The sequence below is a fragment of the Haliotis rubra genome, unplaced genomic scaffold, assembly GCF_003918875.1.
Source record: "Haliotis rubra isolate DU_JTF1 unplaced genomic scaffold, ASM391887v1 Scf99, whole genome shotgun sequence".
In the NCBI taxonomy this organism is placed as follows: domain Eukaryota; kingdom Metazoa; phylum Mollusca; class Gastropoda; order Lepetellida; family Haliotidae; genus Haliotis; species Haliotis rubra.
In genome coordinates, this window is record NW_025767734.1 from 2,083,102 (window position 1) to 2,154,976 (window position 71,875).

The following is a 71,875-nucleotide window of genomic DNA, read 5'->3' on the forward strand; positions in this document are numbered from 1 at the left end:
CTATCTCTATATCATTTATAAACCACTGCGACGAGTTAATACAAGGTAGGACTTGATAAGAGCAGAGACCATATAATAGATTATATGGTCTCTGATAAGAGAGGGTGCATAGTGTAAGTACCTTCACGAACTGCCCTCAGGGTCAGGACAACGCATGTTTGTGTCCGAATCAATACATTAACTGTATTAACCTTGATATGACAGATAATACTATCGTTGTTAAGCATGTGCCTGACGTTGTACATCCGCTGTCACGAGGTCGTGGTCTTGTTTATATGACAAAATGATAAATTTGACGGTGCTGCGATATGCAATATCACTTCCACTTGTTTGAAATGAAAATTCAGATGCCACGTCAGTTTTATCATAGAAGGTTATCTGAAGGTCGGAGATGAACTAAGTGTAATGATAACAATATATTTCGATCGAATCCTGGCACTGTCAAGCGAGGTAGCTCCGACAGTTCTCGACATATTAGGATAAATGACAAGTATAAATACAACAATAAGCCCGGAAACACGGGAGTACATTAAGAGTATACATGGAGGTCACGCTGAAGGTTACGCCACACGTTACGTTGCACATTGAGTACTTCCTTGTGGCATTTGGCCTACAGTCTTATGCAAAAGCTACCGACGGTGCGAAACAGTACTGTATTTTGTGAACACCTGGTGTGATTAATACTGATTAGTCATTAGTGATAGTTTCAAATCATTTTCATCTCCATTAATTTGCTCTCTACGTCCACGTGATTTTTTTTCGACAGATTACCTAGAGCGTTTCTTGCGTAGACGTAAACAAATTCTAACTGCAATTTTAACTGCTAATATCAAGAGACGCGGATTAGTAACTTAATGCCTATTTTATGATATCACAAGTTATATTTCTACATAGAATAACACTGACAACTTAATAATGTAGAGAACATTCTATTCGTTACGCATGTTGACACAGCGTACATGAAACGGTTACTCGTCAAGAGTTCTAAACAATTTGCCTCACTAAAGGACGATCTAACAGCAATGGACCCATGAAGATCCGGGTTAGAATTGGTCTTCAGTAGCCCATGCTTGTAGGAGGCGCCTAACGTGATCGGGTGGTCAGATTCGCTGACTTGGTTGACACATGTCATCGTATCCCAATTGCGTAGATCAATGCTCATGCTGTTGATCACCGGATTGTCTGGTGCAGACTGAATTATTTTCAGATCACCGTCATATAGCTGAAATATTGCTGAGTGCAGCGTTAAACTTTCAGCACAAAACTAACCAAGACCGACCAGCGCCGCTTGCGACCAGCAAAGGTTGATAGGTAGGATTTCTAACTCAGAATTCACAAGGGATAGGACTCTGCAACAAGGTCTGACTGTCACTGGACAGATTGTTCTACTGATTCAGAAAAAATACAATAGCAGTGTCTGCAGCTGAATAAAGTGGTTAACTACTCATGACGATGTGGGTCTACAGCAGCTCATGCTGAGGTTACTAACGGGATAGGGTGGTCAGGGTCGCTGACTTGGCTGATGCATGTCATCGTATCCCAATTGAGCAGATCGATGCTCCTAAGCCCAGTCACTGGATTGTTTAGTCCAAACACGATTTCTTACAGACAGCTAGTCGTATAGGTAGTACATTGCTGCGTGCGGTGTGAACCAGCAAGCCAAGAAACATAGTGGGTATCAGTTATATTTCATGTTGTTTACCTTTCTGCCCTTGAAAGTCTGTCTCTGATATCTTCCCTAGACTCAAAAATGACTTTCTTACCGAGGAGGTGATTGCCGACTTTTTGGCGAAGATGACGAACGTTGTTGACATTCAAGTGTTCATCACCAAACAGGAACTTATCAATGAAATTATTCACGTCTTACGGAAATCCACCCGTTCACAAATATTTCAGACCCACCCTGACACACCATCACCATTGAAGTCTTACTGAACGGATCACAACATAGCAACTACTTGTTGTTTTATTAAACATGAATGGAAAAGGATCGGTCTAGAAAACTCTTTGTTTCACGAGTTCTCATCATATATATATATATATTCAGTTGCTTTATTACCCCGAGACAGCATCAGGTAACTTGATGCCATGCCCAGCTGAGACGATAAATCTCATTATATTGACATATCTAATTGCGTTCGTTGTGCTGAATGGTTCATGAGCCCACTTTCTCAGCCAAGACGCAATAGCCATGTATTTTATTGGCGTCAGCTGCATCAGGATCGTCTACCCCTTCTATCTTGAGTTCCTTGACCTTTAACCCCGCATCTGTCAAGGCTGTCGTCAACTGACCTGGGCTCAAGGCAAGGCTATGGAAGTTTTGCCCATCAACTGTGTAGCAGTGCTCAAAACACGAACCCCGCATCACAAGATGGCCGCCATCCCGGAGAAGAGATGCGACATTCAGCACACTTCGTCTGTAGGTGTCAATGTCCCGAGATGCTGTCTCGAGACAATAGCTGCTGAATACACAGTCGAAAAACCCCGTGTAAGAAGGCCCGAGAGGTTCCGACTGTAACACATCACACTGAACGACGTGCTTGATGTAGGATTTCAGCGACGGCAGTCGAGTGGATTCGAAGGCTGTACTGGAAGTAGACAACAGCGCGGTCAGATGTTTGGAGTGAGGAAAGCAACTTATACAGCAAGCTGAAGATATGAACATAAAACATCTACAATGACTTACGAGAAAAGCAAAGGTTTAATTACACATTGTGGCGAGTGGATTTTCAACTCATAGTTGAACAGTATGGAACAGGAAACGTTTGTACTAAAGTTAAACAAGATTTGTGCTCTGGGACTGGCTTTCAGCGTGCAATATCATAGAACATTCAGGAATATGGAGACTATCTCTAGGATTTTAGAAATAGCACAAGTCGATGAAGAGTAGGCGAGTGTATGGTTTTACGCCGCTTTTAGCAATATTCCAGCAATATCACTGCGGGGGACACCAACATGGGATGAACACATTGCCCCTATGTTGGGTATCGAACACGGGTCTTCGGCGCGACGAGCGGACACTTTAACCACTTGGCTACCCCATCGGCCCCGTTGAAGAAAAACAGTGAAGATTCTCGATTCTTACTTACTCTAGTGAGAATTGTTTGACGTAGTACTGGCACACGTGGCTCCAGCTGAAGTTGACGTCATCACCACGTACCCATCCCTTAATGACTTCAAGATTGGCCGGCGAGAAGTCCGCCATGACGATATGGGTGAAGTGGTCAGGGGCGCCAATCATGCTGCTGAGGTTAGGACCACAACCAAGATCCAGTAACTTCGTCCCCGACATGGCCTCTAGGATTATAGTAAATTATTTGTCTTTATTATTAGTGATATTGCTGAAGGTGGGAGAATCATAGAAGAGCAAATAGGAGCAAATAGTTCAGTACAGATTCAAACAGTTTCACAAAATATACTGAACGCTATTTGTTTTTTGTTCACTCATAAGCGCCATAGCTATTACAAATACAATTGTTTATTAGCGTGTCAACAGTTATACAAACATCCAGAAAATCTAGACAGATAACCCACCCATAGAATAACATACTCCAACTTTGACCTATGGGACACTGTTAGTGCCATAACACATACACATCATATCAGTAGTACAATATGAAAACACATACAGCCATACAACGTACTAGCGTGTAAATACCATATACATCATAACTATAACCACACATACATACAACCACAACCATACATACAACCATACATACAATCATACATACATACAACCATACATACAACCATACATACAACCATACATACAACCATACATGCAACCATGCAACCATACATACAACCATACATACATACATACATACATACATACAACCATACATACAACCATACATACAACCATACATGCAACCATACATGCAACCATACATAGAACCATACATACAACCATACATACAACCATACATGCAACCATACATACAACCATACATGCAACCATACATGCAACCATACATACAACCATACATACAACCATACATAGAACCATACATTCAACCATACATGCAACCATACATGCAACCATACATACAACCATACATGCAACCATACATGCAACCATACATACAACCATACATACAACCATACATGCAACCATACATGCAATCATACATGCAACCATACATAGAACCATACATTCAACCATACATACAACCATACATGCAACCATACATACAACCATACATACAACCATACATGCAACCATACATGCAACCATACATGCAACCATACATGCAACCATACATACAACCATACATACAACCATACATAGAACCATACATTCAACCATACATAGAACCATACATACAACCATACATACAACAATACATACAACCATACATACAACCATACATAGAACCATACATTCAACCATACATACAACCATACATACAACCATACATGCAACCATACACACAACCATACATACAACCATACATAGAACCATACATAGAACCATACATTCAACCATACAAAGAACCATACATGCAACCATACATACAACCATACATGCAACCATACATACAACCATACATGCAGCCATACATGCAACCATACATACAACGATACATTCAACCATACATGCAACCATACATGCAACCATACATACAACCATACATTCAACCATACATAGAACCATACATACAACCATACATACAACCATACATACAACCATACATACAACCATACATAGAACCATACATGCAACCATACATACAACCATACATACAACCATATATATATAAAGAAAGTGATGAGAATACCGAGCGTACAGTAGTACATATATAAGAAGAAGTTTCTGAAATAATCACACGACACGGATCTTCTCCAACATGTTTCACTTTTATCTTCAGGGAGAAGTGACTACAGTTAAACGGATTATGTTATGACGTCAAACGCAATGTGTCTGAATTATACTTGTTTTCATTGTGCTACTAGTACTGTCAATATAAAGCCGCCAATGTGACGTCATGGCAACGCCGCGTCACAACATTTGTATACAGTTGCATTGTGACGTCATGACAAATTGACGTCATAACATAATCCGTTTAACTGTAATCACTTCTCCTGAAGATAAAAGTGAAACATGTTGAGAAGATCCGTGTCGTGTGATTATTTCAGAAACTTCTTCTTATATATATATATATATATATATATATATATATATATATATATATATAAGTATATATATTTATATACACACACACACATATATATATATATATATATTCATTTACAGTCATACACACTTACATACACACACAACCATCCACACACACATGGACACACACATACTTACATACACATACATACATAGCAACATACAACCACACAGCCATACATACATAAATACATACATACATACATACATACATACATACATACATACATACATACATACATACATACATACATACATACATACATACATACATACATACATACATACATACAGTATAGTACCTGTCAGTCCAGCCATCCATCCATCCATGTACATATATACATACATACACACCGTACATACATGTTCACTGTACTAAGACTGTGCGCTGACATACAAACATACATACATACATACATACATACATACATACATACATACATACATACATACATACATACATACATACATACATACATACATACATACATACATACATACATACATACATACATACAAACATACATACACACATACATACAACCATCTATCTATCAGTCCATCCATCCATCATCCATCCATCCATGTACATATATACATACATACATACACACACACACACACACACACACACATAACACTGTACAGACATGTACACTGTACTAAGACTGTGCACTGACAAACATTCAACCATACACAATTTGTACATCAATAAAAAATAGGTACACTAAAAGTGACTGATAATGGAAGCATATTACTAAGTAAACATTTTTCTTCTTAAAAACATATTAAAAACTATAGCTATATTAATATCCATATTCTGCATTAAATAGATTAATATGCCATTGGGATCCAAATGATCAAATTCAGGCACTTCTTTGGATAATTGAGAGAGAAGTTCATACCTAATGTCACTGTAGAACGGATAACATGTGACAAAATGTTTCTCGCCCCCTACACACAGTGTGGCATAGTTTACAGTACCGTTCATCCACTGGGATTGGAGGGGAGCTAAATCTGCCCGTTTCTAAGGCTAGTTTAAGAGATCCACACCTGGGAGATGCTACAACTGATCTTAGTGATCGTGGCAGTGATACGTAGGTTTCCGTACACAAATCATGTTTAAACAACCAGTGTGTCCTTAATTTAGGTAGATTATTTACTTCAGTTCTCCAGTTCAGTTTGTCACTATTTGACAGATTTCCTCTAATATTGTTGATGATCCAGAATGTGCTCTGCTTTCATAGTGTCAGCACATCTATTAGGTTAAGTTCCTCTAATATTTTCACTACTTTCCTTTCCCAGGATTTTCCTCTAGTTTTAGACCACTGGTGGATAGCATTATTGAGCCTATTTGCTTCCATCCGTTCTAGCCTGCACCACAAACGAGCTACCTCAATGTAGACTCTGTACTGGGGGTTTAGCCACCCCATGTCGCCTCGCACTGCCGGATTAGCTGAATTCTTGCTGACTCCCAGAAACAATCTACATGCTCTAATTTGAATCACATACATTTCCTTATACTTGTTGGTATCCCAGATCCCAGAGCAGTAACTCAGCACAGGATAAACAATATGGTCGTACAGCTGAGTAAACACTCTGTAGTCCATGTCGCCGGACCGGTAGTACTTGTCCATCACTTACCCCACAGCTCGCGTTGCAGACTTTATGAGTTGTTTCACTGCATAACGTAAATCACAATGTTCTGTAAACCATAAACCTAGATATCTGTAGGAGCCAGTATATTCCAATTCATCTTCTCCAATATGAAACTTGTGCTCACATTGCTTTACAGATGGGGGTCTGAAGTGCATAACTTTGGTTTTTGACAGATCAATACAGAGTCTCCATTTAAGCGTCCAATTATGAAAGATATTCAATAGATGTTGCAGAGAGTTTCTATCAGGGGATAGTATCACAATGTCATCTGCATATAGCAATACTGATATAGTTGTTTCACCATTAATGCTCACGCCACAGTTCATTTATGTAAATTGCAAATAATGTCGGCGATAATATACATCCCTGTTTCACACCTGCTGTAACGGCAAATGAGTCAGTATTATAGGTATTCAGTTTGACATTACAGGTAACATTTTCATATAAAGATCGGATAGCATGGATCATCTTTCCACTCACACCACACTTCAGTAGTTTAAACCAGAGGAGATCTCTGTTGATGGAATCAAACTCATTTGTGAAGTCCACGAAGCAGGCAATGTTTGCTTTCTGCTATTTTTCTGTTGTTGACAAGGCTATAGAGGCTATGTATATGATCGACACAGGCACGTTTGCTTCGGAATCCATTCTGTTCATGAACAAGGGTGTTATTACTTTCAAGAAATGCAATTAGTCTTGTATTAAAAACATCAGCATATATTTTGGAGCATACTGATAATAGTGTGATAGGTCTTTAGTTCATGGGGTCTCTTACATCTGCATCAGTAGTGTTCTTTGGGATTTGTTTTATTGTTCCATGGTTCCACATACTTGGTACTGTACCGGATTCAAAGAATTTGTGAATGATTCTTGTTAACAGTTCAACAGATACTGCATTACGAAGCACCTCAGCTGGTACTAACTGGTCTGTTTACTGAAGGATATACAGTAGTTTCACTTGATAACTGTTGATCATCAGAGCTGTTTTGGGATATTGTTTAGGTGTTCAGAGTCATATCGGTTATCACAATCTAGATCAGAGTTAAACTTGGAATATTTTTCTCTCCATATGTATATAATAATGTCTCAGTGTCTCTTGTTATTTCTATCTCTTAATGATTATCTCTTGTGGTATAGCTTGTTTTCTACAATTTGATGACCCAATCTTTCCAATCTTCTTCCAGAAATCACACTTATTCTGCGTCCCTATATGACACATGGGTAAAGTCATTGAAGCCCAAGCTGCCATTAAGCATGCACATATTGCTATCAGTTAAGAAGTCTATGAGTAGGTCACCATGGTTATTTTCAGTTTCATCAATCACTTCTCGGGGATGGATGTCGTCAACACCAGCAATAAAATCGTCCTTATACCCACAGCAAGCACTGAAATCCCCACAGATATATAGTCAGCCTAGGTTCTGATAACGATATTCTTGTTCGTGGAGAACCTGGAAATACTTCTCAGCATCACTGTAGCGTGTCGATCCATTTGGTGGGAGGTAACCTACACATACACAAAATACTTCATCCTTGACCTTCCGTGATGTGAACTTTACCCACAGGATGTCTTTCACAGACTTATCCAGGAAGTCATAGCCATAGTTCTCAAGCAGTGATTTCCTAATAAACATACCAACGCCACCTGAACCCTTTTTGGCATTTTTATGTAGAAACTTCCTAATGTGTTCAATCCAGATAAAGGAGTCTGATAAATATAGCTGATTATCATTTTAGAAACGTTTCACAGATACAAGTAATATCAAAGTTAAGGTTGCTGATGATTGATTTTCTGAAGTCTGAATTCTCATTCACTTTGTTCGACCATCCTCCCACGTTCCACAAACCTATTCGGGCACACCCTTAATTTAATTTTTGCTTATTTAGGCTCTTTTCTCTTCTGACCAATCTGCCTGATTTAAACATGAGTATCTCATTCTTGCCAACTTCCCTCAATAACATCCTCATGATTGCCTCTGATCTTCTCGCTTCTAATGGGATGTCATTTTCAATGTATACATTGCTGTAGGTTTTGTGAGACATAAGGTTCTTTATGCATTTCAACACACTTGTTTTCATCTCTACTGTTTCTGTTGTTGCTATAATGATACCAGGGTGTTTTCCTTTACACGTAGAATTCCGATTTGAACTGAGATGACGCGGATAACACGTGGGGTTTCCGACACAAATTGACTCAAATATCTCTTTTCGGTTGACTGAGTTACTGTTCTAAAGGGACGCAACTCTGTGCAGGTTGCGAGAACAACGCAAACACTCGTGGATTTCGGATTCACCTCTCTGCATGGGGGCAGGTCAGGTCCAGGGTGCAGTGGGCGAAATTTACGCTGGTCCTGTGGTCCCTGGCTAGTAAAGATTCATCAGGACCATTAAATGATAATTTTGCAGTGGTCCTGGCGGCCATTGAAGTTTGTGTTGATAGTTAAGTAAATCTACGAATATTATTTTGGACCAGTGAAGTAAAACAGGACTACTAATCATTGTCCACTCACTGGTCTAGTGGGACATTTTGAAAGGTTTCTTTCCCTGTGGGTGAAAACAAATCTAACGTCTGTCCAATGTTCTAGTTGTGGTCTCACCGTGTCTGAAGTAGTTGTAGCCGCCGTCGAGCTGAAACTGAAACCAGTCTTCTTGAACACAGTCGTTGTTCCAGTAGTAAGTCAAGTAAGCGATTGGCGAGAACTTGTCTTTGTAGTCGTCACGGAACAGCGTTGGTGCTTGTTCGTCAGTGTGTGAGGCAGACATGACGATCAATGGGGATGTGTTGTGTGTTGCGTGTTCTGGGTGTTTCAGTCGGTGGCAGCTGTACTTCACATACGATATCACTGACACCGGATAGCACAATTATCAAGGAGGTATTTTATGGCGCAAAGATGACGAACGTTGTTGACATTTCAAGTGTTCATCACCAAACAGGAACTTAATTCAATGAAATTATTCACGTCTTACGGAAATCCACCCGGTCACAAATATTTCAGACCCACCCTGACACACCATCACCATTGAAGTCTTACTGAACGGATCACAACATAGCAACTACTTGTTGTTTTATTAAACATGAATGGAAAAGGATCGGTCTAGAAAACTCTTTGTTTCACGAGTTCTCATCATATATATATATATTCAGTCTTTATTACCCCGAGACAGCATCAGGTAACTTAATGCCATGCCCAGCTGAGACGATAAAACTCATTATATTGATATATCTATTGTGTTTGTTGTGCTGAATGGTTCATGAGCCCACTTTCTCAGCCAAGACGCAATAGCCATGTATTTTATTGGCGTCAGCTGCATCAGGATCGTCTACCCCTTCTATCTTGAGTTCCTTGACCTTTAACCCCGCATCTGTCAAGGCTGTCGTCAACTGACCTGGGCTCAAGGCAAGGCTATGGAAGTTTTGCCCATCAACTGTGTAGCAGTGCTCAAAACACGAACCCCGCATCACAAGATGGCCGCCATCCCGGAGAAGAGATGCGACATTCAGCACACTTCGTCTGTAGGTGTCAATGTCCCGAGATGCTGTCTCGAGACAATAGCTGCTGAATACACAGTCGAAAAACCCCGTGTAAGAAGGCCCGAGAGGTTCCGACTGTAACACATCACACTGAACGACGTCCTTGATGTAGGATTTCAGCGAAGGCAGTCGAGTGGATTCGAAGGCGGGACTGGAAGTAGACAACAGCGCGGTCAGATGTTTGGAGTGAAGAAAACAACTTATACAGCAAGCTAAAGATATGAACATAAAACATCTACAATGACTTACGAGAAAAGCAAAGTTTTAATTACACATTGTGGCGAGCGGATTTTCAACTCATAGTTGAACAGTATGGAACAGGAAACGTTTGTACTAAAGTCAAACAAGATTTGTGCTCTGGGACTGGCTTTCAGCGTGCAATATCATAGAACATTCAGGAATATGGAGACTATCTCTAGGATTTTAGAAATAGCACAAGTCGATGAAGAGTAGGCGAGTGTATGGTTTTACGCCGCTTTTAGCAATATTCCAGCAATATCACGGCGGGGGACACCAAAAATGGGATGAACACATTGCCCCTATGTTGGGTATCGAACACGGGTCTTCGGCGCGACGAGCGGACACTTTAACCACTTGGCTACCCCATCGGCCCCGTTGAAGAAAAACAGTGAAGATTCTCGATTCTTACTTACTCTAGTGAGAATTGTTTGACGTAGTACTGGCACACGTGGCTCCAGCTGAAGTTGACGTCATCACCACGTACCCATCCCTTAATGACTTCAAGATTGGCCGGCGAGAAGTCCGCCATGACGATATGGGTGAAGTGGTCAGGGCGCCAATCATGCTGCTGAGGTTAGGACCACAACCAAGATCCAGTAACTTCGTCCCCGACATGGCCTCTAGGATTATAGTAAATTATTTGTCTTTATTATTAGTGATATTGCTGAAGGTGGGAGAATCATAGAAGAGCAAATAGGAGCAAATAGTTCAGTACAGATTCAAACAGTTTCACAAAATATACTGAACGCTATTTGTTTTTTGTTCACTCATAAGCGCCATAGCTATTACAAATACAATTGTTTATTAGCGTGTCAACAGTTATACAAACATCCAGAAAATCTAGACAGATAACCCACCCATAGAATAACATACGTCCAACTTTGACCTATGGGACACTGTTAGTGCCATAACACATACACATCATATCAGTAATAAAAAATGAAAAAACATACAGCCATACACAACGTACACGCGTGTATATACCACACACATCATAAATAAAAGCACACATACATACAACCACACATACAAACACACACACACACACACACACACACACACACACACACACACACACACACACACTCTCACACCATCTTAAATACCTACATACACATACATTTACAATCATTCACACTTACATACCCACATACACACACAACCATCCATACACACACACACACATACATGCACGCACACACATACTTACATACACATACATACATACAACCACACAGCCATACACACACACACATGCATGCGCGCGCGCGCACACTCACACACACACTTATAACACTGTACATACATGTTTACTGTACAATATAAAATAGGTACATGAAAAGTGACTGATAATGGAAGCATATTACTAAGTAAACAGTGTTCTTCTTAAATGCCATTGGGATCCAAATGATCAAATTCAGGCACTTCTTTGGATAATTGAGAGAGAAGTTCATGCCGAATGTCACTGTAGAACGGATAACATGTGACAAAATGTTTCTCTTCCTCTATACTCTGAGTGTTGCATAGTTTACAGTAACGTTCACCCACTGGGATTGGAGGAGAGCTAAATCTGCCCGTTTCTAAGGCTAGTTTAAGAGATCCACACCTCGGAGATGCTACAACTGATCTTAGTGGTAGTGGGAGTGTTACGTACGATTCCGTACACAAATCATGTTTAAACAACCTGTATGTCCTTAATTTAGGTAGATTATTTACTTCAGTTCTCCAGTTCAGTTTATCACTATTTGACAGATTTCCTCTAATATTGCTGGTGATCTAGAATGTGTTCTGCGTTGATAGTGTCAGCACATCTATTAGGTTAAGTTCCTCAAATATTTTCACTACTTTCCTTTCCCAGGATTTTCCTCTAGTTTTAGACCACTGGTGGATAGCATTATTGAGCCTATTTGCTTCCATCCGTTCAAGCCTGCACCACAAACGAGCTACCTCAATGTAGACTGTGTACTGTGTTCAACACATACTACATTACGAAGCACCTCAGCTGGAATGTTGTCAGGACCACAAGCTTTACCTAGTTTACATCTGAAAATGTCACTCCTAACTTCTTCCTTACTAACTGGTCTGTTTAGTGAAGGATTTACGGTAGTTTCACTTGATAATTGTTGATCATCATAGAGCTATTTTTTGTATATCTTCAGGTGTTCAGAGTCATATCGGTTATCACAATCTAGATCAGAGTTAAACTTGGAATATTTTCCTCTCCATATGTTTAATACTGCCTCAGTGTCTCTTGTCTTATTGATTATCTCTAATGGTATATAGCTTGTTTTCTACAATTTGATGACCCAATCTTTCCGATCTTCTCCCAGAAATTACACTTATTCTGCATCAAGTCCGTGGCTAATTCAAGTTTCTTTTGCTGCTGATATCGGCGTTTAGATTTTCTTAGGAGTCAATTGAATTCCTTCCTTTCTATGTTGACATAAATCACCTTTTAGAATTCGTTTTGTGTGAGGGCTTTTGCACTTTAACCAGTCTTTCTCTTTTCTACATAACAAGTTAAAGCTGTTTGTCAGTTCAGAGGTCCAATACGGTTTTGTTTTACATCGTCTCATTTTCCAAGAGTAGTTTCCAGCTGCCCGAGCTAGTGGTATGAGCCTTTCTCCCATTTCTGACTCAAGAAAATTATTAAGATTATTGTAGGCTTGGTCAATGTTATTCTCTTGCAGGGCTGTGTTAATATCTTCCATTGTGCTATTCACTTTCTCACATAGTCTGTCGGTATCATCATTCAGAAAATCCATTGGGACTGATTTAAGGTCATATTTACGTCTGTTTGGTTCCTGGTTGTCCTGAGACTCTCCTGACCCTAACAATGAATCTGTCATAATACTCCACTCAATAACTCCATGATCTAGTATCTTGTCACCAGTTTGTATGTCTAACTGATTGCTCAATCTGTGCACTTTAATATCATGGCAAAACTTCAATTGTTCATAGGGGACTGCAACGTAGTCCACAACTGACTGCCCCCTGTATGACACATGGGTAAAGTCATTAACTTTAAGCATGCACATATTGCTATCAGTTAAGAAGTCTATCAGTAGGTAACCATGGTTATTTTCAGTTTCATCAATCACTTCTCGGGGATGGATGTCGTCAACACCAGCAATAAAATCGTCCTTATACCCACAGCGAGCATTGAAATCCCCACAGATATATAGTAGGCCTAGGTTCTGATAACGATATTCTTGTTCGTGGAGAACCTGGAAGCTTGTCGATCCATTTGGTGGGAGGTAACCTACACATACACAAAATACTTCATCCTTGACCTTCCGTGATGTGAACTTTACCCACAGGATGTCTTCCACAGACTTATCCAGGATGTCATAGCCATAGTTCTCAAGCAGTGATTTCCTAATAAACATACCAACGCCACCTGAACCCCTTTTGGCATTTTTATGTAGAAACTTCCTAATGTGTCCAATCCAAATAAAGGAGTCTGATAAATATAGCTGATTATCATTTTTCAGAAAGGTTTCACAGATACAAGTAATATCAAAGTTAAGGTTGCTGATGATTGATTTTCTGAAGTCTGAATTCTCATTCACTTTGTTCGACCATCCTCCCACGTTCCACAAACCTATTCGGGCAGGCCCTTAATTAATTTTTGCTTATTTTGGTCCTTTTCTCTTCTGACCGATCTGCCTGATTTAAACATGAGTATCTCATTCTTGCCAACTTCCCTCAATAACATCCTCATGTTTGCCTCTGATCTTCTCGCTTCTAATGGAATGTCATTTTCAATGTATACATTGCTGTAGGTTTTGTGAGACATAAGGTTCTTTATGCATTTCAACACACTTGTTTTCATCTCTTCTGTTTCTGTTGTTGCTATAATGATACCAGGGTGTTTTCCTTTACACGTAGAATTCCGATTTGAACTGAGATGACGCGGATAACACGTGGGGTTTCCGACACAAATTGACTCAAATATCTCTTTTCGGTTGACTGCGTTACTGTTCTAAAGGGACGCAACTCTGTGCAGGTTGCGAGAACAACGCAAACACTCGCGGATTTCGGATTCACCTCTCTGCATGTGGGCAGGTCAGGTCCAGGGTGCAGTGTGCGAAATTTACGCTGGTCCTGTGGTCCCTGGCTAGTAAAGATTCATCAGGACCATTAAATGATAATTTTGCAGTGGTCCTGGCGGCCATTGAATTTTGTGTTGATAGTTAAGTAAATCTACGAATATTATTTTGGACTAGTGAAGTAAAAACAGGACTACTAATCATTGTCCACTCACTGGTCTAGTGGGAAATTTTGAAAGGTTTCTTTCCCTGTGGGTGACAGAAAACAAATCTAACGTCTGTCCAATGTTCTAGTTGTGGTCTCACCGTGTCTGAGGTAGTTGTAGCCGCCGTCGAGCTGAAACTGAAACCAGTCTTCTTGAACACAGTCGTTGTTCCAGGAGTTAGTCAAGTAAGCGACTGGCGAGAACTTGTCTTTGTAGTCGTCACGGAACAGCGTTGGTGGTTGTTCGTCGGTGTGTGAGGCAGACATGACGATCAATGTGGATGTGTTGTGTGTAGCGTGTTCTGGGTGTTTCAGTCGGTGACAGCTGTACTTCACATACGATATCACTGACACCGGATAGCACAATTATCAAGGGAGGTATCTCCTTCTGCATAAAAGCGTATATAAAATGCCATAACATGCAACATTTGTGCAATTCAGTTAGACCAACAACTTGTCTCTGAAATGAACATTTTTTACAGAAAAAAGCTCATAGTAAAAACAAATAAAATATAATGAAAAGGAGCCCTGAGACTGAAGCTGTGGAAATCTAGACTTGCCACATGTTCTAGACTTGCATGGGCTTTCTTAGATATATTTGCTTCAGGGTCTGTATGACAGACATCAAGACAGATCCGCTCAATGTGGGAAGAGCTCCCGAAGTAATGAAGGTCCTAGACGTTCACTGGTTTGGTGGAACCAGAGACCATGCAATAAACATCTCTGGGGGGAGCACGAGCACGGGTAAACAAAACACACACACGCACACACACACGCACACACACACACACACACACACACACACACACACACACACACACACACACACGCACACACACACGCAAGCACACACACACACACACACACGACACAACACACCCATAAATAAATAAAATGAAATGCTAAAAATTAAAAAACAACACGGAGTGTTTAGCAATATTTCAGCAGTATCATGGCGGGGGACACCAGAACTGGTTGGAACACATTGTGCCCAAGTGGGGAGTTGAACTCGGGTCTTCGGCTTGACATGCAAACGCTTGAACCACAAGACTACCTCACCGCCGCACCCGAGTGAGAAGGTGTTGTACCTACATACCGACATGTTTGTAAGTGCGTGTGTGTGTACTCGTACCAATCTGGACTAGTGCCGGTCTGATATTGTAAAGCATATATCCAACTCAGGAACAGTATATGTATACTGACCTCGACCCGAATGGTCCTGGGTTTATCTCCGTTATGCTGAGCTCCAAGCAGGGAAACAACAAATAGCTTATCTTACGTCTTTCAATAATAAGTGGCTACAGATCCACGATGTATCCACTACACCACTGACGAAGTCCAGCATAAAAGAAAAGTTTGATTGATCGGTTGTTGTTTAACGCAGTACTCAGCAATATTCCAGCTATATGGCGGCGGTCTGTACATAATCGAATCTGAACCAGAAAAAGCCAGTGATCAAAAGCATGAGCATCGATCTTCGCGTATGGGACACGATGACATGTGTCAAGCAAGTCAGCGAGCTTGACCATCCGATCCCGTTAGTCGCTTCTTAAGAGAAGCATGGGTTGCTGAAGATCAATTCTAACCCGGATCTTCACGGGTCGTACTGTGTCTGAGTGGGGCGAGGTAGAGAATTGACTGGACTGAACTGCTGCGAAAATGGATACAATTGGGAAACCATCCGGGGTTATAAGTACATGCACTGAAAGCACATCGCTATCGTGACCAGCGCCGCTTGCGACCAGCAAAGATTGATAGGTAGGATTTCTAACCCGAAATTCACATGACATACGACTCTGCAACAAGGTCTGACTATCAATGAACAATATAATTATAAAGCACTGTTCAGTTGCAATAGCAGTGCCCGCAGCTGAATAAAGTGGTGGGCCTTCAGCAGCTCATGCTAAAGATACTTAAGAGATAGGGTGGTCAGGGTCGCTGACGTGGCTGATGCATGTCATCGTACCCCAACAGAGCAGATCGATGCTCATGAGGCCACTTTCTGGATTGTCTGGTCCAAACTCAATTTTGATTGCCGGCTTTTAGGGACTTTTTATGGCGCAAAGATGACGAACGTTGTTGACAGACATTCAAATGTTCATCACCAAACAGGAACGTATTTCAAGTGTGAAATTATTCACGTCTTACGGAAATCCACCCGTTCACAAATATTTCAGACCCACCCTGACACACCATCACCATTGAAGTCTTTACTGAACGGATCACAACATAGCAACTACTTGTTGTTTTATTAAACATGAATGGAAAAGGATCGGTCTAGAAAACTCTTTGTTTCACGAGTTCCCATCATATTCAGTTGCTGTCTTTATTACGCCGAGACATCATCAGGTACCTTGATGCCATGCCCAGCTGAGACAATAAATCTCATTATATTGATATATCTATTGTGTTTGTTATGCTGAATGGTTTATGAGCCCACTTTCTTAGCCAGGACACAATAGCCATGTATTTTATTGGCGTCAGCTGCATCAGGGTCGTCTACCCCTTCTATCTTGAGTTCCTTGACCTTTAACCCCGCATCTGTCAAGGCCGTCGTCAACTGACCTGGGCTCAAGGCAAGGCTATGGAAGTTTTGCCCATCAACTGGGTAGCAGTGTTCTCCACAGGCACCCCGCATCACAAAATGGCCGCCATCCCGGAGAAGAGATGAGACATTCAGCACACTTCGTCTGTAGGTGTCAATGTCCCGAGATGCTGTTTCGAGACAATAGCTGCTGAATACACAGTCGAAAAAACCCGTATAAGAAGACCCGAGAGGTTCCGACTGTAACACATCACACTGAACGACGTCCTTGATGTAGGTTTTCAGCGAAGGCAGTCGAGTGGATTCGAAGGCTGGACTGGAAGAAGACAACAGCGCGGTCAGATGTTTGGAGTGAGGAAAGCAACTTATACAGCAAGCTGAAGATATGAACATAAAACATCTACAATGACTTACGAGAAAAGCAAAATTTTGAATACACATTTCAGTAAAAGGTGGCGAGCGAAGTTTAAAGAAAGAAACAAAGTAGAAAAGCATGGAAAAGGAAAAGTTTGATTTGTACTAAAGTTATTGTGCTCTGGGGCTGGGGCTTTCAGTGTTGACTATCCCTGAACAGTCTGGAATATGGAGAATATCTCCAGGAGTTTAGAAATACCACAAGTCGATGGAGAGTGAGTGAGTGTGTACGGTTTTACACCACTGTAGCAATATTCCAGCAATATCACGGTGGGGAGACACAAGAAATGGGCTTCACATATTGTACCCATGTTGGGGACCGAGCCCGGATCTTCAGCGTGACGAGCGGACGCTTTACCCATTAGGCTACCCCATTCCGTCCCATTTAAGAAAAACAGTGAAGATTCTCGATTCTTATATTTACTTACTCTAGTGCGAATTGTTTGACGTAGTACTGGCACACGTGGCTCCAGCTGAAGTTGACGTCATCACCACGTACCCATCCCTTGATGACTTCAAGATTGGCTGGCGAGAAGTCCGCCATGACGATGTGGGTGAAGTGGTCGGGGGCGCCAATCATGCTGCCGAGGTTAGGACCACACCCAAGATCAAGCAACCTCGTCCCCGAGATAGCCTCTAGGATTATGATAAATTATTTGTCATTATCATTAGTGATATTGCCAAAGGTGGGAGAATCATAGACGGCTTTGGGAGCAAATAGTTCAGTATAGATCAAAATAGTTTCATAAAACATACTAATCGCGATCTATATTTTTCCACTGATAAGCGTTAATAAATATCACAAGTCACCGAAATGACGAGAGTGAACACGTGGATTTTTGGTCAGAAATTGACTGAAATACCCAATGGAGGCAACATCCGATTGTTTTACTGTTCTAAAGGGACGCAACTCTGAGCAGTATGTGCGAACAACGCAACCACAAACTTCGCCTCTGTGTGGGGAGGTGAAGTCCAGGATGGGTCGAAGAAAATCAAACGTCTATTTCTTGATTGTACAATATATTCTTGTGTAATTCTGGATTTTTCAATGTTGTAGTTGTGGTCTCACCGTGTCTGAGGTAGTTGTAGCCGCCGTCGAGCTGAAACTGAAACCAGTCTTGTTGAACGCGGTCGTTGCTCCAGTAGTAAGTCAAGTAAGCGATTGGCGAGAACTTGTCATTATAGTCGTCACGGAACAACGTCGGTGTACGGTCGTCGGTGTGTGAGGCAGACATAACGATTAATGGGAATGTTTTGGGGGTGGCGTGTTCTGGGTGTTTCAGTCACAGACCACTCAGCGATATCACCGATAAAGGATTGCACAATCATCAAGGGAGGTAACGCCTTCTACATAGAAGCGGCTGTAAAATACCATTGATGCAGCAGTTGTTTGTTGGGTGGTTGTTTAACGCCGACTTTAGCAGTAATCCAGCTGTATGGCTGCTGTCTGTTAATAATCGAGTCTGGACCAGACAATCCAATGATCAACACACGATATACACACTTGGGATACGTCAGCATGTGTCAATAAAACTCGAGCAAGACCACCGTAAATTGCCCCTTACGACAAGACCAATTCTAAACCAGACCATCACGGGTAACAATTATGGGGGCGAGTTTGGTTCGGCGTTCCTTTCAACTGTTTTCCGGTTTCCTCACCACGGCGTGTCAGCTTAATGTGGGAGGAACTCCCGAAGTAATGTCGGGTTTTGACGTTCACTAGTTTGGTAGAGCCTGTGAGCAAGTCTATGGCGCTGACGAAACCGACTGACCAAACAAAACTTACATGATTAGAACTCATCCGAAGATACTCCGAGAGCAAGTTCATTTTTCCAAGGCGTGGCATTACCACATGCTATTCACTGAATTTAACTGAATTGGTGATAAGACTACTACACTTCGAGATTGCATTGTTCCTTATTGGAACCACCCCTGAAGAACCGGTTAGAATTGATCTTCAGTTACCCGTGCTTGTCGTAAGAGGCGACTAACGGGATGGAGCGGTCAGGTTCGCTGACTTGGTTGACGTATGTCATCGTATCCCAACTGGGTAGATCGATGCTCATATTGTTGATCATTGGATTGTCTGGTCCAGACTTGATTATTTACAGACGGCCGCCATACATCTGGAATATTGCTGTGTGTGGCCCAAAACTAAACTCACTCCCTCACTAATTGGAACCAAACATCCTCTGTTAAGAACCTGGAGTATCGCTGCAAAATTCCGTAAACATGTTGCGCTTGAATACATTTAATTTTTATAAAAACTACAGGAATGAAAACGCTAATATTCCTTTTCTACACATTTGTATCCAAATATATAGTGAATTTGTATGATCTTAAAACATCTGCCAGGTTCTGTCGAGGCCAAGAGACATATATTTACTCATATTTAGTTATACGTCGTGAGTTAGTGAATATGGCTTTACGCAGCTACAATTATACAGAGGTGCAGATAAGCTGCGTATCTGCGTAAATTACGCAAATATTTATTTGAAAACTCAATTCCTATTAAGTCTATTGCGTACAAGTACGCTTGAATTTTTTTAAATACTTAATAAATGTGATCTTACATGCGTACACACAAAAATGTCAAACCATAGCTTGGGTACCGGTGGATAGATAAAATAACTTAGGTATATTGAGTGGTTGTATTTCAGGACATGAAAGTGACAACTTGCAGTCTTTCTTATCGTTTCTCATATTACAGATCAAATATAAATAACAAACAGTAACATTTAAACTTTATTATATTTTTAAAATTAATGGAAAATGGCAAAATACCCAATTGAGTTTGAGCGAGGTGAGTACAGTTTATTTGGTTACTCAAAGGAAAATGAAGATACCCAATTGAGATGAACACAAGCGAGTACATAACTCAATGGCCCAAAAAGTTATCCGTAGCTCTGATTCTATTTAACGTCGCACTCAGCGATATTACACCTATTTGACGTCAGTCTGTAAAATAGGGAATTCAGACCATATTTACATCTCATGTTTGCCAAGTACTTGAAATGCAGCAGGTGTGTGTAATTGTACGTTCTGGGACATATTTTTACATTTAATTTCACGCATGTCAATCAAGCGGAGGGTTGTCGTTTACCAAAATGCTGAAATTATATATTCAGCATCTCAAATGGTTTTAAAGGTCTATAGTCAATATTACACGGCAGATAACATTTTGCATATAATTGAGTATGGATAGCCTCAATGGCCCAAGTAACAGCACTGTCAGCAGGTTGCAAGTGTGACTAAAATTTGTATCATTCAGTCTGTAATAGATTAATCATTAGATTTGAATCCCCTTTAAGTTGACCGCTTTGGATGAAAGTTGGTTCGTTCAGATACTTAACGGGTATTTAGAAGTTGGGAGGTAACACAACAACGTATGGTATGGATTTACAACTTCTTTAATATACTCTCCCAAAAAAAGAAACGCATATAGGAATTTCACTGTATTTTTATGTTTATTTTGAAACATCTTGTAGGCTTTATGAGTCAATGAAATATAGCGAAATTGCACACTGGGAATGCAGATTGATCCGTCTTTGGCACCAACTCGAGGAAAGTCAGTTTGAGTGTCACATGGAGACGTGTGACGCTGAAGTCAATACCTCGAGACGGGCATCTAGAACTGCACGGCATCGGTGCGGAAGTCTCGGAATCTCGTGTTGCCCAATCGCAGCCCACTCTGCCTGTAGTGCCTGTGCGAGTTGCTGAAGTGTCTGGGGCTGAGGGTTACGGCGTCGCACCCGTCTGTCCAGGGCATCCCACAGATGTTCGATCGGGTTTAAGTCCGGTGATCTTGAGGGCCAGGGGAGCACATTGATGTTGTGGTTCTGGAGGAAGTCTCTAGTGTGACGTGCTGTGTGGGGCCTGGCATTGTCCTGTTGAAACAACTCCCTCTGGCGATCAATGATTGGAAGGAGGTGTGGGCGTAGGATTTCGTCACAGTACCGTTGAGCTGTCAGGTTGCCCTGGATCATCACCACATCACTTCTCCTACGACACTTTCCCCACATCATAACACTGTCCCGGCCGAATCTGTCCACCTGGGGAACGCAAGCGTCGGTGAAACGTTCACGTCGACGTCTGTACACCCGCATTCTTCCATCGCGTCGTTCCAATAGAAATCGTGATTCATCACTGAACCAGATTCTACGCCAATTCGGTAGGTTCCAGGCCTGAACGTTGGTGCACCATTGAACTCGAGGTCGACGATGTTGTTGTCGAAGCACAGGGCCAAAATAAGGTCTTCTGGCACGTAAACCAGCCTCTCTCAACCTGTTCCTGACGGTCTGTGCAGAAAGCCTCCTCAATCCGGGTATTTGTCGAGCGGTACTGGTCGCCGTAGCTGTTCGATGACGCAGGTGATGTACCCGGATGTAGCGATCCTGCGCCGCAGTGGTCGCTCGAGGTCGCTCACTACGAGGGGCATCTGCTACCGCATTCTGCCGGCGATATCTCTCCCAGAGCCGTCAAATGGTGCTTTGGTGAACATTCATGCGTCGGGCAACTGCACGTTGAGACTGGCCAGCTTCAAGCAAACCAATGGCGATATGACGGTTGGCTTCACTTAGACGTGGCATTTTGCGCTCGTCAACAATATTCCAAATACAGTAAATAATGGACAGACATGGATCAACCTTTCATACCCATCATTGAGACTATCTGATCCCCAACTTTCACGTGCATTGCATGTGAATTGTGTATTCTGTGACACTACACGCCGAAATTGAAAATCATGCTGTTAAATACGGGTATTTTACGGATGGTGCGTTTTGTTGTGATGTTTCAAAACATAAACACCATAGGACTCATAAACAGAGTAAAACCTTTTGTAAAATGAATCACGTTTTAATTCATTGCTACATGAAATTGCTATTTTCATGATGCGTTTCTTTTTTGGGAGAGTATATTTACAACACGATGTTTCTGGGCTACTTCTTGCCCCTTCATCAGGTGAATGACAGAACGACGACGAATTGGAGGGTTTAACGTCGGCTTCTGGCGGGCGCCAATTTCGCCGACGGGGTAGGTGGGATTTAATTTAAATTATTAATAGTTGGTAATAGGGGATAAACCACCGTACCCAAAAATTTAAATGTAGGGGCTTTAACCTATGTGTATTTGGAATGAAAACGTTTAAAACATGAGATGAAAAAATAATAAAACGGCCGAACTTAGAAAAGGAAAGAGAGGAAAAACTAGGTTGTTTTGAATATAATTTAGCATTCTTTGGCATTTAGTGGTGGCTTGTTTTACAGAGGTGGAAGATGTCCAAAAGGAAATGTCATCTGCGAATTTAGCAGTGGAAATTTCAGGCCATTTTTCTGGGAATATGTCATTAATCATGAAGTTGAATAAAGTTGGGGACAGAATACTCCCCTGGGGGGTTCCATTTTCAAGATGATAAGGGTCCGAGCTAGAGTTGTGAGATTTGACGGTTATATGTCTATTATTTAGGGAATGACTGAATGAAATTTAGAACTCTTCCGTGTATGGCATGTTTTTGAAGTTTTTGCATGAGGCCGTTGTGCCAAACCATGTCGAAAACTTTGCTGAAGTCAATGAAAATGGCCATAGTGTATTGTTTTTGTGCCTGGGCTACTTTAATATCTTGTTCCAAATGTAAAATGTGGTCTAAAGTTTGTCCGTTTGGAGTAAAGCCGTTTTGGTCCTCCTTAATGAGATGTTTGGTTTTGAATAAAACTCAGGTGTTTGAGAGATGTTTGGATTGAATCAGGTGTTTGAGCCTGTTGTTAATAATGGCTTCAGGTGTTTTACATAGGTGAGAGATATGGGGCGGTAGGAGTGAGGCTCATTATTGGGTTTCCCTGGTTTGAGGATTTGTATCACCCTGGCTGTTTTCCAAGTGTTGGGTATAGTTCCTGAGGTCCATATATGGTTGAAGAGGGTGAGTGTGAGGTTTAGCATGTTAGGTGTGAGTTTGTTAAGTATTGTGTATGAAATGGTATCTGGACCTGGGGCTGAGGCTGTTTGTTTGTTTTTAAGTGCTGATTTGAGTTCATGTATGTTGATGATCTTGTTTATTGGGAGTTCTGTGTGTGCTGGTTGAGGAGAGTAGGGTGTGTGTGTGTGTGTGTGTGTGTGTGTGTGTGTGTGTGTGTGTGTGTGTGTGTGTGTGTGTGTGTGTGGTTTTGGAAGAAGTTTTGGAAGAGTGGTGGGTAGTTGTGCAACTGCTAGTGGTCGAAAAGTGGGCAGCAAATACATATTAGGTTTATTTTTGTTTGTGGCTAGGTCCGGAAAGTTGGGTGAGATGTTTTTTGGGGGAAATGCCCTTAATGGCTTTTAATTTATTCAGCAGTGTCCTAGTATTGCGTTGAGTTAGCCTTAGGGTAGAACAGAATTTTCTCCAATGGTTTATTTTTGCTGCCTTGATAATGTTTTTAGTTTGGTTTCTTAGTTTTATAGCCAAATATAATTTGGAACGGTCCCTTTTTGATTGGTTAAGAGCCTTTTTTCTTACCTTTCTGGCGTTCATAATTTCTGAGCTCCACCATGGGACTGTGTTTTGTGCAGGGTTAAATCGAAAAGTGGGAATGCGTTTCTCTGTAAAGTCTAGAATGGCCTTTGTAAGGTTGCTGTTGAATGTGTTAATGTCAGTGTTGTAAACTGACGAGCAAAAGAAAGTACACAGGTGTAATTGTTGTTGCAATCCCAAATATGCGTTCTAACTAATAAAATTACTGAAAAACATTGATTGTATAGAACGCAAACATCATGTTTTATTTGCCAAAATGCAACCAAAATCATTTGTACGTGTTTTGCACGAATTTTTGCAAAATTGTGATTATTGTCCTCATGCACCAGCACTTTTCTGTCAGAGAGTATAAAACCTGTTTGTCGTGAAGACTGAACAATCACTTGACAGAAATCTCACGAGGAAATGCCAAGATTGACGTCGGCGCAACGAGAATGGGTCAAAGGAATTACACAAATGGATGCTTTCAACAGCGATATTGCAAGGACATTGGGTTGCACAAGACAAACCATAATTCGGCTGTTAAACCGTTTCAGTACGACAGGCCAGACATGTTATCGACCCAGAAGTGGACGTTCCAGAGTCACAACACCCCAAGAGGATCGCTATCTGCGGGTTATTCACCTACGCAACTGGATGTTGACGGTGACGTCATCAGCAGCCACATCATTGGGTCATCGCTTAAGCCGATTCACAGTGACAAGACGACTTCGTCCTGCTGGCATGTATGGGCCTACCGACCGCTGCGTGGAATGGCCTTGACCTTCCAGCATCTGAGAAACCGTCTGCGCCCAGGCGGTTAGGTGGCCGAAGTCTGTCTTTCCGAATGTAAATATAGCCTGGTATTTTGAAGGCGTGTTTTTTTGTTGGGGGTTTTTTTTTTTGGGGGGGGATAATTTTGTTTCTTGCAGAGCTATAATCTATAAAAAAATTGTTTTGGACGATGAGTGCCTTAAGCTCATTCCGTGCACTCGGAGACCGTTGCAATTCCACTGTATTAACGCCATGGTTATAGTAATTTGGAAGAAGAAATTTATTAATACCATGGAATGGGGCATGAATTTGTAATAAGTGGGGTTAGGTGCTAGAGTAGCTTAGTGATGTTTGGTTTAGAAGGGGTTTTTAAGGGCAATGAGTAAGCTGGCTAGACTTTTGTGATAGAGTTTGGACTTGTAGGTTTTTCCATAAGTGTTGATGCTATAATGAATTCTGCTAGATTGTTGAGGTTTTGGTTCAGTTTTTGTGGTGTGATGGTGAGAGTGTTTTTTGGGGGGTGCAGAGTGTTTTTTTGAGGGTGGTTTGTATGGGTTTAATGGTGAGATTGGGGGTGGGTGGTTTAAGGTGGGAGGTAACGCTGATTTCATGTCCGAGTTTTTCACCGATGCTTTGTGTTCTTTCATACGAGTACATACAGGCCGGCCTGTTTCACCTATGTAGGTGCTGCCACATGTACATTTCAATTTGTACACACATCCTCATGGGTTAGGGGTAGTTTCACAGCTTCCTTTACCACTGGCTTTTAAATCAGCGTTATCAGAACATGTGATCAGAAATCCCAGCCATACTCAATTGGGATGACACTGACATTTTGGCCGCCACTACACTACTCAGCAATTGGCGGAAAAGGAAATTGATGGAGGCCATCTGGATCCACCGCACCAAACCTGAAATCAACAGGGATCAGGGTGTTTTTTCTACCGAATGCATGGTGCATAGAATAATAACCTTTCAATGTACATGTTTTCCCTTGTTCCCCTTAATCACTGCACATGCTTTGATGTGTGTTTTCATATAAGTGTTTTCCTATCGTTGTTTTCATAAGTGGCTTCCATCATCATTCATTGTTTTCATAAGTGGCTTCCAATCAATCCTATCATGTATATCCTTTACACTGTATAAACATTCTGCACGTCCTTTGCATAAACATACCACTTAATCTCTTTGAACTCTGTACATCTCATCTCAACACATCACTTAATCTCTGTACATCTCAATCTGTAATACTATCTTACTGGCTTCCTGTATATACTATATATTTTGCTTGTATCATATTCTGTCATTCACCTGATGAAGGGGCAAGAAGTAGCCCAGAAACGTCGTGCTGTAAATATTTAAGAAGTTGTAAATCCATACCATACGTTGTTTAGTTGGCTGGTTGTTTAATGCCACACTCGGCAATATTCCAGCTATATGGCAGCGGTCTGTAAATAATAGTCTGGGCCAGACAATCCAGTGATCAACAGCATGAGCATCGATCTACGCAATTGGGACACGATGACATGTGTCAACCAAGTCAGCGAGCCTGATCACCCGATCCCGTTAGTCGCATCTTACGACAAGCATGGGTTATAGAAGACCAACTCTAACCCAGACCTATACAGTTTGCTTTGGATAAAAGATTCCCCGATAGCAGGATGTACACTTTGAAGATCGGGCCTAAATTTAAAACTTAACTGCCATGAATACACGAGGATTTCGACCGGCTTCTCAAGTTAGCTATTCGAGGGTTTCCCCAAGTTGAAAACCAGCTTCAATCGCCCGTTGCATCCATGACACCACCTCAGCGCGACACTGTCACTAGTGACTTACCCCACATTATCATATGGCCCTAGGACGCATTCGTTGCATATTTGGATTACGTGACTATAATAAAACTGCGGTCTTTTTGTTATTGCAGAACCCCTGATGAACCTTGATATTCTGTCCAGGCTCTGCTGATCGTGAGTGGCCAATGAAAACCTCACGTGCGTGTCAGGAATAGAATTGACATGGTGTGGCATCGCATAAAAAACTGGTATCGTCACTATTTAATATTTATTTTGATACAATATGATTGTTATCCTGTATCTTGCTATGTTGGAATTCATATTTATGAAAAAATACTATTCATCTTCACTTGCACCAATTCACTTTGGCCTGTGGAGGTCTGTGTGCATCTGTACAGGTCATTGTACTGTGTACAAGAAGACCACCCCTGGAAGGTCAATGAAATAGTCTTGGACGACGTGACGTGAAACTCTTGTCCACATTCCTGTGTTTTCTAATGAGATCATGAACGGAACCAGCCGATCTTTGTACTCCTCCACGTCGATCAAATAACATTGCCTCATCACGATGCAGACAATACCACCTGGAAATATACAGTAATAATAAATCAAATTAAATCAAATTAAATTATTTGGGTGCTGGTCATGAATGAAATGACAGAGGTTGTGCCACCGTTTCATATATACTCATAGAAGACATTGTGAGGAAGTAATCTGACATACTCCCAGGTCGTACAGTTCATCCTTTTCATGTCCATATGAACATGTTCATACCTTTTATTGAGACATTGTGGTCACGGAAATTGTCGATAACTGTTTGTTCCAGTTGGATACATAAGCACAGAATTTGGTAAATTGAAACTAGTTGTTTGGCTTACTGTTACTTTGGTTTACTGTTACCTGGTTTTGTTATACGAATGAGCTCTTTAATCCCGGCACAAGGTATATGTCCTTCTCCAAACCCACCGCAACTAACTGCGCAGTCGTAGGTGTCTGAATATGAAATACAGTTTTTTACTAGAACGCCGGCTGTACAATTCTGACTGCACAATTCAGAGTATTTTAACATTTTCCTTCCATTGTTGGTACGGGTCTCTCTCAGTTCATCTCAAATCTAAAATAGACAAAATTGTTAACACTGCAAGTAAAATCGCTGGAGTCAGATGTGAATGTTTATCGTCAATATATGAGCGGCAAATCGTGAATCAAGCTGTCAAAATCATATCTGACCGTACTCACTACTTAAATTCGGAATACAACCTCCTTCAGGCCGCCGCTACAAAGTTCCAATTGTGAAAACTAAGAGAGCCCGTACATCCTTTATTCCAAGTACCATATCTCTCTTAAACAAATGTGAAGATGCCTAAATCAAAGAATTTATGTTAATATGTTTGGTATCTCTCTAATGTGTCAGTAGCTCTGCTGATGTAACACAAATTCCTGAAAAGGCATTAAAGTATTATTCTATTCTATTCTATTCTATTCTATTCTATTCTATTCTATTCTATTCTATTCTATTCTATTCTATTCTGATCTATGTTTGTTTAGCAGCATTACAGCTATACGACTCGGTCTGGAACCAATCGAGTCTCGACCAGACAATCCAGTGATTGACATCATGAGATTCGATGACAGAGCATGTGTTTATGAATCACCATTCGTGGATGGTGAGCGTACCAGCCCCACCGGTGGCACCCGTCATAAACATGTGCAAAGGCTAGTTCACCTGAGACAAGCAACACATGAACTATTTACCAACGCTACAACTGAAGGAGACATTTAGATATACTGAACAACATTAGAAACGCACCACCCATATAATACGAAATATCCCCGTCAGACTGAAATGTCCCCATGATATCTGAGCATCGTCGGTGCATTTTAGTGTGGTGCGTTTCTAATGTTGTTCAGTATATATAACCAACTGCTCACCAGTTTCTATGTTCAAAGGGTCATCATTTAGCATGTTTTCATAGTATGTTTCATACAAGCCTTTCTTCTTTGCCATGGCAATCATACTGGCCGATGGTTCAAGGGCGTCAATGTGCTGAAATCCACGGGCCTTCAGCTGAAACGCAGTAATAGCCGACTTCTCTAAGGCTTTCATTAAGTGTATTATCTTCGAAAATGTGTTATGACTGAACTATAATAATTTTTGGTTTTGTATTGAGACTCGGTTATCCATGCTTCTTATCTGAACAAATCTCAGTATATCTATATTTAATGACTGTATACATGTCACATGTTTATATCACAAATTGAGGCCTAAAATAGATGAAAATGCTTAGAATGTGTGTGAAAGCAATGAACCTGGGACCGTATTATTTATTTATGGATTACGACTCTAGCAAGGTGAGTCTTAATGGTTAAATCAGAAAATGACAAAACTTAACTCTAAGTCTGTTGATAAATACATGTATGACTAAAGTTTTACCACAAAACTTAGTCTTGAAAAACCGAGAAAACGACATTTTTTAACGGATTTAAGGTCTTTAATGACTTAAGTTGTTTGATAAAAACGGCCCCTGGTCCCCAATTTATACTTACATTCTCAGCCACAAATCCCGTCCCTGCAGCAATGTCAATGACCTTCTTCTGGTACCTGTCCCGGGGGTAGTAGCGGGCCACAGCATCAGCAGCTATCCGGGGACCGTTGTACCGTCCTGGCCGGAGATCCTTCACGCCAACATGAAGTAAAATAAATGTGTAACAGTATGTAATATGGCCAGTTATAAACTGCTGAACGCCACACAGCAAGGGTATGGTCTGAACATTATTATCCCGGATAACCCAACCTGACTGTGAGGCGACAGAATTTTGATAGTCATAGGACTTATCCCACCGGGTACCCATTTCCACTGGATGAAGAGAGGCAGGCAAACACACTTTCCTGAGGTGAGACCACATGTGTCACCTGTCATTTGGTATAAGACAAAAGTCTTAGAAACACTCAGGAGCCAAACATAGTCACCAATCCAAGACTCTCGGTGACCATCTATGTGTGAAGCCCATTACGGGTGTGCGCCCCCCGTGACATTGCAGGAATATCGCTAAAAGCGGCGTAAAACCATCGTCACTCTTCAAATTCTACTTATTTGTGATATTGTCCTTGAACACACATTCCCACAGCAGCTAGAACGACTGGAAGATTCGACTTAAGATGACATTTGCAAGTCTAAAATCACAAGCTATAGGGCCGCAGAAACGAAGATAGAATAGTATTATCATCCTTTATCATTTATATTTACTTATCTGTCTATAAATTGTTCTTTAATACCGTATGCTTGTCGGAAGAGGAAACGACTGGGATTGGGTGGTCAGGCTCGCTGACTTGGTTATGCATGTCAGACTAAATATGTCTGAAGTAAAGTAGCGTGCCAAGATGATTAATTAGTGTATTGGAATATCGGTCCTTCATTGGACTGCTCATACCCATGCCGTAAACCGGTGATAATTACAGTTAAAATTGCTTGTTGGGACCGGAAAGTCGTGCTGGAATACGGAATAGACAAATGCCGGATTAGACAATGTTGTAATGATCATAATATCCTTGTAAAATAGCGGGACCAAACTTTTGTGCCGGTTTTGACAAGGCGCCGGATTAGACAGGTGCCAGTGTTGGCAGGTTTCACTGTAATTGCAAGTCTACAAAAGTACAGAAGATTTTGTCAATTTTCGTATTGTTATTACATTGTTTCTGTATATTCTAATAACTTCTAATAACTTCAGTGGGCGAAAATACGTAATCAATTGTGATATCATAACATGTATAAAACGTAAGAATATAGGTCCCCAGAGGTAAATGAATTACATGGATGACTTCGATCAGTGACCTCGTGACTTCATGATGTCAATCACGGCATTGTGTGATTCAAACTTAATTGTTCACAGATCATAGCCGAGTGCTTAGACAACAAAACAAACTTCTTGGTATTCCTATCTGACTCATCTACTTTATGTTTATGACTTCAAAATTATAGAAATGTCAAGTCAAGTCTTTTATTTCGTATGAAGGCCTCAGGCCCATATACAAACATACAGATAATTGTTATAATGATGAGTATAGCATAGATACATTATAAAACACGTTTATCAAGCCTCATGTCAGAATGCCGAGTTTTGATTGGTTCACGTGACTCCGATAACATACCATGTACACCCGTCACGATCCGCGAGCAGGGAGTACAAAAGTCATATTATCCCGCAACGCCTCGGTGACCACGCGAAGTGAGAAAAGCGTGCATCGCCAAGCCTTTAGTAACGTGCGCTGCATTGAGGTCAATCGATCAGCGTGGTGTAGTGGTTAGAGCGTCCGCCCGGAGAGCGGAAGGTTGCGGGTTCGATCCCCGACCGCGTCATACCAAAAGACGTTAAAATATGGTACTTGTTGGTCCCTGCCTGCGCTCGGCATTAATGGGTACAACAAGGACTGGTCGGCTCGAAGTCAGTATAATGTGTCTGAGTGGGGTATTCATGCTTCACTGCGGCATGGTATCTCAGTGGGCTAGCACTATAAAACCAGCTTAAGTCTGGACTAGTACAAGCAGCCCCACATACACATACACACGCATGCACGTCGTTATATGAGCGAAATATTCTCAAGCACGACGATAAACCCAATTTCACCTCACCTCAATCGATCAGCTGTTGTCAACATGGCAGCAAGGAAACGTTTTGCCACAACAACTGAGAATGAAATTGAAGCAAAACATTCGTCTAGATAAATGCGTTATCACATCGTGTCTCGGGAAATACGGGGATTTATCAGTCCCTCGTAAGGTTGTATTCCCCTCAACCTTACTCGGGACTGATGAAACCCCGTATTTCCCGAGACACGATGTGATAACTTATAATAATATAGCAAAAGAGGTATGATGAAAATATATTATCTATTAACCAGCCGATGCCTTAGCCCAAACCTCAAACATAAATATTTGCAAAGATTATTTAATAATTCAGTTGATGTAGAAGAGAAGAATTGTTGAAATTTATCGGTAAACGGATTATCGTAGTACATTTGTGTTAAATAACATTTTCTTAAGTTGATATAACATTCACATATAAGTATATTAAATTGGAATTAATCTTCTGTTCCTATATTACATATGGGGCAAATACGTTGATTACAATCCCAACCACCGACCCTCATTAACCTTTAGTTTTAAAATTAAAGAAATGAATACGATGAGCTACAATATTTGTCCATATCTCTCACCTCTTCATATTGATGACAGTACTGAGAGTAATATTCATTGACCTCGTACGTGGAGATCCCTCTTTGAAATGCAGAGGCATTCCGTTTGTATGCAAGAGCATCTTCATTCTTCCACTCTGGCTGCCGAGTCTGTTCCTGCTCGTTTCGTGACATGATGATAGTGATGGTGGCGGAATTTCTCACTCTGGTTATCTGTATTCATGGCGGTGAGACGACCTATAGCTTATTGTAGATGTGAAACACATTTCGATGCTCTTGTCCAATGAGAACCCTAATATTGTGCAGGATACGTGTTCCCTTCATTAATGTATCTCAGAAATTTGTATTTGGCATACTTTCCGTCATTTAAGCGAGATGAAAAACGTATTCAGAGCCAGTACCAATGTGAGGTGAGGTGAAATTGGGTTTAACGTCGTGCTTGAGAATATTTCGCTCATATGACGACGTTCATGCGTGTGTATGTGTATGTGCGGCTGCTTGTACTAGCCCAGACTTAAGCTGGTTTTATAGTGCTAGCTCACTGAGATACCATGCCACAGTGAAGCATGAATACCCCACTCAGACAAATTATACTGACTCCGAGCCGACCAGTCCTTGTTGTACCCAATAATGCCGAGCGCCAGGCAGGGACCAACAAGTACCATATTTTAACGTCTTTTGGTATGACGCCGGATCGAACCCGCGACCTTCCGCTCTCCGGGCGGACGCTCTAACCACTACACTACGGAGGCGGTCCGGTACCAATGTACAGTTATATAACTCGTGCTCTATATTGCCCGTATGAAATTCCGTAAACGACACTTTGAGTTTACAGTTAAATGTTTACATGTTTGTATTTAATATGAAATGCGTTGTCGGCAGGGTCTCAAGTGTATGTCTTAGAAGGAGTCATTTCCAATTTTATAATCGATGCCATAACGAAAGAGGGACACTTTTGTATCTTTCTGATTCTTTTATATGATGTGACAATATAATTCAGGACTTTTGGGCTCGTAGGCAGAATAATGTATCTGAGCGTATAATCATGTTAAAAGTTAAAAGTTAAAAGTAAATGGTATTTTAACTTAGCAGGTTAGTGATGTAACGTATAAGACGCACGCACGACGCACACACAGACTCGCGCGCGCACACACAAAGACAAAGACACAAGTATATACAGGTGAAATAATCTTGACACTCCTTTCACCTGACTAAAACAGTAAATTGTTAATAACTATTAAAATTGTTGAACTATATAATGATTATTTAAGGTGAATAACAGCTCGGTAAATACAAGAGTACATCAATACAATCGTTGTTACATTATATTCTAGGCCGAATCGGTATATATAAACGGAAACATTACGTTGGTTCAATTGGCTGATTTTGAACGAATTGCAGACAGTGTACTTGTATTAACTAATTTATTTAAATATATTGACACACAGTTTACCACATTATGTGTTCTCAGCACGCACATATGTATTTATGCATAATTGATATTATGACTCATTTTCATAAATCAAAACGTTATAACTTATTCATACTCGAATGCGAGTGAGTGATTTTAGTTATACGCCGCACTCCGCAATATGCTTTATGACGGCGGTCTGTAAAACATCCTTGTCGTAAGAGGATCAAGTTGTTAGGCTCGCTGACTTGGTTGACACATGTCATCGGTTCCCAGTTGCGCAGATCAATGCTCATGCTCTTCATAACTGGATTGTCTAGTCCAGACTCGCTTATTTACAGACCGCCGCCATATAGCGGGAATATTGCTGAATGTGGCGTAGAACTAAACTCACTCACCCATTCATTGTAAAAAATCGGGTCTGGATCAGACAATCCAGTGATCAACAGCATGAACGTCGATCTACGCAACTGGGAAACGATGACATGACATTGAGTCAACCAAGTCAGCGAGCCTGACAACCCGATCCCGTTAGTCACCTCTTACGACCAGCATGGGTTACTGAAGATTCTAATTCTAACCCGGATCTTCACGGGTCCTCGAATGCCTCTTACGCACCGAATGATCCTCAGCTATGTAACAGGAGTGGTATTTCTCATGCACGTTGAATTGCCTTTAAAGCTTAGACACCCTTGTCCGTCACTTAGTAGGAATCACGGGCTAAGAATAATTGTAGAAGGAACACACGGGAGCTAGTGCAAACACGTGTGACATCGGAAACTGTGAGTACAACTTAAATGGTTTTAATCTATTACCCAATTACATTAATTAATGCCAAGTGTTGACAATGGCTGTTATTTGTTATGTACTGGGGGCGGAGGGGTAGTCTAGGGGTTAAGCGTTCGCCCGTCACGCCGAGAACCCGATTTCGATTCCCCACATGGGTACAATGTATGAAACCCATTTCTGCAAGACTAGACCTCACTGTTCTGTACTATCCTGATACTTGATGGATGTCTGACTGACTGATGCTGAGTTTGATTTTACGCCACCTTTAGCAATATTCCAGCAAATATCACTGCGGGGACACCAGAAATGGGCTTTCACACATTGTACCCATGTGATTCGAACCAACGTCTTCGGCGTGACGAGCCAACGCTTTAACCACTAGGCTTCCCCACCGCCCCCTTGATGGACTTTTATTTTCTTACAAACCGTTTGTCACATATTGAATATTGCTTATATATCGCTAAACAACCAACTAACAGATTCTATGTAACGAGCTCGAGACGCTGGAGAAGACACTTATTAATGATAACAAGTGCCAAAAGTTGTTTCGTTCCCTCGTTTGAAACTAAGTAGATCCAAAGCGTTTGGTTAGTTTATGCCACATTTGAAAGACATAGATTTTCCTAAAATTGCCTCCCTTAAGCGTTCGCCCGTCACGCCGAATACCAGTTTCATTCCCGTCCTACATGGGTACAATGTAGGAAACCCATTTCCACAACCGAAGCTGGATGAAGATGGAGGATGAGGATCTGATGGACGATTGGCTTGCGCTGAGCACCTTCTCTCAAGATTCCTTCCGGATCATCTTGCAGCGAAGAAACTGGATCAAAGATTGATTGTGAAGATCTACCACGAGGAATGACGTCATATCGGCACCAATCAGACATTAGCAGCACTTTCTGCAAAATTTTGAACCTTTCTTGGCAGAGAGGTTCCGGAGACTGGTCGACAATGTTCACGTGCTGGCGAAAGTGCACATCAGATCATGGCCCTCCTTCCAAGCATGAGACTCAAACCTTCTCTCCGCGTGCTTCACACGCTATGACTCTGACTCCGCTGGACCTACAATTACATCTTGAGATCTACGCCCGACACCAATTCCCTTTCAATGCATTTTATCGCATGGCCAGTCGCAGAGGACTTCTAGAGGATTAACATTGTTTCAGGACAATGGAACAAACTCTGCTGGGGCAGAGAAGAGCTAAAAAGAACTCAAGGCTTGTCTGACAGTGATGCTTTGAAACGAACATTAGCATCGTGAACAAAAATGGAAGTTTAATCCTTCCATATGCACCTCACTTCCGGAAGACAATGGTCAAGGCTGCCAAAAAAGCAATCTTCGCCCAGTGATGTAACAGATGAAGAACTCATGACAGCGCGTTCATTGGAGCAGAAGCCCTGATGACTTCCCGCCCATTGACCTATCAGACAGCACATCCACAGGATGATGTACCTGACGCCGAACCACTTCACGGACAGGCAGGAGGCACCTTAATTCCTGAATCGGTGAATACAACGCGTTCGCGCATTTTCGCCACGTAGTCTTCGAAGTGGAATCTCGTCACGCCGAATACCGGATTTCGATTCCCCACATGGGTACAATGTATGAAACCCATTTCTGGTGTTCCCCGCCATGATATTGCTGGAATATTGCCACAAGCGGCTCAAAACTAGACTCACTGTTCTGTACTGATACTTGATGGATGTCTGACTGACTGACTGAGTTTGATTTTACGCCGCCTTTAGCAATATTCCAGCAACATCACGGCGGGGGACACCAGAAATGGGCTTCACACATTGTACCCATGTGGGGATTCGAACCCGGGTCTTCGGCGTGACGAACCAACGCTTTAACCACTAGGCTTCCCCACCGCCCCCTTGATGGACTTTATTTTCTACAAACCGTTTGTCACATATTGAATATTGCTTATATATCGCTAAACAACCAACTAACAGATTCTATGTAACGAGCTCGAGACGCTGGAGAAGACACTTTGATAACAAGTGCGTTTGTTCATAAGTAGATCCAAAGTGTTTGGTTAGTTTTTTATCACAAATATATCCATACGTTTTCATCATTTCGAAAGGTAACTCATTTTGGTCGTGTTTAACATTTTCACAAAACATTCCAGGGCAGTTTCTAAAGGTAATATGGCATTTTAAACTGTACAGCGTTACAACGTTTATAAACAGACATAGCTTGTGAATGTTTTTACATGTACACGACCTATTTCGTTTGACTGCTGGATCGGAACACCTATTTCATGCGAACGTAAAATCTCAGTTCTTGACTCTGTTAATGTGGTGAAGTCCACTTCGAAAAACCTTTCTTTAAATGCTGCCGAAACAAATGAGTAAAAGGTAACGCCACACTGAAAATAATTCAGGTTTCAATAACAAGAAACGTTTTCGTTTCGTTTCGTTTTGGAGTGTTTCGGCAATTGTTTCCTCCCTAGTCACCTTTTGATAACCTTTGTAATGTTTTGGTCAATCAGAAATATATACTCTCTTTCACTGGTGGAGATGAACTTTTCACAGGTTAAAAATGAACTTTTCCCAGATATAAATTTTGTATCTGTATGAAAATGTTACATTTACGGATAAAACGAAAACCAATACCTGAAATATATGGAGAACGATTTTGTTGAAGGTAAACACTCTATGTATTCAGTAATTTACATACACCAATAATTATCTACAAATTATGTTCCCGAGCATAATTCGATCTACATGGTCCAGTGCCTTGGTATACTGGACCAAATTCCTTGCGAACTGTTCTCAGTACAAGTAATCATTCCTTCATGCCTTGTGGGGTGTAAATATGTCTGACACTGATAAACAATTGATTTCATATGACCTAGGGCTATGCATCGATTACATCATGATTAATCAATAGTTGACCTAGATGCCACGTTGAAAGATCGATATATTCCACAGCTAGCAAATATACTCCGTGAGCTATGTGATATCAGATAATAGTAATAGCATAACATTTCACTCGATTATTACCAGAACACGATCCCTAAACAAATTCCATCACAATCGACTGAAAATGTATACTCATGCCAATAATGGTTGTCACCCCCTTCAAATTTTTTATTGAAAGAGGGATGTGGGTGGGGTGTGGGTGTGTGGTGTGTGTGTGGGGGGGTGGGGGTGGGGTGGGGGTGACAACCATTATTGGCATAAGTATATAATGACTATTCCGAATAAAACCAATGATAAAGGAAAGGTTCTAGAATATTATCGTAAAACAAATACAAGTTCAGAGGGATACTTGCCCATGAAGGTAGGTGAATATCGAGTTCTTTGCAAATATTGAGTTAAAAGCGTAATTTTGCTTGTTGGGACCATGAACTTATATCGAGATATCTGAAATATCGAGACATCCGTATCGAGTTAAAAGAGCTTGAATAATGATAAATAAGGATTTTGACGGGACCGAGATGTTATATCGTAACAAAAAAGATATCGAGTTATCAGAGTTCGACACAACGGTGCTCGACTGTACAACATGGATGCTCTCATTGCTTTAGTGCCGCAGTTGTGATGTTACCAATGATATGCATTGCTTCAACGGCTACTCCAATACTTAGTGCAAATAAATCAACACTATATCGTATATATTCTATTGTAAGTTAGATCAATACTGGTGCTATTCTTGCACTGCTCTAAGACATCCAATACAAAGTGTATGTTTAGCTAATTGTAATCAGAGAACGGACATATGTGTGTATCTCACCATCTGGGTATTGAGTATCTACAAAATCATGTTAACTCAATAACTAGAACGAAGTTCTTTGGTGGTCATATAGTAAATGGGCGATTTGGACCAGAAGTAGTGTCTACTAGCGCTCAGCGAAGTTCTCGTGTTTCAGAAATAGTTATCTCCCCTGCTGATGGCGGCACGAGGGAGATGATGTGAAATGTGATGGCAGCAAACCTATAACCCGCTGACACGATTCGAACAAGGAAGGGGCGCAACTCTAAATACTTAATGACAGAGCTTTTGCTTCATTTGCAGAAAGGTCTGAGAAAAAGGGAAAATACTGTTTCATGGACAAGTCCTATGCTTGTGTCTTCGTGTGGGCCTCTGGAATAGGTCACCATGCGTTTGCCTATGAGTAGGCGTTACTGGTCGGGGTGTGTAGGTCGGAAAAAACAACTCCAAAACAGATTGTTTGTCTGGTAGTAACAATGTGTAAAATGGCTTATTGCTAACTCCTATGGCAAGGGTGACTTCTTTTTCTTCAGTCCGCTCAATCCTTCTCCAGATTGCGGCGGGGTAGCCTTGTGGTTGAAAGCGTTCGTTCGTCACGTCGAAACCCCAGGTTCAATTCCCCAAGTGGGTACAATGTGTGAAGCCCAATTCTGGTGCCCCCCGCCGTGATATTGCTGGAATATTGCTAAAAACGGCAAAAAACTACACTCACTGACTCGCTCTAGACCAGATTCATTTTGTAACAGACCGAGGCAGTTGTGTTTATAACGCTTACTGACGTTCCTGATGCGCATAACATCTGTAGGCTACATTGTATATACTGTTGATGTATGGAGGTCAAGCGAGTCTGACCACCCGATCCCGTTAGTCGCTTCTTACGACAAGCATGTGTTACTGAAGACCAATTCTAACCCGGATGTGTTCCTCATAATAAAGAAGTTGACATCCATAAAATTCTCTTCCTTCTAACCCGGATCTTCTCGGGTTCGATGAAACTAAAATGCAAGGCAAAGGACATTACACACTTTGACATTGGAGTTGATCAAACAGTTACAACATTAACATAAAATGGCTCAAAACTGAAACACTCCCCCATAACACAAACTATTGCACCCACATTAAATACATCACGATCAAATAACTGTTTCCCGTCATTATTTTCTTTCACCCAGCAGTTTAGGAGCTGTATTGTTAAACGGCATATTTTCTCTCCTTTTGATACTGTCCAATATTGGTGCCCTCTCCCACGATGATTAATGTTCACAAACCCTCATAAAACACAAACATAACTATCGAGAAACTAGCAAAAACAGACGTGAAATATCAGACAAGGACAGTGATAACTTGAAATTAACTCTTTATACGATAGCACGTTTTATACGCAAGTAATTCCGATGTCATGTGTCATGTATGGGGAGATAGCCTGATTGAAGAATTACTGCGTTTAAGTCCCAAGGAGGTCTCCGTTGTCTGACAGTGTATGGAGTGGGCGTGGTGAGTCACTTCATGTCCAAGACTGCCTGTCAAGCACTGCTGAAGCGTCCTTGGTGTATTTGCTTTCGGAACGAGGGAAACTTATATGGTATAGTGAAGTATGTGATCGCTTCTATTTGTGAGAGGTTCGATAGTTTCCGGGGAGTGGGCGCGCCTTATCGAGCACAGTATATCGGGGTTATTTCAACATTATTATTCGCGAAATATCTGATTATCTGTTCATTATGTATAGTTTTTTGAAAAACCTCAAAGTCATATATTCGTCAATAGGAAAAGATAATGTGTGTCACGGGTGCAAGAATTAATATTACTTGTTTGAGTGGCATTTTTGGTGTGATGAACAATGAGGAGAGTTCTATGGATATACAACTTCTTTAATATAATATGAGCGACGGTGCAGCTACTAACACCGTTATCAAGCAAGTGGTGCAAATCACCATTTGCTTGATAACGATGTTAGTAGCTACACCGAAACGTCGCTCATATCATATTAAAGAAGTTGGATACACAACTAGCTACTATATCTATTGTGAAAATAGAGACGTGAAAGTAGCTACACCGAAACGTCCCTCATATTATATATTAAAGAAATTGTATATCCATAGAACTCTCCTCATTGTTCAGAATTAATATTGGTTAAATTCTGAAAGTATTTAGTTTGTTACATATCTGTTATATATTTGGGGCTTGTGGGGTAGTCTAGTGGTTAAAGCGTTCGCTCGTCACGACGAAGACCCGGGTTCGATTGCCCATATGGGTACCATATGTGAAGCCCATTTCTGGTGTCCACCGCCGTGATATTGCTGGAATATTGCTAAAAACTGAACTCACTGACTGTTCTGTATTTGATTTAGAAAACACGTGCGTAAGTAACGACTGTGCATAGGCTCTGACGCTTAGAAATTTGTCATTGGTCATCATTTTTGAGACATTGACCCATGTGGGAAATCAAACCGGCATTTTCATTGTGACACGCAAACTTTTATCCGCAGTGCTACAGCAGTATAAATGATTATATATATTTCTGCCTTTCGAGTTACGCGAAACGAGATACTTTCTCGGCCCATAATCTTTGTTTGTTTGTTTGATGTTTAACGCCGCGCTCAGTAATATTCCAGCTATATGGTGGCGGCTGTAAATAATCGAGTCCGGACCAGACTGTCCTGTGATCAACATCGATCTACGTAATTGGGAACCGATGGCATGTGTCAACCAAGTCAGCGAGCCTGACCACCCGAACCTGTTAGTTATCTCTACGACAAGCATTGGTTGCTGAAGACCAATTATAACCCGGAGCTGCACAGGTTCCAATCCCATAAAGCTTCAAATGGTTTGAGTGAGAACTTGAGGCTATCACGCCCCTCTGATGACCACGATGACGTCGCATATACGTCCATCACGTCTCTGTTTTCACAATAGACATACTTAACGCTGTATCATGAGGAGCCCAGCTCCTCACTGATTCACCGTGCGTCTTTACGTGTTTTGAAGCTAATTGATTGTGACTGGCGGAAGTGGACATATTAATAGAATACAGTTTGATTTCGGTCACAAGGGGCTGTGATCCAGAACTTCCTTTGTACTCTGTCACCAGTCCAGAAACAAGAACATGTTGCTTTGAAGGGTTGCTAAGACCATAAGCAATGCATATAGATGAAAGGGTTTTCACAATGCAATCTTTTTTTGGTAGCAAGTCTTGAAACAGCAGGAACCGTAACTCCGCCGCATCCTATCACCGACTTTGTTGTCGACATTTCGCTACACAGAACTACGGGCTCTCCATTAAGTGTTTTCCTCATTTACTCCCGATTAATATCTGCATCACACTTTACATGCTTTCGGACAGTGCATGCTTTGTGATCTACTCACAAATTCGAAAACAACCCCTTCCTAAGAAGCCTGCCTTTGCATATGATTACTGATATTTTAGATTGTGCTAAAATTTATTACTTATCGATTGGACAAAGGACCGGAAAATATTTCTTATCCAACGAGGTGGTTGCCATACGTCCGTACCTTTTAGACGATTCCAACTTAATAGGGCCCGTAAATAGGTCACGGCACTTCGCGAGACCTTAGTACTTCCGGTGACAAACAGCTTTTATACCTTTTCGAATGGCCTCATGGTTGTCAGTTGACAGTAAGGAACCGATAATCTTTGCCGGATTAGCCAACTATTACGACTGTCTACGGCTGTGACAGACAAGCATAGTTGTACACTTGGTTCGGTCTAGTAAAGTCATATTTGGCGGTCGCGCAATTTGGAACCAGAACTGGTCCTTGAATATACGCTTGTCACCGGAAATCTAGTACCGGAACTAAGCTGGACCTTGTCTCGCATATCGTAAGATGACGCGCGCAAAGGGAGCCAGACACCAGCTTAGTACCGGATGTAGCAGATGTAATACATGACACATGACACATGACACATGTTAGTTTATCCAGGATCGTTTTTTTATGTAATAATTGTATTGAAGTAACTGTAGTCAAATTGACCTGTGAAGATCCGGGTTAGAATTGATCTTCAGTAACCCATGCTTGTCGTAAGAGGCGACTAACGGGATCGGGTGGTCAGGCTCGCTGACTTGGTTGACACATGTCATCGGTTCCCAATTGCGCAGATCGATGCTCATGCTGTTGATCACTGGACTGTCTAAAACTTGATTGCGTAAAACTTAACTCACTGGTTTTGCCTGCTTAATCATCCAACTTTTGTTATGAGAAAAAGTAAAACAGTAGCGTAAATAGTAATCTATGACTGGTTAACTTTATTTGCAAATTAATTGCAAAATAAAGACTGGGAGAAATAAAAATGGTTGCAACCATGTGAAATCTATCGTGTTTGAAATGTAGGTTTGTGCCGAAAATTCATTATTATTTTTTGAGTGAATAAGTGAACTGGGTTTAATGCTACTGGGCACAGTATTCACTAACTTGGAATGTAGACGCTTCTCACTTACAAAAGCAAATATACTCCTGTAAGTAAATGTGTGCGGCTTTGGGAGAAACCCAGACCGTCCCGTGAAGATCCGGGTTAGAATTGGTAACCCATGCTTGTCGTAAAGGTGACAAACGGGATCGCATAGTCAGACTCGCTGACTTGGTTGAAACATGTCATCGTATCCCAATTGCGTAGATCGATACTCATGCTGTTGATCACTGGATCGTCTGGTCCAGACTCGATTATTTACAGACCGCCTTCACATAGCTGGAATATTGCTGAGTGCGGCTTCGAGGAAGAAATAGAACAAACGAACACCGAGCAGACGTCGACGAATGTAGGAAAACTATTGTTTCAAACAGCTCTAGACACTTGCTTCTATATACGCATGGACTAGAAGCCACTACTATGTCATATAATAGATGACTGGACAAGAACCGTGATCAATGAGAAGGTCGTATATCAGTCAGATTGTCCGCCGAAATGATCCCTTACTTGATCTGTTAATAATAACTTCCATACAGAAGGAATCAATATACAGCCCTATAGGAAGTATCATCTTCCACAAGCTATAAACATTTGCTGAGATGAAGGATGTTGGTGGGAGCATTCGACCAATGTTGGAAAACAACTTAATATTTTGATCGATCGGATATCATTTACCCACACTCATCTATATATAGGCCCTCGAGGGATTTTAAAACAGGAAATTGCTGAAAAACAAATTCATATTTGATCAATTGGATATCTTACACTAATCAATACTAGGCAAGCGATGGTTTTCAACTCATTGTCTTCAGGCTAAACCAAACCTAATTTCACAGGCTTAAATATATGACGCAAACACGTCCGTGAAGGTCATAGGTCACACACGGTTAAACGAATGCTGGTATTGTCTGAACACTTAATACAGGTGCACATTGTGTCAATAAGACTCTGAGAATATTCCCATTTGAATTCCGTGTTGGAATCGATGGACAGCAACTTATGCTTGTGGAAAGAGGTCAAGCTCGGAGACGTTGGTGGCAGCATGTCTGTGCACCCTGTTGGCATGGAACGTCGCCGTCTGTAGGAATCACCGGATAAATATATTGTTAATTATTTCAGGTCGAAGTCATTTACCTCGAGAGAGAAAAATGCACAATCCAAAACCGTGTTAATCTGACTGGGTTCCATAGACCCTACCAACCTGTATTGTAGGGGTGGTAATTCATCCATTTATGCAGCAGGGCAATGACACACAAACACAGTTTGACGCTGAAATATTTGACTCAGAATTAACCAACAGATGACAAATGTTGGCATCGGAAAACTTCACAAGTTTGAAAAAACATGTGTTTGTTGAAAGAATCTTTTTTTCTCTAAGTTAAAGTCTCTAGTGATGCGTCTGCTGTCGTTTCTAATAGTTTTTTTTGTCAAAATGGTGAACTTAATTGGACTTTGTCTTTTATCGTCTTTGTAAAATAGAAAAATAAATGTACTCAAATAGATTACCTGCTATAAGTAATTTATGCGTGTTTCCCCCAAAGACTCATGTACTTTGTTCTTATGTTTCAAGGCGTTAAACCTTGCTATTTAACGATAAAACCTGACTGACGCCTTTGGCAATTTCAATTCATCTGAGCCAGGCTGTTTTCTAAGCTTTATAGAAACATTTACTATCCTGATGGCATGTTTGAAAATAGTCAATACAATTGTACTTCACCGGCAAAGACAACCCGACATCACGGACAACTTGGTCAAACGGCCATCTTTTATTACACCACAACACACAAAAAATCCCGGCAATTACATTACTCCCGTCATCTTTTATCAGAGCAAGACCACCACTTGGTAATTGACACTTCTTAACAATGTTACAGCGTTGTAAAGGACAGCATCTTGTTTTGTGCCGCAGTTGTATTTTCCAAGCTGCATCTCGGTGAACGTTGGTTACGTCCTGTAGTTACATCTTATATAATGACTCGTGATTGGATGCGTATAATAAAGAGGGAATAATGTTTTGTTGCTTTTATTTCAGTGAGGGGGATCCCAGAGCATGCTTATCATAATAATCCCTTGTTCGCCATTCCACGTCTTTTCTCTGTCAAACACGAAGACAACACAAAGAAGTGATCCCTGTCTTGAATGACAACCACACATATAATTACGTTATATATTCCCGCACAACACAAATAAAAGCAATACTGTTCTAATGTTCACGCCGGCTACCAATATAGTGAGTGAGTGAGTTTAGTTTTACGCCGCTTTTAGCAACATTCCCGCAATATCACGGCGGGTCACGCCAGAAATGGAACCCATGTGGGGAATCGAACCCGGGTCTGACGAGTGAACGCTTTAACTACTAGGCTCCCCAACGGGTGGTGTGCCAGTTTCTCCGTCCTTGTCACACATTTCAAAGCTTATTAATAGAATTGTCATTTATATCTTGACATATAAGTTGACCTAATAATTCCATGCAACCGTGCATCTTGTAAGTGCCAAGCGTCAGATATCGGAGTAAAACGTTTACCACCAAATGTCACCTGCTTGAGAACATCGCTGGTCTCTTTCAGCATAAGTTCAAGGACACTTCAATAGCCATCTAACCCACTCAGCCATCGCTTCTTCCACAGCCTCTGGGATTTGAACCTACACTCTCAGAGTCAGACACCTGTTCACTAGCACATAAAGTCGGCGATCTAATCCACTCAGCCACCACGGCTTCTACAAAACTGGAAGTCGGATAACTTGTTTACTAGATTACGTAGTTTGTGTACCCCTCTGTTTCTGTTGTCCGACAAACTTCCAGTTTTATGAGGGATGAAATAGAAAGATCGTGTGATATTTCCCAGTTCTATAAAAAACAGCAAGCGTGGTATGATGCTGGGAGTCTAAGTGTCGTCGACAGATATAACTTCTCACAACAATTTCTCGTCCTAGACCGAAGACCCGGGTTCGATTCCCCACAATGGCACAATGTGTGAAGCCCGTTTCTGGTGTTCCCCGCCGTGATATTGCTGGAATATTGCTAAAAGCGGCGTAAAACTAAACTCAGTCAGTCAGTCTCGTTCTAGACCCTCTCTACGCTCAGGATCACCGATGCTACGAGGCTCACAACCGACAGCCGTCATGTTTAATACAGCGATGATTGATGTGACGCCAAATACTATTTCTAAAGACTACTTGCGTCGCTTGTTTTAAAACTGAACCTGACCCATTTTAACGATAATCAATTTGAATAGAATGATGGTGAGATGTTCGATACCATCTGTTTGGACCCAATCTTTCAAGCGAACAACTTACATTCACATAAAGATATTAACAATTTTTCACTTAGCAATGTACACTTTAAGCCGTGAAATGTTTATGGATGGACCAGGGAGACTTATATCTCGCCTCTTCTGCACAGAATGTGGGGTAGCCTAGTAGTTAAAACGTTTGCGCGTCACGCCGAAGAGCCGGGTTTGATTCCCCACATGGGTACAATGTGTAAAGCCCATTTCTGGTGTCCTCTACTGTGATATAGCTGGAATACTGCTAACAGCGGCGTAAAGCTAAAATCACTCACTCATCACCAAATGAATCAGCAATTGGTAGCCATGAAACGTCAATAATGAGAAAGTTTATAAGAATGAAACTTCCATGTCTAAATTTTATTTCGACTTTTACGAATGCCTATCACGCAATGTTATCGTGTTTGTAAAGGCATCGGTCAGAAATAGAGACAAAAATGAGATGGATATACGTGGTAGAGGAGAGGTTATCTTATGATCGATCATTCTATTTACCTTGAGGAAGACTCTGTCTGTGAACATCGGGAAAATGTAGCCGCCGTTGACATGATGGTAGGATTGACGTAGACGGTGGACCCAATCTGGTTAATATCGATTTGAAATAAAGAATGCGTAATTAATGCCTTCATATCACCGTGTGTCTAAACATATGGTTTACACAGTGCTATATGGCAGTGCAATTTAGTGTTGAATGAGTGAGTATGGTTTTACGCCGCTTTTAGCAATATTCCAGCAACATCACGGCGGTGGACACCAGAAAAGGGCTTCACACATTGTGCCCATGTGGGGAATCGAACCCGGGTCTTCGGCGTAACGTTTTAACCACTAGGCTACCCCACAGCCCTATGTTGTTGACCTTCATTGTATTGTGTTAAGACTCAGTAATATATATAGTTTTAATGATAATTTCTAAAACATGTAAGAACATATTGTCCCTCTAACAGACTACCGTCCATGTACTGTCCGCCTATCTAGACTTGCCTCTTTAAATGATAGAATTACTATACATCCATTGGCTTAGCATTCAGTACAGCCTTTGAGCAATGCTACGCATACACCTATGTAACATGTATATATCTGGAATATTGCTGAGTGCGGCGTTTAACAACAAACCAACCAACCAATCATACTGGGTTCTTTTGTGTACCGATGTCTACGTTAACTTATTGTTTCGTCCAGGAACTCGACTCGTTACAAATAATGAAGACTCAATGGATGTGTTTAGATCCGGCTCCTGTTTGTTTTTACCCATCCACACCCGATTAACATCCGGCATGACGTGGACAACAGAATGGAACCAATGGCAACGCTTCGTGAAGTCTAAGTTTGCTTACTTCCGGAAATGATCTATAAAACACATGTTTGGATGCATGTGTTCTCCCATCAAGCGTTTATACTTAGAGTACGGTGTATCGAGTCTTGTCGAGGTAATAAATAAGTGAAAGAGTGAGTATTGTTTCACATCTATTTAGGCAGCATTAAGCAAACTCCTACGAGAAACGAAAACAATTCACACATTGTACACATATGGGGAATAGAACCCGGACTTGCGGAGTGACGAGCGACCAGTTTCATCACCGGGCTACCCCTACGAAATTTAAATGATTGGAAACTAACGAAGTCAAATGAGATCAAGTCTGTTGAAACTAGCAACTGTTCACTGATTCGTTTAATGGAGATCTAGAACAGCAACATTAGAATGTCTGTATACATAATTACCTCATTGTCGGACAATGTCAACCCTCATAAAGAGGTTGCCCTGGCAACCGATGACACTGGCGGTGCACATCGAGGATGACGAAGCAGAAGCTAACTTCGGACCTCATGGTGACGTGAAGCCATTCCATGGTACCATTCTAGAAACATTTGAAGGACTATTTCCTTGGGCTTTGCAAATGGGTAACACTATCTTTTTGTCCTATGGTTGGCATCCGTAAATTAACTGTCCATAAACCATGAAACGCCCACATCGGAGAAAATTATCGATTATCTGCCAAATCAGATTCATTAGGTAGTAGTAAATGGCAAGGTAGAGGTGAAAAAGATATGAATGAATCAATGGGCTCAATAACGCTCTACCATTGGAATTATTCAGCCTTCACCCTGTTAGGAATATATAGTTTTTATAGAAATGTTCAGAAATGTGAGTTTGAAAGTAAAATCGGTAAGTATGTTCAAAATATAATGTTAATGTGCAATTATGTAATTATATCGTATCACTGATATCGGATTATCAACAGGTATATTCATATATGGGGAAAACGTGATATGCAAATGATGTTCATTTTCGGCACAGAATAGATATATCGTCATTGCCTGGTCATTACGCCGCATGTAACTTCTATATAATCCTGATATTAGTACTTGTGTCTAGAATTGATAGAGCGTTACTGTTCCTTGTTCAGTCATACCATATATGTTACATAAATCTTTTGGGATTTTTCAGATAAGTGGGCTTTGTTTTTAAATTTAAAAGTCGGATGTTCAGTTTTACATACATGGATGTAGAGCTCACTTTGTTGTTAGATGCCAATTTAATGCTTACCGTCGATTAATCTAAGGTAGAAAACAAAGAGAAAAACGATGTTGTCGATGACCTGAATTAACTATCCTCATTCAGGGCACACTGACGTGCTGTTCCATTAATGTGTATGCCCCATACATTTAACGCACGCTACCAATGAAACAAATGATAAAAGGGTTCAAGACATTAATGTGTCAGTTGACTTGACTTGGACAACTGTGAATCATGAAACAAGGGGCTACAGTAGCCCTGTAGGAGACTGTACTAGACAATAACAACAGACGTGAAGAGTAACGTCGGTCACCAAGGCTACGTTTGCTTACGAGCTGGCAGACTAGAATGGCGTAGTGACGTAATGAAAGAAATCTACTTCATCACCTAATAAAGTCCTGTCGGCGCATTTGAAGTTTTAGCGAAGCATCTTATAAATTTTCCTCCATTTCATTGGGATTATTTATATTACAATATGTGTCTAATCTGAATAATATACAGGGATATGCAGGAATCAACCGTTTTTGTCAATAAAATGTCATTAGGGCAGGTACTTCATGGAAGCGTTCAAAATATGGGGCACCGATCATCAGCATCAAAAAGGACATGAAATTCAATGATTGACAAAAGTGACGTCGGATAATGGAACTGTATTATCATTATATTACCAAAAGGACAGAACATTCATAAAATCTACATTTTGCAAGTATAACCCCTGACTATGTGTTTACAAACTCAGTAGATATCTTTCGAACGTAACGACGGAGACTAAGGTCGGATCCCTTAGAAGAATGTATTGTTAAAATATAATTTCCTTTATAAAATCACCCGAAAGCCATGGTTTATTCAATAGCTCAGGATATATACTTTGGTACACGTTAACATCAGATATATTTAAAACGTCATTGCAAAAGAATAATCAGGTTTGACTATCCTCAGAAAACGAATGTATACTAATTTGTCTTGGTACTACCATTATCCCTACATCCGCAATTCCAAACTCCACATTAATCCAACTTTTCAATCTGAATCTTTCAATCTGGTTTCATGGCTCAATTAGGAAAGGCTGCTTTCATGAATGATCGATAGTTATTGTTACTAGAATGGTCTACCGACACGGGACTATTAACTGTAATTCAATTACATGTACACTGATATTAAAGACAGCGTACAGAGCCGTCATAGAACAAAACAAAATACGAATTATGTTGTGTGTTTTTGATGATGACGAAATGGTACAATGCATCAGATCAGGTGATTGATCTACAAGTATCAAATCAACTAAACCAACACAAATACCAAACCAAAATGCATTCGTGTTGATCGGATGATAGCGTCTTCAGCTGAAGAAGAATCTAATGTAAAAACAGGCTCTTGCAAATATTTATTGTTATAGCGTCTTACTGAGTAAATCTTACTAAAGGGATTTATCACGAAAACCACAGCTTCGCATTGGTCCTGAATGAAGGAAGAATGTTTTTCTGTAATGGTAAAGGGCAGCAAGAGGCAGGTGATGCACTTGTGAACGCGCAAGTGTGTGTGCGTTAATAAATAAAACAGACACGCGCTTTTGACGAATGTGTCTATTCTTAATGTTGGTTTCAATGTTGTTAAAAACGTTTAAAATCTGATCTTTCTTTGGCTATGTAACTGACTTCTGTTAGAGGGTATACTCTTAAAAAGGTCCTCCTCCCATCACATTGTGATCGGGTTAGAAAGGATTATATATTTTGATAATTTAAAATATTGTTCCCAGAAGAACAAATGCATTAAATCCATGTCTAAATCATATATTACAAAATCACATGGATCAGAATCAGCTGTTTTTCTTTTATCGGAATAGCTGGAGCAAACTGACCGGACGCAACTCTGCCGAAGTCCTGAAGTTCTCCAATTCCGTGAAGGTGATAATGTATGTACATCGTCCAGCTGTTTCCACTTCCCTGCCAGCTACACATTATACACAGTTACTGTAGAGACCAGTGGTGAGCTTTTACGCCCACTAGCTGGACTTTGTTTACGGAACGACTCTTACGTTTAACAAGACAAACATAATCCCTCAAAGGACGCTGCTGCTCGCTCTGGTGTAAATTGTTAGTGTCGTTGTAAATGTCGACAGTCGTCTCGTGAGACGTTCCTCCTATCATCCTACTGCCAAGTTGAAAAGCGAACTAATGGAGCAGTACTTATCTACTAACTCTATGTAAATACTTCATACATATGTATTTCAAACAAACATTGTCATGCAAAGGGTTTTGTAAAGCCAAGACAACGGGAGTGACATTTAACATTGCTTTGGACGGAATCATAGTCATATCACAGGTTATCAGTTTAATGTGGATAAAAGTCTAAAGTCATGCAGGTCCGAGGCGTTTTCATATCTGGGGTAACCTATCAGCAGTGGACTGGTGATGCCAAACCTAGAATCTTAATCTGGGAACCCGGGATTCGAACCCACAGTCATAGGTTTCTGGCGTGACCAAGGGACATAACTCTGCACAGCCAATAGCGGCGCTTTACATAACTGGATGACAAACCGAGAATCATAATGTGAGAATTCGGGATTCGAACCCACAGACATAGGTTTCTGGCGTGGCCAAGGGACATAACTCTGCACAGCCAATAGCGGTGATTTACAAAACTGGTGATGACAACCCTAGAGTCATAATCTCGGAAACTAGGATTCGAACCCACAGACATAGGTTTCTGGCGTGGCCAACGGCCGTAACTCTGCACATTCAATTACGGCGCTTTCCAAAACTAGGCCATCGGGGCGCCATGGAAAAATACAGGACTTTGTTGTTGCTCCTGGTAAATTGTCGTTGAGTAATCGTGTACCTTTGTTGAGAAAATAACAGCATTAGTATGACCGTGATATCCATGGCAAGTATGATTCAGTTAGAAGCAAGTTAAATACAGAACATAAACACACACTAACAAAGGCATAAAGTAAATAAACGGATGGGTAAAAACTTGAAATTAATTAAACAACAAACGCCAAGAAAAACTATCACCTACTTCATTTTCTCTTATGAATCCAAGCTTACGTAAACAAGGGATGCTACAATAAGCACATATTTATTGACAAAGCGGAAAGGCACTCACGATTACAGTTTCTTATCTTTAAACGGAGACTCTGCACACGTGGGCGGACATACACAATACACGACCTGTCATTCAGTATTAAACAAAAAAATCAGAATGTGGAGAATAAACAAAAAGACGGAGAATGAAATAAACTGTTTTACTTTTTCAGTTTAATCCCTTTTTGTGACCTTGTCAGCCCAGACGTTAACCTATTTTAATTCAATGATCTATCTCAGACGCTGTTCTTGTATCGATTAGCTTCTTATTCACTTCAAGGACGCATCATCAGTCACCTCGAGGATGTTTTAAAGGTTTGAAGAAAAAAACATATCCCCAAACCATTCATTTTCGTGACACCTCGTGTTCGATAACTGAAGCAAATTGAATTGAATAATTACACAGCTTTGCGTATTATACTTTAAAGATTGCATCCCTCCTGATGGGGTCCACGGGAACACAAATGCTTACAGATTCCGCAATTCAATGGTTAGAGTTGCCCCCTCAGCTAACAGGATCCGCTGACAGTTCCAACCGGATTTCGCAACAAATATAACTCTTGGATTTTCGGCAGAATGTTTGTGCTCTTCAGTTTCAAGAAGTGGCCTTCGTCACTTGCCATGCCTTCCTAGATAAGATTGAGCTCTGTTCTATTGGCTGTAAACTGTGACACACCATCTCAACATCCCTTTTTCATTGCCTTTCTGTTGTGTTTCTCACTCCGGATGTCGACCAAGCAATAGGGCTGTATATTGACCAAAAACTTGTATTGCAATATCTGGCGATTTATTGGGAACTTAAGTGTTTGACAGTGTGTGGCACTACTTGCGTATGCTAATCACATTTTCTACATTAAAAAAAAAAGTCCCTAAACATATATGTTATGGTTCTGATAACAGCAGTCTCAAAATTAGGTTGCATAGTCATGGACTCTATTTTCTTTTTTTATACAATGTATAGTATTACACTCAATACAGTATGCTGTTTTGTCATTGAATAACGAATGAAAACATCTGTTGTCAATGAAAGTATGTGTAGATTATAATTTAAACCATAAAGTTAATCACAAAAACTTCATATATATTCTTTACCCAATATACCGGTTCTCAGAAAAATATTGCAATACGTATCGTTTGAAAAGCGTATTACGATATACCGATATACCGGTAATACCGTGCAGCACTACAAAGGAACCTCTCATGTTATTACACATAATCCTGTTATCATACATAATAAATGGATGCCGTAGTTCGCACTGAAAAGACTTGCTACGTAGCGAACATGGACACAATTTGACAACTGAAGAGAGTTCAGCCTTAATGAGATATTATGTGATCAGCCTCTTAATCCCTGAGGCCCGTAACAACATTTTGGGTGGGGGCACAGTGAGGTTAAACCGTGATGTTGAACTGCACAGAGAAGGTGTAAACAGACTAAAGCGAGTACCTGTGAAGATCCGGGATTGATATTCAGTAACCCATGCTTGTAAAGGCAACCAACGGGGATCGGGTGGTCAGGCTCGCTGACTTGGTTGATGCATGTCATCGGATCCCAATTGCGTAGAACAATGCTCATGATGTTGATCACTAGATTGTCTGGTCCTGACTAGATTATTTACAGACCACCGACATATAAATGGAATATTGCTGAGATCGGCGTAAAACTAAACTCACTCACTCGCTTAAGCGCGTAATAATTTGGTATTGTGGACATTAGATAGAAGGAAAACGTTCTTTTAACAAACATGACCTGCAAAAAAATCCAAGGTCAACCTGACCTGGAAGAATGTCATTTGTTTGACGTCATTCTTGAGCCGTGTTTGCGCTGGAGATTATTGCAAACATGCCTTGTGTATCCATACAGCTGTTGTGTGGCGTTATGGTTGTTCATAAAGGAATCCATATCCGTATCATGTCAGTGATGGGTTTCAACCAGACACCTGTGATCGCTTTTATCACATACTAATAATAGCTTCTTGGATATTACTCATTGTTTAAACACGTGTGAGTGAGTGGGTTGAGTTAGTGAGAGTGAGTTTGGTTTTACGCCGTTTTTTAGCAATATTCCAGCCATAGCTCGGCATGGGACACCAGTAATGGGCTTCACACATTGTACCATGTTGGGAATCGAACTCGGGTTTTCGGTGTGACGAGCGAACGCTTTAACCACTAGGCTACCCCACCGTCCCTTGTCGTACAACACCCTGATATAATGAGTGAGGGGTTTGGGTTTAACGCCGCTTTGAATCGTATTCAAATCAATATGATATATGCGTGCCGGGAATAGAACAGATGTTCATGGGTTCCGGGCGTGCCCAAGGGACGCAACTCCCTACAGTGAAGTACCGAGTCTTATTCAACCTGTAATCAACCATGTACCCCAATCAGCTGTTGCCTCAGCTGCACAGTGTCTGGCTACGAACACTTACCTTTTCATGTGAATCGTGTGAGGTAACGGTACCGACAGCAGGGAAGGACATTCCTACACATTTGGCAAACACCTGATGTCAACACTGATTTTTCATTATATAATTTTCACCGCTATTTTGTTTTCTACGTACAATGGAATCTGTTACTGCGGATTCTCTGAACTGTTTACTCTTGCATTGCAATTGACGCTTTGCATATTTGCGAAACTGGCTCTTTGGTCTCCGCTTAATTTTGTACTCATTTAGAGCAGTACATTTGTGAAAAACAAAACATGTCAAATTTAATGTTCTATGTAGCGATATTAGTCTTCGAAGTGACAGGATTTTCATACCGTAAGGGCCAAGGTTTTTGAAAATCTTAATTCTGCAGTTTCAGGTGTAGGGGTTAATGGCCATGCAAGTATTCCAACTGGCAAATTCAACCAAAGCAATTTCTTAGCCTTCATGTAGAACCAAGCTAAGCAGAAAGTGCGATCCTATTTTCATTCATATGCTCCAAAGAATTGTCAGAACTTCAGGAAATATGTTCTATATCTGACATGAAACCTTTGATCTGGTCCCTTACATATATTCCCGAGTTATCGACTAATTTATTACCTCTTGTGGCCTACATATGTGATGTTCTACATCATACATAGATGACAGCAACCTGATATGTGATATCACCTTACATCTGTGAGGATCATGAAGTTCCTCATATTATACAGCACTTGTTTTAACCCTGACAGTTTGCCTTACACCTTTACATCACATGCATAGCTATAGTCGTGAAAGACGATCCTGGCACGCCTAAGTCCTGCAACTCTGGCACCAAACTGGGTCTTTCGTCTCCCCGGACATTCCCAAACAGCCTGTCAATGTACCTAGATACACCTACTGTTATTGAGTGAGTGAGTGAGTGAGTGTTTGTACGCCTCTGTTAGCAATATTCCAGCAATATCATGGCGGGGGACACCAGAAATTGTCTTTACACATTGTACCCATGTGGGGAATCGAACCCGGGCCTGCGGCATGACGAACGAACGCTTTAACCGCAAGGCTACCCCACCGCCCCTACTATTATTGACGAGTTAGTGAGGTAGCAAGGTTTTAACGCCGAATATATCATCTGTTTCTCTTTTAGCTTGTTGTTGGAAGACGTCCTGATGTCATGCAGGTGTCAAACGTCCACAGTTTAGGTGTACGGGTAAGGTGTTGAGAAACCTGGAAAACTGAGGCTAAACAGGACTGAAAAGTCAAATCGTATGTTTCTGGCGTGATCAAGGAATTAAACTCTGCACTGCAAATTGCGACCGTCCGTGCATTTACGAGAATGTCAATGATTGCTAGGAAAGCAGTGTTTGTATGCTTGTGTTAAAGGGGATATAACTCACGCTCAGCTAGCGCTGTTTAGAAAGATGTTGTCTATTCTACGCTTGGTGGCCCAATGGAAGGGTGGCCCACCGAGTAGGCTGTCGTCCAATACTTTCGTTGATCCGCTAGTCCTGGCTTGGATTTATCAAGATCATGACTAAGTGCCAGAACTGTACCTATTGCGGGCCTTGCTCACTCACTTACCCATCCCCTCACTCACCCGTCCCCTCACTCATTCACTCACTCACTCATCCATCACCTCACTTACTCACTCGCTCTTACTCTTCTCCTCTTTGAATACAATCTAGATACATGTTGTCTGATTCCAACATCCTGATGGCTGTCAAGGATATTCATGTGAGGAGGTGTGTTCTGACGGCGTCATTAAGGTTGTAATCAGATATTGGCTGCCACATCTTTAAAGAAAAGCAGCTGGCGTCAGCATTGACATTTACTCGATACAAAACATGTTTAGAATCGCTATCGTATACAACAAGACATGCACGGCGCTAACTTGTTATGTGATATATGGTCGTCTCGCGTTTAATGTGTGAAGATGCTTGAAACACATTGTCAACCTGAATGTGAACAAGCCAAGTAAGGAGAAGGTTGAAAAACACTAATTCCTTTGCCCATGATGGCACCGCGCTCTTTAGGATTTTTTTAGGTCTGAACTACATGAAGGTCAACGAAGCGTCATGATTTATATAGAGGCAAGGATAAACGTTTCAACGACAGCAACGTCGGAAAAGTAATAGTATTATACTATTTTAATCTTGTATCATGATTCTTTCAACAACCCAGGAACTTACACACTGAGGAGAAGCTGCACATGTTGGGATATACTGACTCAAAGACAAAATATACATTGGTTCATCTGTAATTGTGTCTTGACAAGTGGGTTATTGTGTACTCATTTAAATGAATATTTATTAACCCATCTGAAACGTAATATTTTCCTCATCGCCACTGTTATTCCATATTTTCAGTTGTCAATGAATGTATATGGTGGCAATAACATCAGCTGTTTGCTGTTTGCCCATCGCGAACCTAAACGACGAGATTGGTGACTTAGTCTATTGACACCATTGTTCCTGTGCTTCTCCTGATCAGGAAGAACCTGTCTATACCTACTTGTGTGTAGTCCTGATTTATCTAACGCCGCTATATCACACGTCAAGAGATTTCCTCGACCTAAAGGAGCTTCATGCAGGACGTTTCTCCCATACATCACTACCTGCGTCCCGGAATCATCTCTATCGCTGTGTTCGGCTTGTGTTTGGCTTGTTTTTCGACATGTTCCGGACATTGTTTGTTCGTTTATTGTTTGACTCTCCACTCAGCAATATTCCAGCTATATGGCCGCGTAAATAATCGTAATGATCGAGACATCAACAGCATGAACATCGATTTACGCAATTGGGATAGGATGACATAGCAACTTAGTCAGCGATCCTGACCATCCGATCTGGTTAGTCGCCTCTTACGACAAGTACTGGTTGCTGAAGACCATTTCGGACCCGGATCTTCACGGGTACACATGTTCCCGAGAAATAAGTTTGAAGAAAGCGTGTACAGTCAAATAGCGTTGTGTCGAAGCTGAAGGAATATTCTTTGAGGTATTTACAAGCTTTTACTTCGAGACAAGCGTAAATGGACATACCAAAGTTTGACACAACTGTGATTGACTGTATCTGATGTGCAGGACCTGATACACCGCCAGGTGATGGTCTGTTTCAGGACCTACCATAGACACACACGCCACCAGGTATTCGATTCGGTCTGTTGCAGGACCTACCATAGACACACACCCACCAGGTATTCGATTCGGTCTGTTGCAGGACCTACCATAGACACACACCACCAGGTATTAGATTCAGTCTGTTGCAGGACCTACCATAGACACACACAACCAGGTATTAGATTCAGTCTGTTGCAGGACCTACCATAGACACACACCACCAGGAATTAGATTCAGTCTGTTGCAGGACCTACCATAGACACACACCGCCAGGTATTCGATTCAGTCTGTTCCAGGACCCATACTTTAACTCCAAGATCGCACAATAATTCTGAGACCAATAACACTGTTTGCCCACAAGCCAAGGTAGACATACCCCAATAGACGTCTTAAAGGACACTACTGGACACTACTGCCAAGCTTCGGAAATTGGGAAATGTCCTGATGACCACAAAGCAGATCAATGGAGTTTCGATTTTTCAAGTTGGTATCCATCGATACTGAAACTTATGCAGTTTCTCAGGAAACTCACTTGCTGCACACACAACCTACAAATAATGTTCAATACATGTTTGTTCCCAGCTTTAGCCCAGTATCCCAAAATTACAAATGAATTAATGCACGTAATCCGTATCCAAGATTTCGCAAGGCTTGTCTGCAAGCAATCCGCTGAACCAGCAGATAGGTCAACACAAGAACTAAAAAATACTGATTGATTTTTCTGTCTTGACATTTACCAATCATATAAAAAACAACACTTTTTTATAGACCAGTGACAAATTGCCCATCTGGTAATATATTAGGCAGTTTGTGTTCTGACTCTGACATCTCAGGCTTCTGCATGGAATTATGTATGGAAGCAGGATAACATATTTGAATTATTGCCCTGAACAACTTCCTGACAACGGCTTCAGCGTCGTAATGAGTTATCACACAAAGGTCAGCATATTTCATCGAGGGCACTTTTAGCTATCTGATTTAAGTATTATCGGAAAATGCCAGCAAAAGTAATTTTAGGGCTTGGGTGGTTGCAAGGTGAATCAGAACCTATGTACCTATGGAAAACTTACAAGACTTTTGTTGTGGTGTGTCTGAGGGAGCTGATATATTGAGTTTACTGTGTTACAACAGTCACTGTTCAGGATTTTGGGCACGGGCATATGATTCGTCCTGAGCTTACCTTACACTGTGGTTGGTTGGTAGTTGTTTAACATCAATGGTATCCAGAAATGTGCAACCGACCCTCAATGTGTCGAACTCGTGGGGACTTGAACACACCTTGAGTTATCCGGGGTACGAGACAACCAACAAATTAAATGTTCCAAAACAAGGCACCACACGACAACCGCGAATGCAACTAAACGAGATTCGACTGTGAGATTTGACCGTATTGCATTAAAATACAACAATAAATCTACCTGCCTTTCTCACTCAGCAATATTCCAGCTATATGGCGGCGGTCTGTAAATAATCGAGTCTAGACCAGACAATCCAGTGATCAACAGCATGAGCATCGATCTGCGCAATTGGGAACCGATGACATGTGTCAACCAAGTCAGCGAAACTGACCACCCGATCCCGTAAGTCGCTTCTTACGACAAGCATAGTCGCCTTTTGTGGCAAGCATGGGTTGCTGAAGACCTATTCTACCCCGGATCTTCACGGGTCCCACTCGATGATGCTTAACCGTAAAACTACGAAAGCCTTACGGTGCCACTTTGGTAGAATATATTGATTTTTCAGCACCAAAATTCGTCGTTATTTAAATCATGTTTTTATTTTCGACACAAAACTTGCAATTAACACATATATTATTTCGAATAATCGAAATATCAAGAGATTTCGTTTCAAAAAAAATTCTTGCTATAAATGTGGCACCAATAGGCTGGTTACAGAAGACATATCGTCAGCATATATAGTTTCTGATCATTGTGTCAGATGATCCTTAATATATATAAGGCACGTAATCTTTGTAAAAGCGGAAAGGTTTAAAGAGAAAAGGCCAGACTGTCACTACCAGCTGCTCCAACACGAGTTTTGGGATCTCTGCACGTGAAGGAGCACGTGCTAAACGCGTCTAATACCTTGAAGTGTTGTCTATCTGGTAAAGGTCAGCATACCCATTAGACAGCATAAATGTCAATATTTGTTTCTTTCTCTTAGGCGCTGCCAAGAAACTGGCAACTGTGATTACATTAAACATGTATCTGTAGAGATTACTCTGAACATGTGATGCGGATTATCTCCTCCACTGCACATGAGAGCCTACACGTACACTCGAGACAAACGTAGGAGATGGCCAGATATTAATTTATCTGCAAACACCGCAACATCTCGCTATTTAGTTTGATCTAAGGAGAAATTTCTGAATGAAATCATATTTCAGAAAATAGCGTCTTACTTCACTTAAAACTTAGAAAGTGCTTTTCCAGCAGCAATGTTTCCAGCCTATTCATTGAGAGAGAGAGAGAGAGAGAGAGAGAGAGAGAGAGAGAGAGAGAGAGAGAGAGAGAGAGAGAGAGAGAGAGAGAGAGAGAGAGAGAGAGAGAGAGAGAGAGAGAGAGAGAGAGAGAGAGAGAGAGAGAGAGAGAGAGAGAGAGAGAGAGGAGAGTTGTGGAGAGGGAGAGGGATGGAGAGATAGAGAGTGCAAATGAGGGAGATAGAGAGAGAAGAGAGGAGAGAGAGGTGAGTGTGGGATTGACAGAAATTACCGATTACTATTGTATATAACTCATTGCATGCAATAATTTCACAATGAAATGCAGATACAAAATAAACCTCTGTCCCCACACCCGAACCCCTCAATCCTGGGCCAACATGACGTTACTTTGAAGTGAAGAGTTGTCGAACCTGAGTGCTATGGTGTGTCTTCTACTCGAGTGTCAAAGGAGATCGTGTCCAATTGTGTAGAACGATGCTTATCATGATCACTGAATTGTCTGGTCCAGATTCGATTATTTCCAGACCGCCGAGGCACATCTGGAGTCTTGCGTGTTAACTAGTGCGGCGTTAAACAGCAAACCAGCTATATGGATGTACATTGTATCAGGACCAGTCAAAAAGACCCAATAGAGACCCAACAGAGACCCAATAGAGACCCAAAAGACCCAATTTTAAGCAATAGGTACCAAAACCCCAATACGCTGATCTGAAGAGAGAATACGCGGTGAATCGATTGGTCAGTCACGGTGACATGGTCGATTGTTTGTCATCGATCCTGTTGTCCAATCACTCGTTTGGTTAGTACAGATTTGATTGTCTGGGCTGGTGTCTCGAATATTTGTGAAGTACATTCTTAAACAAACAACAAACAAATGAATAAATTGTTTCCAGTGATTACACTAATAGTCCGTTCCGTAAAACGTACCTTTAGAGAACCTGATTCAGTTGCAAGACCCACCTCAGTTGCAAGTCTGTTGCCCCCACCTCAGACACACACCACCAGACACTCGAATCAGTCTGTTGCAAGACCACCTCAGACACACACCACCAGACACTCGAATCAGTCACCGCAAGACCCACCTCAGACACACACCACCAGACACTCGAATCAGTCTGTTGCAAGACCCACCTCAGACACACAGTCTGTTGCACCCCACCAGACACTCAGAATCAATCAGTCTGTTGCAAGACCCACCTCAGACACACACCACCACCAGACATTCGAATCAGTCTGTTGCAAGGCCCACCTCAGACCGTCAGCACCAGACACTCGAATCAGTCTTTAGAGACCTTAGACACACACGTACTCCATCAGTCTGTTGCAAGGCTGTCAGCAGGAAGTGTCTTTATGTGATTTTCGCCAATATGCGGCTTTATTTGCCAATATCGTTTAGTTAGTTAATATTAATTGGTTATTATTACATTAGATCGACGGTGATAGAAATGTTGCTCGATACACTGTGAGTACCGCTGAGGATAGCTTCAATTATAATGGACGGAAAACACAATAATTGAAATGAATGAATGAATGAATGAATGAATGAATGTGAGGGCGTTCAAAACAATAACCGGGGCAGATGTGTATTCTCGGGTGGTCACAATGTGAGTGGATTATTGTGTGGCATCGTATATCGTTGGCGTGAATCGTTGTTCGTGTTGTCAACCATATACCCGATTCAACCATGAACCCAATCAATCCGTTGTACGACCCACCTCAACCACACCCAACCAGGAACAAGACTGAATACATTGCACAACCCATCCGAGACATGCAGTAAAATGGGTATCACCATGATTATGCACATTGAAATCGTTGAAACACCACAGTCGGACAATTCTCTGAATTCTGTGTAAAGCATTCCTACAACTGTCGGCCATCTTTAAATTAAGCTGCCATGTTGGATTTTGAAATTATGGCCTTTTTGCACTCTCTATGTGCGTGTTGAGAGAGTTCCTTTACATTCAGTATATGTGTTCAAGAGTTGGATGATATGACGTACATCCATTCAAGTCACTATTTGTCTCACCCGTGAAGGTCCGGGTTAGAATGAACCTTCAGTAACCCATGCGTGTCGTAAGAGGCGACTAACGGGATCGGGTAGTCAGGCTCGCTGGCTTGGTTGACACATGTCATCTTATCCCAATTGCGTAGATCGATGCTCATGCTGTTGATCACTGGATGGTCTGTTCCAGACTCGATTATTTACAGACCGCCGCCATACAGCTGGAATATTGCTGAGTGCGGCGAAAAACTAATTCACTGCCTCACTATTTGTCTCAATATTTTACATTGATCACTGGCTTTGGATTCAAAGGGTCAGTACAAATCCTATCGATTACACGTGCAATATTTTTATGGCTTCTCATTATTCACCCTACACCTGTAAAAACATTCATATGCTCAATGAGGATTACTGACATCAACTTTGCTTATTTCCGAGACACTGTGGTAGCATAATGTCAGACTGACATCTAGGATTTCCTGATGTCCAAAACATAATCTTAGGTCAGTATAGAGGGGCATGGCTGGCCCAGTAGACTGTGTAGAGATTCATCCCTCGTGACAAATCTCGCCCCTTGGTATTCGAACTGACGTTATTTGGTTTGTCAGCACACTGATGGGATATCTAAAAGTGGTAAATGTCTGACGCATGTACTATTTTGATCTTTCCTATTACATTCAAAATACTTCGTTAGAATAGATGCTACAATCACGCTGCAGGATGCTTGACTCTGATTGGTCAAAATTTGAATACAGAAAGGTATCTAATGAAACCCCAACCCGTGATCAACTACAATATCGTCCATCTTATTAAGGTTCAACTGTATTTATGAATGAGATGTTGCTCAGATTAACGGTTTACAGGAAACCAAGTCATTCGACAGTATTTTGTTTGCCAGGAGGGCGTTTTCTTCTAACTGAAGAATATGCAGACTGCAAGACCGGTTATGGAAATGACATTTTAGCTCATTTATCAACATAAAAAAACAAGATATCTGTCTTTGCATTAACGGCGTAACAGCTGACGTTCCTGCGTCTTCGCGTTGATAAAACATTCCTGGTTAATCTATGACGTTATCACAGAGTAGCGTGAAGTTTGCGAATTGTTTTACCACCAGGATGCAGGCCATTAAAAATGGAACTTTCAAGTAGCGCCGTTGTTTAATCTCGGTTCATTCAACACCTGTTGTCATTTATTTTGTTATGAGTTTTGTTATCCATTCATATAATTTCCATCGTTATCGTTTCCATTTGCACTCAGAACAGAGCGGGTGGAAACAGAGAGGCGTATTCGTATGTATCAGTAATCACTGCCGAATATATAACACTTGCTCATATTGCTGAAACTTTACATTCCCTTTATAAAAGCTGATGTCTCCCATAAAGTATATAAAGACCCATAAAGATCCGGGTTAGAATTGGTCTTCAGAAACCCATGTTTGTCGTAAGAGGTGACTAACGGATCGGGTGGTCAGACCAATTGGGTAGATGGTGCTATCCCAATTGCGTGGGTGAATGTTCATGCTGTTGATCACTGGATTATCTGATCCATGTCGATTATTAACAGACCGCATCCATATAGCTGGACTACTGCTGAGTGCGGCGTTAAACAACAACCAAACACATATAGTATATGACTGTGACAACACTGCACGAGAAATCGCTGCACAGCTACATTGCTTTACTTTCAACTATCCCATTCAAATGTCTTCTCCATTGACCCCCCTTTATATGATTAACAACATCCTTTACGTTTCGGTAATACGTATTGCAAAACTTTCCGATGTAAAGAACTCAAAATAAGGTTTTTCCTTTGCGAAATACATTTGCCCATTCACGTCAATCATCAGCCTACCTATAACTTTACATAATGCAATGTAGTGCGTTCTAATATTCATATTACAGCCAGCAAGGAGAAGAGATGAAAGGTTTTTAAAATAAGTGAAAATTTATTTAAACCAATGAACTTTGCTATGAAAGATTGCTATGTCCTTTAAACGCTATTTCTGGCGAATCTAGGACAAAATCCACCTGGACAAAATCCACCCGGACAAAATCCACCCCAAAATTGCAACCTAGGACAAAATCCACCAGGACAAAATCCACCCCGGACAAAATCCACCCCTAATAAATTCCACCCTAAGAAAACAAACCCTAATGACATGTTTAGTTACAGAAATGAATTTTATTCATATCAGTCATTCATAATCGATAACGAAAACAACCAAAATACATATGTAAGCACATTTTGCATATATAAATATGACAATTGCACATTTCACATTTATGAACAGAACACACTAAAACTTTTAACAATAGCAATTTGAGAAGGGTGGATTTTGTCCATTTTTTTGTTAAGAAGAGGTGGATTTTGTCCGGGGTGGCAATTTTGGGGTGGATTTTGTCCGGGTGGATTTTGTCCGGTCACCATTTCTGGCAGTCCATACATGTCCTGTAATAGCTGAAGACTAACTGATTATACCAACATGTAAACGAATTTACGTTGAAAAGTATTATGACCGTACAGAGGTCACATGCAACCAAGAAAACAAACAAACATAATTAAAACACAATTATCACTTATTCATGACATAAAATATACATTGCTGATTATGAAAAAACAAATAAACAAAATTATAAGTGTACAATCGCAAATCAAAAGTGCAATATTTTGTACTTGGGTTTATTTCCCTCGAAACGAAGCACCCGGGATACCGAACCCAGTCAGAGCGGGTGGGCGTGCACTTAAGTGTAACACGTCGTCATATGAGCGAAATATTCTCAAGCACGACGTAAAACCCAATTTCACCTCACCTTAAGTGTAACGAAGCCTTTCATTGGCTGGTTCATTTGCCGATACACTCTTTGTGTGTGTATAGAGATGTTGGGTTTTGTAAATAAATGCTCATTTTTTTGTATAACATTTTGCAATCAACAGACATCATAACATGTCATGTGTACAAGTATCACACCTGCCTACCTGTCTGTGTAATTACATAATATGACAGAACTCGGGGGCACGAGCCATAAATCAATACGTTTTGTTTATGGTATATAGCCTGATAGGTGTTAAGTTCAAATTGCATGTGTTCAGTGATCGAAGTTGTGTATTGCATATTGTCATTAGCAGACAGGCAGGCAGACACATAGACATTGAGTTTTGTCTGTGACAGAGGCACATCTATATCACAGTTAGAAATTCTTACAATGCTAAATAATGACGTTGATGTTTAGTATCGAACTGAGAAAGTGACTGGGTAAGAAGAACGTGTGGTGAAAGAGCCAAATGAAATTAATAAACAGTTAAATTGGTAATCTCCTATCATAACATCTAAAAAGCTCGCGACTGTGAAATATCAACAAAATATTAGAAAAATAGCTCACATCAAAGCCTACTCCGAGTACTCACCGCCAGCGAATGTTTTCCGCCCTGAAATGCCGAACGCCTCACTGGTTGACACATAGCTGAGTAGATCTAGGTTCTTTTATGTAAGGAGTATTTACTATTTGTTGTTATTCACTGCGCATGCGCCATGAGCGCAGTGCAGCGCAGCTGTTGAAACCACTTTTCACCCCAACTGGGGTGAATTTAGTGAATCGTTTGAACTCCGATTTCGCGGGGTTTTTTTCATCGCGTTATTTTTCAACTTTATAAGTTGATTTTGCATTTTTGATCATTTGTTACTGTAAGTTCATACCGAAAGGCATCAGAATCTGCAAAGTTGTGTTTTACGTTGCATGTGACCTTTAAATAATGTGGCAGATGTAACGTTAATTACAATAGAGAAACTGGAATCGAACTATCGTAAACAGATAAGCGGTCCGAATATGGGATAATTATAACATGTGGACGCACTGATCGGTACGGAAATGGTGTGGACAGGATTGCTGCCACTTTATGAACCATTCACAAATTAAAAATCATTCCGCGTACCCATACAAATGCACGCCAGCTGTTCACCTGAAACAAACAGAGTAACTAAAGGTACAAATCTGAATTTATTTTGGCAGGTTTATCCCTGGCCATCAAGTTGATTCGTAACAACGACATAAGATCGTAAACGCCATTGGAATTCTGTTGATCTGCATATAACTGCCCGGACGTTTTATGGGTACAGAGGAGTTTACTAGAAGCGTTTACGAGCGTTCTAAATACCCATTAGGAAGGAATGTTCCCAGGAATAACAAGGTACTTATTTTTTCTTTCGTAGTAGTACGACAGAAAAACAAGTTCAGATCAATTCAATTATGCTTTGAAAAGCATTACGGGAAGACGTATTCGTACAAGATACCAGAAGACACCTGTGTCCTTAATGTTTCATACATGTAGATGTTATTAAACTTGGGGGATTTTTAAGTTATAGGATTGACGAAATGAAGTCAAACATATGTAGAGACAGCATTTCTGACATCTTCCATTTGTATGGATCCCCCTTCCACGACAATACTACTCCAGTCTTGTTTCTTGGATCCTCATAATGCCAATTGTATACTCATACCTTCGCCATGGACATCGTCTTGTGATAATGACATTTATCTACCTCTTTTCTCTCTTAATCCCAGAACAATACAACTCATTCCTTTCTCAGTGACAGTTCGAGATATCTTTTCTCATTAATTCCCATGACAACACCACTCACATCTTCTTCAATGACATAATTAATCGTTCATTTCTGATTTATTCCCATGGAAACACCAGTCATTATTTCATTACTGCATGACATCACAGGATAATACCAAACTTCCTATTTTTCCGGGTGCGGTAGGGTAGCCTAATGGTTAAAGCGTTCTTAATAATAATAATGATAATAATAAAGCGATCTTAATAATAATAATGATAATAATAAAGCGTCTTCACGTCGAAGATATGGCTTGGTATATCCCGACATAAATACAATGTGAAGCCCAGTTCTGATGTCCCTGGAATATTGATATTGCTGGAATATTGCAAAACGCGGCGTAAAACCATACTCACTGTTTCTTTTCCGATTTATTCTCATGTAAATATCAATCATCGTTTTCTCAGAGACACAATTACACCTTTCGTCCATTCAAGGGCGATGGGGTAGCCGTGTGGCTAAAGCGTTTGCTCGTCACGCTGATATCACGATGATATCACTCTGATATCACCCAATACCACTCACCCATTCATCTTCAGGTAAACAGGACATGATGTGACAACACGGATGTGTCAATTGCTTGACGACACATTAATACATATTTAACGCATTCGCTGAATCCATGTATTTGTTTATTGTGTTCCCACTACTGTAGCCGGAATCTCGTCAGGATTAATCACTTCAGTTCACAAACACGTGAATAGAACAATGATTTTGAGCTTCATGCCAATGAGGTATAGATAGCTGGTATAATAATAATAATAAACAATCAATTCATAACGAGAACCCTTCCATACAACTTGTATGACATTAGTGCGGTCTGAACGATTCTATATGATACACAGGGATTCGGTATTTTGTTACCGGGTTTGGCCAATGAGAAACATATGAGCATGGTTGGGTGTGTTGAGGGAGTTTATGTAAAGGTTATTTTCAAATGGAATCAGTGATAAGCAATAGAAAACCGACTGTTACTGTAAATATCCGGGTTGGAAATAATCGTAAGCAGCAAATGCTTGTCTGAATGCTGTGTATGAAATATATTAGTCTGTTGTACAGACCCTGAAGCAAATATATTCAAGAAAGCCCACGCAAGTCTAGAAAATGTGGCAAGTCTAGATTTCCTCAGCTTCTGAAAATGAAGAAAGTCTCAGGGCTCCTTTTCATTATATATATTTTTTTACTATGAAGTTTTTTTCAGTAAAATATGTTCATTTCAGAGACTAGTTGTTAGTCTAGAAATATATATAAGGCCCGTCCGAGACGGGCTAGATTTCTGATGGACGGTCTAAATTTACAGCCAGCTAGCCCGATGATCTGGTAAAAGGTTTAGATGTTCCATACATTTGAGTAAATTCACCATATCTTGGTATCTGGTCTGGTTAAACCATTTTGGGCTGGTAACATTTTGAAGCCCTGATGTCTGGCTGGATTTTTGGCTTATTTCATACACTGCTGAACGGTACCAGGTGGTCAGTCTCACCATTGTCTTGGTTGATGCATGTCATCGTATTCTAGCTACAACGTTGGATGATCTCAGAAAGGTTCCAGGGACGGTGGGGTAGCCTAATGGTTAAAGCCTTGGCTCTTCACGCCGAAGGCCTGGGTTCGAATCCCCACATGGGCACAATGTGTGAAGCCCCCGCCCATTTCTGGTGTCCCCCGCCGTGATGTTGCTGGAATATTGCTGAAAGCGGCGTGGTGACTGAATTTCGCGTTGTTGCATTATCGCACTTTGAATATTTTCACACTTTTTGTTTGTTTTTTGGAGTAACGCGACAATGTCCCTTCTTTTATTCCATGATTATCCTCCGGAAACGATCCCAGTAGCAGCAACAGACAAAACAGAGGTGGAAATGACATCACTTATAATCATTGATAACAATTGTAATCAGATTACAGTCTACATATGGTGTCGGTGCTCCATATGTTGGTTTGACCAATGAGTGAGTGAGTTTAGTTTTACGGCGCTTTTTTAGCAATATCACGGCTGGAAACACCAGAAATGGACTTCACACATTGTACCCACGTGGGGAATCGAGCCCGGGTCTTCGGTGTGACGGAGGAACACTCTAACCCCTAGGCTACCCCATCGCCCCGGTGACCAATTAACACCGGGATCGCAAGTGACTATTTATTAAGGGATTGCCTAAAGGAATATCTCCGTCTTACACACACCTGTTGTTTCACCCATGCGGCCTTTTGAATCAAGGCCGATTTGTTCAAGGATGTTTTGCCCGCTTTGGTTGTTTTTCCAGACTAATCTCCACGTGTCAAGCTTTGGGGTCTGTAGAGGTTGTGATGTGGAACTTGATAACGTTTCAATGTAACCGCTGGGTCTTCCTCCTGGTGCGGGTAAAAATAACATAAGCTTAACTGAGGTCGAAAACCTCCACAGAAATAGCACCAAAGTAGCATGTGGGTATTGACTGCTCCAAGTAGCCACCTTGAGCCGCACAGCGTGACACTCTGACGAGAATATTTTCTTGAGTTTTAGGAATACAAGACCACTAAATTAATCAATAACATTATCGATATCTCTCATTTCCTGAAGTAAATCTCAGAGTGGTACCACATACGTGCGTTTCTATATCGAATGAGGAATTAAAGAGGAATGATGAAAGTGATGAAAACCCTGAGTAATGTCAACATGGTGGACATGGTTTGTTGTATAGAGTACAGATGTATAGATCTCTGGATCATTATTTCTGGCAATCTGATTGATTCTGGGGATCATAGAATTGAGACTTACTTGATTTCACTCACTGTTTCTGTATGCAGTATCGATGCGGCGTCTCTAAATTACGGACCATTGGCATTCTGGAAACAAGCAGGGGTCAGAGCGCAGTGGAAACACGTCCACAGTTTCACAGTCTATGATTAGCAGACTGTGGAACAGGTACTAAGAACCCACATGTTCACGATCAAACCCATGAAGGGCTTCCCAGGTCAATGACAAGAGTAAAGGGTCGAAATTCAAAATCGGGATCTACGAAACCGAGATCATATGGCTGCTTTAAGGGGATTCGAGTTCCGGGCGAGAGGACTAGAAATTGTCCACATGCAGCTCACATCGACCCTCGGCGGCCATGAGTTGCGCCGCACCATACCGGGTACTGCTGACAGATGTCAATGGCATCCACGTCGTCGAAAATGGGGTGATCGTCGCTGATGTCATGTTCACAGATTCCTTTGCAGTTCCCAGGGCGGTTGGGTAGCCCAGTGGTTAAAGCGTTCGCTCGTCACACCGAAGACACGGATTCAATTCACCACATGGTTACATTGTGCGAAGCCCATTTCTCGTGTCCCCCGCCGTCATATTGCTGGAATATTTTTGAAGCGGCGTAAAACAAACTCACCCACTCACTCACTTTGCAGTCCATTGATAGCCGTGATCTGGCGACGTACAAATGAACGTCACGACAATTTCACCATCAGACCTCGTGACTGATTTTCCCCGAACGGTGTAGGATGGTATCATTAGCAGCCCACACTGCTGATACGATGTTTTGTAATCGAAAATAAAGCTGAAAACGGCGTAAAACACAACTCACTCAAAAAGCAGAATGTACATTAAAAGGTAATAAGTAGACACTGAACAGAAAACAATGTTGTGCTGAGGAAACATGCTTTTATTTGTTTAATTTTATGTGGTTAATGTGTTGTATTGTAACCGCATTGCACTTACGTTAACGGTAAATCACATTTCTGAAACCAGACAAGTACCGCGCATCCGCCCAGTCCCACGTTAATCTTTGTCCGTAATTAAATCACGCTGGTCGTCAATGGACATTGGTGCTGCAACAATAAGAAGTAAACATCTAAATTTAGAGGCTAAGGAGTATAGCGAGTGTGCTTTCAATGTAGTAGAAAACTGAAAGAACTTTTGTTATGCCTTTATATCTGATTATAACTATAAACGCCGCACACAGCAATATACCAGCTATATGGCGGCAGTCTGTAAATAATCGAGTCTGGACCAGACAATCCAGTGATCAACAGCATGAGCATCGATCTGCGCAATTGGGAACCGATGACATGTGTCGACCAAGTCAACGAGCCTGACCATCCGATCCCATTAGCGGCCTCTTACGACAAGCGTGTGTTGCAAATTTAGTGAATTTCAAAGATAAGATGTCTGAGGTAGTCAGTAGCAGTGATAACAGACCGCCACCATATAGCTGGAATATTGATGAATGCGGCGTTGAACAACAAACTAAAAAAACCAAAACAGTGATATGTGTTATGTTATTGTTTAATTTTATATTTAAAAAAGAATAAAATAAAGTAAAAGAATTCTTTGAGTATTGACAAAGCACCAGTGTAATAAATATTCGGGATACAAATATCGCTAACTAAAGATATTTCCAACTGAAAATGATAAACTAAGTGACAGAAGCGTTTCTGTTGTTCCTCAGTGTATGATAAGAAAGATAAAGCACGTGTAAGTCTTAAGCCAACAAAGCGTTGAAAAATAATATTTGAATAAGTCTGCAGTTTGTTCATTGCACTATATATAATATACAAAGAACATTTCTTATCAGGCCCACGCTGTTTGTAACACGAAGACATGGCATATGAAATTTTATTCAGTCTAGATGACATTTTTTGTTTGGGAAGATTACCGTATGGCGCTTCTAGAGCGTGTTCAGTTGTAATAAGATTTACGCCAATAACCGTTGTTAAAATAACTCATAACAATCTATGCTGATCTTGACATTCTCGCAGTTAAATGTGTTGCTTTTTAAAATTGTGAATATAGTATTGATATACATTGAACCCGTACGTTAATGTAGCTGAGGGGATGTGGTTGTAGGTGAGGGTGTGGATGTGGATGAGGGAGGTGTGGTTGTAGGTGGTGTGGGTGTGGATGTGTGGATGAGGGATGTAGGTGTGTAGATGTTGATGAGGGGTGTGGTTGTAGGTGAGGGTGTAGATGTGGATGAGGGTGTGGTTGTAGGTGAGGGTGTAGATGTAGATGAGGGTGTGGTTGTAGGTGAGGGTGTAGATGTGGATGAGGGTGTGGTTGTAGGTGAGGGTGTAGATGTAGATGAGGGTGTGGTTGTAGGTGAGGGTGTAGATGTGGATGAGGGTGTGGTTGTAGGTGAGGGTGTAGATGTGGATGAGGGTGTGGTTGTAGGTGAGGGTGTAGTATGTAGATGAGGGGTGTGGTTGTAGGTGAGGGTGTAGATGTAGATGAGGGTGTGTGGTTGTAGGTGAGGGTGTAGTGGATGATGTGTGGTGAGGTGAGGTGTGGTTGTAGATGAGGATGTAGATGTAGATGAGGGTGTGGTTGTAGGTGATGTAGATGAGGGTGTAGATGTAGGTGAGGGTGTAGATGTGGATGAGGGGTGTGGTTGTAGGTGAGGGTAGATGTGTGAGGGTGTGGAGGTGAGGGTGTATGTGGATGTGGGTTGTAGGTGAGAGGTGTAGATGTGGATGAGGGTGTGGTTGTAGGTGAGGGTGTAGATGTGGATAGGGGTGTGGTTGTAGGTGAGGGTGTAGATGTGGATGAGGGTGTGGTTGTAGGTGAGGGTGCTAGATGTGGATGAGGGTGTGGTTGTAGGTGAGGGTGTAGATGTAGATGAGGGTGTGGTTGTAGGTGAGGGGCTGTAGATGTGGATGATGAGGTGTGGTTGTAGGTGAGGGTGTAGATGTAGATGAGGGTGTGTGGTTGTAGGGTGAGGGTGTAGATGTAGATGAGGGTGTGGTTGTAGGTGAGGGTGTAGATGTAGATGAGGGTGTGGTTGTAGGTGAGGGTGTAGATGTGGATGAGGGTGTGGTTGTAGGTGAGGGTGTAGATGTGGATGAGGCTGTGGTTGTAGGTGAGGGTGTAGATGTGGATGAGGGTGTGGTTGTAGATGAGGGTGTAGATGTGGATGAGGGTGTGGTTGTAGGTGAGGGTGTAGATGTGGATGAGGGTGTGGTTGTAGGTGAGGGGTGTAGATGTAGATGAGGGAGTGTGGTTGTAGGTGAGGGTGTAGAT

At 41.2% G+C, this 71,875-nt stretch overlaps 4 protein-coding genes across 5 annotated transcripts in view; all 4 read right to left on the reverse strand.

Moving 5' to 3' along the window:
• Positions 1 to 10, reverse strand: part of LOC124265632 — a 2,739-nt gene extending 2,729 nt beyond the window's left edge. Inside the window, exon 1 of the mRNA XM_046700417.1 lies at positions 1 to 10. This exon is cut by the window's left edge and continues 191 nt beyond it. The gene's annotated coding sequence lies outside the window, so the exon portion shown is untranslated.
• Positions 11 to 1,996: 1,986 nt separating this feature from the next.
• Positions 1,997 to 3,292, reverse strand: LOC124265701 (nicotinamide N-methyltransferase-like). The gene is made up of 2 exons (XM_046700503.1): positions 3,090 to 3,292; positions 1,997 to 2,588 (listed from the first exon to the last, which is right to left on the reverse strand). The coding sequence occupies exons 1-2, from the start codon at positions 3,290 to 3,292 to the stop codon at positions 2,156 to 2,158; spliced, it is 636 nt and encodes a 211-aa protein (XP_046556459.1). The 3' UTR covers positions 1,997 to 2,155.
• A 6,628-nt stretch (positions 3,293 to 9,920) lies between these two features.
• LOC124265717 (indolethylamine N-methyltransferase-like) lies at positions 9,921 to 19,156 on the reverse strand. Of its 2 annotated transcripts, none has more exons than XM_046700528.1 (3): positions 18,899 to 19,156; positions 18,258 to 18,465; positions 9,921 to 10,524 (listed from the first exon to the last, which is right to left on the reverse strand). In XM_046700528.1, the coding sequence occupies exons 1-3, from the start codon at positions 19,062 to 19,064 to the stop codon at positions 10,092 to 10,094; spliced, it is 807 nt and encodes a 268-aa protein (XP_046556484.1). In that variant the 5' UTR covers positions 19,065 to 19,156; the 3' UTR covers positions 9,921 to 10,091. The 2 variants fall into 2 exon arrangements, with proteins under 2 accessions (XP_046556484.1, XP_046556483.1); XM_046700527.1 differs by lacking the exon at positions 9,921 to 10,524 and adding an exon at positions 17,105 to 17,731.
• An 8,123-nt stretch (positions 19,157 to 27,279) lies between these two features.
• On the reverse strand, positions 27,280 to 54,430 carry LOC124265688 (methyltransferase-like protein 27). The gene is made up of 9 exons (XM_046700487.1): positions 54,404 to 54,430; positions 53,733 to 53,785; positions 50,079 to 50,170; positions 48,221 to 48,245; positions 43,998 to 44,001; positions 29,428 to 29,556; positions 28,813 to 28,948; positions 27,781 to 27,873; positions 27,280 to 27,464 (listed from the first exon to the last, which is right to left on the reverse strand). The coding sequence occupies exons 1-9, from the start codon at positions 54,428 to 54,430 to the stop codon at positions 27,280 to 27,282; spliced, it is 744 nt and encodes a 247-aa protein (XP_046556443.1).
• Between the last annotated feature and the right edge of the window lie 17,445 nt (positions 54,431 to 71,875).

What these genes read in the sequence shown, in the direction of transcription:
- LOC124265701 (XM_046700503.1), bottom strand. Translation starts at nt 3,292, where the DNA reads ATGTCGGGGACGAAGTTACTGGATCTTGGTTGTGGTCCTAACCTCAGC. An exon ending in GTCAAACAATTCTCACTAGA is followed by an intron (nt 2,589 to 3,089) that starts GTAAGTAAGAAT and finishes GTCTACTTCCAG; the next exon opens with TACAGCCTTCGAATCCACTC.
- LOC124265717 (XM_046700528.1), bottom strand. Translation starts at nt 19,064, where the DNA reads ATGTCTGCCTCACACACCGACGACCGTACACCGACGTTGTTCCGTGAC. An exon ending in CTACAACTACCTCAGACACG is followed by an intron (nt 18,466 to 18,898) that starts GTGAGACCACAA and finishes TCATAATCCTAG; the next exon opens with AGGCTATCTCGGGGACGAGG. An exon ending in GTCAAACAATTCGCACTAGA is followed by an intron (nt 10,525 to 18,257) that starts GTAAGTAAATAT and finishes GTCTACTTCCAG; the next exon opens with TCCCGCCTTCGAATCCACTC.
- LOC124265688 (XM_046700487.1), bottom strand. Translation starts at nt 54,430, where the DNA reads ATGAGGAACTTCATGATCCTCACAGAT. An exon ending in ACTTCATGATCCTCACAGAT is followed by an intron (nt 53,786 to 54,403) that starts GTAAGGTGATAT and finishes CCAAATGTGTAG; the next exon opens with GAATGTCCTTCCCTGCTGTC. An exon ending in CCCTTTGAACATAGAAACTG is followed by an intron (nt 27,874 to 28,812) that starts GTGAGCAGTTGG and finishes TTTCATATTCAG; the next exon opens with ACACCTACGACTGCGCAGTT.